The sequence below is a fragment of the Loxodonta africana genome, chromosome 2 (genome assembly GCF_030014295.1).
Source record: "Loxodonta africana isolate mLoxAfr1 chromosome 2, mLoxAfr1.hap2, whole genome shotgun sequence".
NCBI lineage: Eukaryota > Metazoa > Chordata > Mammalia > Proboscidea > Elephantidae > Loxodonta > Loxodonta africana.
The window spans coordinates 213,780,523-213,852,611 of NC_087343.1; the positions used below are offsets into that span (position 1 = coordinate 213,780,523).

General features: G+C 45.7%; 1 protein-coding gene across 2 annotated transcripts; it reads left to right on the top strand.

The window, feature by feature from the left end:
• Window positions 1-26,043: 26,043 nt before the first annotated feature.
• Window positions 26,044-42,766, top strand: NATD1 (N-acetyltransferase domain containing 1). Of its 2 annotated transcripts, XM_064279428.1 has the most exons (4): window positions 26,044-26,209; window positions 35,623-35,741; window positions 41,122-41,283; window positions 42,342-42,766. In XM_064279428.1, the coding sequence occupies exons 1-4, from the start codon at window positions 26,104-26,106 to the stop codon at window positions 42,366-42,368; spliced, it is 414 nt and encodes a 137-aa protein (XP_064135498.1). In that variant the 5' UTR covers window positions 26,044-26,103; the 3' UTR covers window positions 42,369-42,766. The 2 variants fall into 2 exon arrangements, with proteins under 2 accessions (XP_064135498.1, XP_003420699.2); XM_003420651.4 differs by having other exon boundaries at window positions 26,078-26,209; window positions 37,964-42,766.
• The last annotated feature ends 29,323 nt before the right edge of the window (window positions 42,767-72,089 follow it).

The following is a 72,089-nucleotide window of genomic DNA, read 5'->3' on the forward strand; positions in this document are numbered from 1 at the left end:
ACAATATTCTGTTGTAATCCAGAGGGTTTTCATTGGCTAATTTTTAGAAGTAGATCACCAGGCCTTTCTTTCTAGTACACGTAGACTGGAAGCTCTACTGAAACCTGTCCACCACAGGTGACCCTGGTGGTATTTGAAATACCGGTTGCATAGCTTCCAGCATCACAGCAACACATAAGCCACTGCAGTATGATAAACAGACAGACAGGTGGTGGATTTAAATTGTTACCCCCCTCTAATCGCTAAGGTTGAATGCACAGAAGTTAAGTGAATCCGTACAAGGGAAATGGCTCTACTATCAAAGCAGCCAGTGCCACGTCCCTTTGCGTACCACCTCTTGCTGACTCACTAAAATGTCAACTGCCGGAGCACAGTGGCTTTGCTTTGGTCACCGCAGGGCCTGTGGTCATCCATGGCACTCAGTAGGTGCCAGTGAGCAAATGTGGAATGGAGGGGGGCTCCCAACACCCCAGCATGGCCCATACAACTATCATCTCCGTTATGTCTGCGGAGAGGAGATAACGAGCTTGGCGGAGAATTGAGGCCACCTCACCTTTCCAAGCCTAGGGCCAGCACCATCTCCCCCAGAAGCCCTCCCTGCTGTTACAGGTAGAATCTCTGCTCCTTCCTCTGCCCCCGCCCCTCACTGGTCATCACCCTAAGGCCTGGGCCTCAGGCCTCATGCACGGCAGTAGTAGCGAGCGGTACAGGGCTGGGTGGGAGGACCAGCCCTCTAGGCCAGGCTCCATCAGCAGAGCTGCTAAAAGCCTCTAGGGTGGGCTTCTGACTCCACCATTTACTAGTGTGTGACCCCGGGCAAGTTACTGAGTCCCTTAACTTCCCTGAGGCTCAGTTTCTCATCTGAAAAACCGGGTTTAAACAGTCCTTACTTTAAAAAGAGAAACCCTGGTGGCATAGCAGTTAAGTGCTATGGCTGCTAACCAAAAGACTGGCAGTTTGAATCCACCAGGTGCTCCTGTGGGGCAGTTCTACTCTGTCTTGTAGGGTTGCTATGTGTCAGAATTGAATCGACAGTTTGTTTTTTTGATTTTTTGGATTTTAAAGAGTTAGGATGTATTGTGTATGTTTTTACCACAATTTAAAAAAAATGTTTAAAGACTTAGGTTGAGATCATGCCTGGCACGTAGTCAGAGCTTAAGCTCAAGGCTTGAGCTGGGCCTGTGGGCTCCCCAGAAGGACAAGCCTCAGCTTAAGAGGCCCTTCCCTCAGGGCTCACACGGTCTGACCCAAAAAGATACAAGGGGTCAGCTGGGAAGAGGTACCTTCCAGGTACCTAAGGGGCAGCCAGATTTAGACAAGGGAAGGGCTCTCTCGGTTGGTGAAATCAGAGAAGGCTTCCTGGAGGAGGAAAAAATTTCGTTGAAAATTAAAAAGGTAACAAGGGATAGAGTGAAAAAAATGGCTCCGAGCTGTGTTCCCCAGTCACCTAGGTGTCCTCCCAGGACTCAGCCAGTGTCGTCAGCTCCTTGTGCATCCTTCCAGGAAAGGTCTAGACAGAGACAAGTAAATACCTCTTTTATTTATTGTTTAGAGGAGATTTTAGCATTTATTTTTATATTTTAGATTGTATTGTGGTAAAATGCATATGACTTGACATTTGTCATTTTAACCATATTTAAGTGAATAATTCGGTGGCATTTTACGTTCACCATGTTGTGCGACCATCCAAAATCAGAACCAAACCCTTTGCCATCGAGTCAATTCGGACTCATGGTGACCCCATGTGTTACAGAATAGAATGTTCTCTACAGAGTTTTCTTGGCTGTGATCTTTACAGAAGCAGATCGCCAGGCCTTTCTTCCATTGCACTGCAGGGTGGGTTCAAACCACCAGCATTTGCACTATCCAGGGACCTTTCCTACTATCTGTTTCCAAAACTTTTTCATAATCCAAACAGAAACTCTGTACCCATTAAGCAATAATTCCCCATTCCTTCCTGTCCCCAACCCCTAGCAACAACTAATCTACTTTTATCTCTATGCATTGGCTTATTCTAGATATTTCATACAAGAGGAATCATACTATTTCATACTATTTGTTCTTTTGTGTCTGACTCGTTTCACCTGGCATGTTGTTTGCATGGGTCATCCATGTGGTAGCACGTGGTAACATCAGAGTTTCTTTTCTCTCTACAGCTGAGTAGTATGCCATTGCACAGATCTGCCACATTTTGTTCATCCATTCGTCTGCTGATGGACACTTGAGCTGATCCCACCTTGTGACTGCTGTGAATCATACTGCAATGAATGTCGGTGTACAAGCATCTGTCTGGGTCCCTGCGTTCGAGTCTTTTGGTTCTCTACCCAGGAGAGGAATTGCTGAGTCATATGGTAGTTCTAAGTTTAACTTTTTGAGAAACCACCACAGAGTTTTCCATAGCAGCTGTACCATTTGACATTCCCACCAGCAACGAACACAGAGCCAGATGCTGTGGTGAGGCTGGAAGGAGGAAATGTGTCTACGTGCTCTAGCCCACAAGGGCTGTGGGTGTGGGTCCAGAGGTAGGTGAGGGCTGGGGCATTGTCCGGAGGCCTCCACTGAACCTCCCAACCCTCCCAGGAGTGGCCCAGCCCCACAGCCTATGGCCAGGTGGCTGGCTTTGATAAATGAACATTATAAACAACAAACACCACCAAGACATCCAGAGGCTCTGGAGCCACTGGGAGTTCTGGGCTGGGAGGCATGAAGGCTCAGCCTATCCACAATGACAAAAAAAGAACAATAAAAATAGTAGTAATGATGATGATAAGAGCACTCACTTATTGAGCTTTTATGAGGTTATCTAGTCCAAAACAATCCTGGGAGAAAAATATCTGCAAAACACATGTCTGATAAAGGGCTTGTGCCCAGAATATACCAAGAATTCTTGTAATGCAATGATAAGAAAGCAAACAATCCAATAAAAACTGTCCAAAAGATTCAAACAGATACTTCCTCATAAAAAGAAGGCATAAAAACATAGAAGGCATAGGAATGGCAAATAAGCACATGAAAAGATGCTCAACATCATTAGTCATTAGGGAAATGCCAATTAAAACCACAATGAGATGCTACTGCACACTCATTAGAATAGCCGAAGTCAAAAAGACTGACAATTCCAAGTGTTGGTGAGGATGTGGGCGTGCGAAGGAGCTGCAGCTCTGGTAGAAACAACACTGCCAGTGGGAATGTAAAATGGTGCAACCACTCTGAAAAACATTTTAACCGTTTCTTTTTTTTTATTATTATTTTTTTATTGTGCTTTATGTGAAAGTTTACAAATCAAGTCAGTCTTTCATACAAAAATTTATATACACCTTGCTATATACTCCTAGTTGCTCTCCCCCTAATGAGACAGCACACTTCTTCTCTCCACCCTGTATTTCCCATGTCCGTTCAGCCAGCTCCTGTCCCCCTCTGCCTTCTCAACTCCTCTCCAGACAGGAGCTGCCCACATAGTCTCATGCATCTACTTGAGCCAAGAAGCTCACTCCTCACTAGTATCATTTTCTAATCTTATAATCTTATACTCCAGTCCAATCCCTGTCTGAAGAGTTGGCTTTGGGAATGGTTCCAGTCTTGGGCTAACAGAGGGTCTGGGGACCGTGACCTCTGGGGTCCTTCTAGTCTCAGTCAGACCATTAAGTCTGGTCTTTTTACGAGAATTTGAGGTCTGCATCCCGCTGCTCTCCCGCTCTCTCAGGGGTTCTCTCTTGTGTTCCCTCTCAGGGCGGTCATCAGTTGTAGCCAGGCACCATTTAGCTCTTCTGGTCTCAGGCTGATTTAGTCTCTGATTTATGTGGCTCCTTCTGTCTCTTGGACTCATAATTACCTTGTGTCTTTGGTGTTCTTCATTTTCCTTTGCTCCAGGTGGGTTGGGACCAACTGATGCATCTTAGATGGCCGCTTGCTAGCGTTTAGGAACCCAGACGCCACTTACCAAAGTGGGATGCAGAACCTTTTCTTAACACTTTTTGTCATGCCAATTGACCTAGATGTCCCCTGAAACCATGGTCCCCAAACCCCCATCCCTGCTACTCTGGCCTTCGAAGAGTTGGGTTTATTCAGAAAACTTCTTAGCTTTTGGTTTAGTCCAGTTGTGCTGACCTCTCTCTCCTGTATTGTGTGTTGTCTTTCCCTTCACCTAAAAAAGTTCTTGTAGTTTGACCATTTCTTTTAGTTAAATACACATACACCATATAACCCAGCCACTCCACTCCCAAGATAAATGGAAACTGTTATTTATACAGACAACCATGTGTGAATGTTACTAGCATCTTTATTCATAACAGCTAAATCCTGGAAAGAACCCAAATGTCCATGAACCTGTAAATGGATAAACAAATTGTAGTATATCCATCAGTGGGATACTACTCAGCGATGAAAAAGGAATGACATTCTGATACGTGTTACAACATGGTTAGATCTCAAGTGCATCATGCTGAGTGAGAGACGTCAGACCAAAAGGCTACATTCAATATGATTCCATTTATATGACATTCTGGAAAAGGCAAAACCATAGACACAAAACGGATCAGTGGTTTTGAGGGATCGGAGTGGGAGAAGGGAATTAACTGAAAAGACACGCGAGAGAAATTTCAGGGTTAAGGAAATATTCTATATCATGATTGTGATGGTGGTTATTCAGCTGTATACGTTTGTCAAAAACCATCAAACTGTACACTTAAATGAATGAATTTCATTGTATGTAAATTATCCCTCATTAAAGTCGGGAAATGCGGAGGAGCATGTTTAATGAAGGAAAAAAAGCCCTGGATAGTAGCTGATGTGTCTCAGTTTTCCCGTTCTGTAAAATGGGCGAGCATGAACAAGATTCAAACCCTCCCAAGCCAATGGGACAGACAGATTTCTACCCACATAATGATGATACTCAGTGGGTGCTGCAGGAGGCCATAGGGTTGTGCCTGACCCAACCTGGGCTGGGGTTGGGGAAAGCTTATCAGGTGGGAGATATTAGAACAGGGCTTCAAAGAATGAATAAGAGTTTGTCAATAGGATTGTGGAGCCCTGGTGGCCTTAGTGGTTAAGAACTCAGAATGCTAACCAAAAGGTCAGCAGTTTGAATCCAACAGCCGCTTCCCGGAAACCCTATGGGGCAGTTCTACTCTGTCTTATAGGGTCACTATGAGTTGGAATAGACTTAACAGCCACGAGTTTTTTGTTTTTTTTTTAATAGGATTGTAGGGAAAATGACATCCTAGATAAGGGACAAGAACATCCCAAATACCTCCCCAGTTGCCCTACCTATTGCTGCTTGAAGTTCCACCATTAGGGTACCATTCCTCAGGCCAAACCCTTGCTTGTAGCAAACCTGACAGCAGGGGAGGGGACACACAGAGACTTATGAGGAGGATGGAGAGGAGCAGGGTGGTCACATTACTAATCCCCTTGGGGGGTCTCAGTGGGTCTTGCGGCTCCGTGAGTCTGGGCCGGGTGAGTGAAAGGATGGAAGAAGAGGCAGCAGCCCTGCAGGGCAGCCTGAGGCAGGGGTGAGGGCACAACATCCCAGGGACTGCAGGGGCACACGTGACAGCACCCATGATAGAGGTAGGATAGAGGTCAGGAGCTTTCTCATATGCTACCCCATGAACTTCTCACCCCGATATTGGACTTCGGAGTGACTGCTCCTGTTTTGCAGAGGAGGGAGCCATAGCACAGAGAGGTCAATGAGCCACCTAGGTCTCAGAGCAAGCCGGCAATAGAACCAGGCCTGCTGACTCCAAAGCCAGTGCTCTTGCCCTGGGCACAGGAGGGAAGATGGAGGCCTTCCCAGACTCACCGTGTGAGGTGGGGGTCTCAGCTTTCACCTCTGTAAAATGGAGCCTTAACAGATCCCCTCTAGAGGTTTATTTTTGGAGGGGAAGGGGATGGAACATAAGACAAAGGGTGGGAGCGCTGGCTTGGGTCTCAGTGCCACCAGCCCAAATACCCACCTTTACATGGGTAAGAAAATGTAACTAGAAAGGTAAGTCAGGGGTTGTGAAATGGTGGGGGTGTCTGACCTCCTCTAACTTTACAAGGGGCAACATCAATCCAAGGCTGATTCCTGTGAGGCTGAAGTCAGGCATACTTCCTTACTCTAAACTTTTTACCAATTCCGACACCAGTCGTCGCTCCCACAGCACTCCCCTCTTCTCTGCTGGGTTCGATAATTCGTTGCAATGGCTACACAGAACTCACAGACCATACTCATAGTTATGGGGTCTATTAGGGAAATAACAGGTTACTATTTAGGATCAGGAATGAGTCAGGATACAGTTCCTTGGTCAGGACAGCCTCTTCCCAGCTGTGCCTACAGGCAGATCTCTCCCTGGGCCTCTCCACCCATCGGCCCCTCAGTCCCTTGGCCTGGCCTCTGCCCTGCTTGGGTAAGTGCTACAAAGCTCTCTAGTACCGTCAAGTGCCTAGGGGCATCCCACTCCACCAGGAAATCTTGGCCCGAAGGAACTCAGCTGCCTCCCTCTGTGGGTCAGCACACCCACTGTAGCCACCTTACTCCATGGACCAGAAAGCCCTCTGTTCTATCTTGCACTAGTCTCCTGGCTCTGCTGCTGCCTCTTCTCACTGTCTCTCACCATCTCCAGTGTTATAGCTCTCTCTCTCTCTCTGTTCCCTGGGTCTAGGAGGTTCTCAGTGCAGAAAGCCTGGGTCCAAAAGACATGCTGTGCTCCTGTCTCTTCTTGGTGGTAGTGAGGTCCTCCTATGCTCTGGGATTGGCTCTCTTTTAAGCCAAACAGGATGGCAAAACTGACTGATCCCTTCGTTAGGGTTCCACAGTCCTTATTTGCATGGTTCCACCCCCATAGGGTTCCATGCACCTTATTTGCATTATCAGCAAGCTGTCCAATCCCCTTAGTGAGCCACAAGCACCTTATTTGTATACTCCCACCCAATCATTTTGTAAGAGTCACAAGACCACGGTGAGAAAGGCCATATAAAAGCAATTCATTGCACTGCAGGCCACCCTTTGGGTTTTCTAGCCATGGCTCTCTCATACTTGGAGGATAACTTCCCCCTCCCAATCATTTTACCAGTCCAAAACAGTCATTATCAATTAGTCCTTCAGTAAGAAAAAGAGTCCTCAGGGTGATGCCATGCAGGTCTCAGCCACTCAGGTCTGCAGCAGGTGTCCATCTGACCTGGTCAGGTTCTCCAAAAGTTGTTTTATCATCACCCTTTCTGATATCTGACAAATTTAACTGAGAGAAGTTATTCCCTTGTGCTGAGCCTCGTGAGGTACCAGCATAGCAAAACCTTTAAGGGACTTTAAGTGCAGCCACTGTATTCCAGTCTAGCAGTGCCTCCCCCTTAGTTCACTCTTTGACAGTTACAGCCTCTACCAGTACAGTTCACAAGCACAATAACCCTGTTAACAATCAACACTCACAACTAAATCATATAATCCTATCAGCATCTTCTCTCTCTCTTTGCCAGACTCATCAGGAAAAGAGGAATCTATTAAGTGGGGATCCTCCCTTGACCCCCTCATTTTGAGTGTAAGCACACTCACGAAAGCATGTAAGCCAGCCACTTCATGGCTTTATCTCCCCCTCCTTCATTTTATATAGCTAAGTTCTAATTCGCCCATCCCTATCAAACCAGTACTCGGAAGAGATAAGCATGATCCTTGACCAGAAGACTCTTCTGTTCCGGTTGGAACTTTGAGCATCTGCATTTATAAGCACAGTCCAGCCCAGAGCAAGCCATCAAATTGCAGCAATCTACACCAGCTCACAGTGTCAAACACCTCTCTCTTCATTTGGCCAGGTTCTGTTCAGCTCATCCCTAGCCCCTGTGGGCTAGGTCAGTGGGTACTAGCCATAGGCACAAGAGTCCACACACTTCCCTGCCCTTCAGATCAGCCAGTCCCTTCTTCTCTCTCTCTCTCATCCCTAGCCCTCATGGGCTAGGTCAACGGGTGCCAATGGAACATGTTCAAACTCAGCCCATCTCTTCATTGCTACGCCTCCCCCATTTCCACTGATCTCGTGGTCCTCAAGCGAGCCTACCAGCCCGTCTACTTAACTTCCAGTCTTGGAAGGGGGTTTCTTCTGATGCTCACTGACTTTTCCTGCCTCAATGCATCCAATGGCAAACCACTTGCTGAAAGTTCAAAAAGGAAAAACCATTTTTCTCTGTACGCAAATTTCCTGCTCTTCCAGCAGTTTCAGGTTAGTCCGCATGTGTATTCAAATGCAAATTTCCTGACTGGAAAGATTCTGGGTGGGGTTCAGGTTTTCCACCTAAGCCCCCAATACTCTATATACAGGGCTAAGGCATTCAAATCAACAGCCTGTGTTTCTTCTGGGCAAATCCTAGTTCCCCTTTTAGCATATCCAATCAAGTCTTGGCTGAAGATGGAGTTACACGCTTTCGTTTTTTAATTTATAATACCCAATGTCCATTTCCATCATACATTTAGAAGTCTGTTTTACCACACTACCCAGTGCCAACACTAGGAAAGAGAAACATTCAATATCCATAGTACATTCAGATAAACATATAACCCTTTTTAAAACATTCCAGTTTCTTCTTCTCCACACCTTGACTGTCTTCCCATTCATATGCATATGGTCTTGGGCTCTGGATGGGTGGTACCAGAAGACCCTGGCCTCTTATCAATCATCTTGTTTTACTAGCCTAGCTTTTGCCCCAAGCCACTCCAAACGGAGTTTTTCTCCTCTCAGCTGCAGTATAATGTCTCTTACTTTCCTAGCCATTACAGATAACAACCAAAGTAACCATCAAGAGTCAAAAGTTTCACTTCCCACGCTCTCTTGTTCGTTCTCTGTACAAAGTCCCCTGCTTCCATGAGTCTGGAGCCATTGCAACAAATCCTGCTTCTGACGCCAATTTCAAAAACTGTATGGTGGGGGCATCTGACCTTCTTCATGAGGGGGAGCCATAAAGAAAGGACTTTCTCTCCTGCTCTTCAGACCTCAGTTTCCCTGTCTTGAAGTGGTGGTGGATTGGCCCAAATGACAAGTTGCAAACTAGAGGTCATTTCTAGCATCCACATATGTTTTGTTTCACTGACATTGTTCCTTTTTGTTGTTTGTTTTTCCTCTAAATTTTTACTATGAAAATTTGAAATCATAATCCATATATACCTCACGTACAGCTGGAGGAGACCATGGTTCATGCTTCGCCACTTTTGCTCTCTCCTCTCTCTCCCTCTCCACATAGAGATGTATACTGTTTTCTGAACCATTCAAGAGTAAGTGCCCCTGACACTTCAGCATGTACCTCCTAGGGGAAGAAGGGCATTCCCTCTGTAACCATGATATGACTATTCCACCTAAGAAAATTAACCATCATTCCACAAGCATCTAATACACAGACTCAACTTACCAGTTGTGCCCCAAATGTCTATTATGACTAAATCTAACCAGGATTCACATGTTGAATATGGTTTTATCTCTTTATTTAACCCAGTTTTTTATTTTGAAAAAGTTTAAACCTACCAAAGAAAATGGCAAGTATAGTACAATGGACACACATATGACCTTCACCTCGAGTCATCAAGTCTTAACAGTTCACCATATCTGCTCTTTCTCATGCTTTCTCTCCCAACTAATAAGAGTTAATTGCAGACATGTGTAATTTTTAAATTAATTGCCATCATTTAAAAACCAGGAGATCTTACCTTTTTATTTGATTTTCAGCTCCTGTTGAAAAATTGGAGCCCTGGTGGCATTGTGGTTAAGAGCTTGGCTGCTAACCAAAAGGCCAGAGGTTGGTTTTATTAAAAAATCGTCCCCTACATAACAGCCAGCTGGAGTGAGCAGCAGCTGATCCCCACTTTGCCACACTTCACACCACTCCCTCTTGTCTGACGCTCAGCCTGTCTCCCTCAGTCACATAACTTGCCTGGGTCTTGCACCAGTGGCATTTCTGACCCTGATTTATTCCAGATAACCTCCTTGGGGAGGTCCCTGCCAAGCCCATTCCAATGGTTCAACAACATACCCACTTTGGAGCAGGCTCGTCCTGTGCTCAGGACGTCCAGGATTATGATTAAAAAGCGGACTGTAGAATTAGCCTCACATGGGTTCCAATCCTGGCTCCACTACATACCACTAAGGAGATCTTTGGCAAGTTTAAGCTTCTCCAAAGCCCATCTCCCTCGTTGGTAAGATCCCTGCTTCTCAGGGTGCACATGAAGCACTTAGCGTTAACACCTGGCATATAAGGAGTGCTCAGTAAATGTTGCTGTTGGGAAATTTGTCTGAGAAGACAATTGGACAGACAGTGAAGACATCCATTCCAACGTATTTGTCTCAAGACAGTGAAAAAGTGAAAATGACCTACAGGCCCAGCACCAGGGAACTGGTTAATTATTACACCTCCATGAGGTGGGTGGCTCAGCAGCCATGACAGAAATGCTACGTTTAGAAAAATGACCCAAATGGCTATAATAAAGGGCTGTGTCAAGAAGAAAGGCGAGGCTCTCGTTAACTGTTAAGAGCAGCACGCACATCACTCAGTGTGGGAATTCTAGAGTCAACGAACGTGCCGTTAAGGACAGATCTCAGATCATTATGTATCACATTCAAATTTTCAAGTTAGAAATGGGAGGAGGGCAGGTATATATCTGTATTCGCTTGTGTTTATGTGTGGAAAACTCTGGTAGGATTCATAAGAAATAAGGAAAAATGGTTCCTTGTATGTGGTGGGGGAGGACTGGGAAGGTGGAAGACATGGGTATGAGGAAGATTTTTCCTTGGTACAGTTATATATTTTGTTTTAGTTTTTGAAACATGTGAACATATCACCTATACAAAAATTAAATTAAAAAAATATTCTTAACATATGATTCTATGGTTTTCTGAACATTAACAAGTGGAAATGCTCACAGGGTATCATCAAATGGGAAAAGGGAAAAAAAATGGCTACAAAGCAGTGAATATGATTTCATTACATTTTTGTTGGGAAAAAATTATTTTTGTGTGACTAAGAGCTCCATGGGGCAGGGGTTTCTGTCTGTCTTGTTCACCATGGTGTCCCCAGCACCTAAAACACACAGTAAGTTGCTCAATTAACGCTGAAGGGGTGAATGACTGAGCGATTTCAAGAAGGACCACAGAATAGGAAGATGTCTGGAAAGTCGAGCAGAGACCTGCAAACAGCAGTGGACCTTGAAGGGGGGTTGAGGAGGAACTACCATCTTGCTCTTTTTTCTGTTTATTCTGAAATGTTTAAATGAGCACCCCTCATGTTTCTACTCAGAACAGAAAGAACAGCAGCAAAGACATTCACAGAAGAACAGATCTGTCCAGAGGCATGGGGGTGGCCAAGGTCCAGGTAGGCTGAGGGTGTGGAGGCCCATGGGGAAGAATGCTAGGCTGATGACAGGCCCCAGAGCAGGACCTCCCTGCCTCTATCCACACCCACTCCTCCCAGGCTTTGCAGAGCCCAGCTCCCAGAGGGAGGCTGAAGAGGCTGCATGGGCACCACCCGAAGCTGGGCCTCAGAGCTGCTCGAGGGAAGGCAAAGCCCAGAGGGGCCTGTAACTGGCCTGAGGTCACACAGAAGGGCCAGGACAAGCCAGGCCTATTTAGAGCTTGCCCTCCAATATCAGGACACTTGAGGAAGTTACTCCTACCCCTTGGCCCCATTTCACAGATGAGGAAGCTGAGACCTAGAGGTGTAGCACTAAAGGGGCTAAGTGAGGCTCTGGAGACATGAAGACTCAGGTTCAAACCCTAAATCTGTCGCTGAACTCTTGTGAGGCTCTGGGCACATCCCTCTTTCCCATGCTCCCTCAGTTTCCCTTTCCTAAAATGGAGTGGGGTTGCCTAGGCCAGGCCCATGAGTCCCCAGGCAGTGGTGGTGGGTCAGACCACCAGTGGATGGCCATGGGGCCCCTTGGTTCATTGCAGACACTCACTCCTGGGAACAGAATGGGCTAGGGGAGAGGGACAGGGGGCCGGGTCTGAATTTGACTCTGCTACTGCCAGCTGTGTGATCCAAAGAAGCTGCCTGGCCCCAACTGTGAAAATGGGTTAATAACAGGACATGCCATACAGTGTTTCTGCATCTCTGTGAGAATCAAAGGGATTAGGATAAGGCCAGGCACACACAAAGTACCCACTAAACAACAGCATTGCCTTTGTTTCCTGCCGCTGCTGCGACAAGTTCCACAAACCGGGCGGCTTATAAGGACAGAAATGTATTGTCTCAGAGTTCTAGAGGCCAGAAGTCTGAATTCAGGGTGTCGGCAGGGCTGTGCTCCCTCCAAGGCTCTGGGGGAAGACCCTCGTCTCTCCCAGCGTCTGGCGCGCAGGTGTGCCTTGGCTTGCAGCTGCACCATCATTCTACTGTCACATGGCCATCTTCCTCCTGTCTCCCTGTCTCTGTCTCTCCTCCTCTTTTAAAGGACACCATTCAGATTGGATCAAGACTCACCCTACTCCAGCATGGCCTCATACCTTGTTATTGCCAGTTGCAGTCAAGTCGATTCCAACTCATGGTGACCCCATGTGTGCAGAGGGTAACTGTTCTGTAGGGTTTTAATTGGCAAAGGACGTGAATAGACATTTCATCAAATGAAACGTTAGCCATCAGAGAGATGCAAATTAAAACCACTATGAGATACCATTACATTCCCAATAGGTTGGTTAAGATTAAGAAAATAAATAATAAAAAACAAATGTTGGCAAGGGTTTGGGGAAACTGGAATCCTTATCCATTGCTAGTGACAATGCAAAATGGTACAGCCATTGTGGAAAATAGTGTGGCAGTGCCTCAAAAAACTGAAAATAGAACTACCATAAAAACAAGAAAAAATCCAGTGCCCTCGAGTCGATTCCGACTCACAGCAACCCTAGACGGAGTGGAACTACCATATGACCCAGCAATTCCACTCCTAGGTATGTGCTCAAGAGACTTGAAAGCAGAGAATCAAACAGAGATTTGTACACCAATGTTCATTGCAGCACTATTCACAATAGCCAAGGGGTGGAAACAACCTAAATGCCCATCAACAGATGAGTGAATAAACAAAATGTGGTACACACATACAATGGAATACTATTCAGCCAGTAAGAGAAATGAAGACCTGATACATGCTACAGCACAAATGGAGCTTGAAGACATTATGCTGAGCAAAATAAGCCAATCACAAAAGGACAAATATTGTACAACCTCACTTACATAAAGAGATAAGAAAAGGCAAATGTATAGAGACCAAAGTTTATCAGTGGTTACAAGGGGTGGGAGGGAGGGGGAAAGGAGGGTAATGGTGATGGGAAAATCGTTTTGATTAAGGGTAGAGTTGCACAGCCAATTATTGTCACTGCTGTCAATAAGTTGTACACCTGTAAAAAGCTTAATTGGAAAAAGTTGTGTGATAGATAAATTTACAACAATGACAAAAAAAAAAAAAAACACAAAGTAGCTGCAGAGGCTGCTTATGTACAACCAAATACCTCATGGGATTTGGTTCCTTGGTTTGGAGGTTCAGGGCCATGGTTTCATCAGACATCCCAGTTAATTGGCCTAATAACATGTTTAGTGCTTCTGTTCTACCTCCTAGTTCACTGCATAGTGCCTGGGGTCTTAAAAGCTTGCAAGCGGCCATCCAAGGCACAGTAATTGGTGTCTATTCTTCTGGAGCAAAATAAGAAGAGTCAGAAATAGAAAGAGCAAATGGAATGTGCGGTTAATTGTCTCCGTGAACAACTGCCTTCTTTGCCATGAGACCAGAAGAACTGGATGGCGCCTGGCTACCATCACTGAACATTTTGATCAAAGGTTCCCCAGAAGAATCCTGATCAAAATGGGGAAAATGCAGAATGGAATTTCAAATTCTCATGGACTCTAGACTTCCTGGAGCCAGGGAGGGTAGATGAGCCCCTGAAACTATTGTCCTGTGATAATCTTTAAACCTTAAACCAAAAATATCCCCAGAAGTCATCTTAAAACCGAACAATGTTCTTGTTAGGTGCCGTCAAGTCGATTCCAACTCATAGCAACCCTACGCGCGACAGAATGAAACATTGCCTGGTCCTGCGCCATTCTCAGAATCATTCTTACGAGCGAGCCTATTGTTGCAGCCACTGTATCGATCCATCTCGTCAAGGGTCTTCTTCTTTTTCAATGACCCTCTACTTTACCAAGCATGCTGTCCTTCTCCAGGGATTGGTCTAAACTATGTGAGCTGAAGTCTTGGCATTCTTGCTTCTAATGAGCACTCTGGCTGAACTTCTTCCAGGACAGAATTGTTCATTCCTCTGGCAGTCTGTGGTATACTCAATATTCTTTGCCAACACCATAATTCAAAGGCGTCAATTCTTCTTCAGTCTTCCTTACTCATTGTCCTGCTTTCCCACGCATATGAGGTGAATGAAAACACCGTGGATTGGGTTAGGCACACCTGAGTCCTTAAAGTGACATCTTTCTTTTTAACACTGTAAAGAGGTCTTTTGCGGTAGATTTGCCCAATGCCACGTGTCATTTAATTTCTTGACTGCTGCTTCCATGGGCATTGATTGTGAATCAGAGTAAAATGAAATGCTTGACAACTTCAGTATTTTCCGTTTATCATGATGTTGCTTATTGGTCCAGGTGTGAGGATTTTTGTTTTCTTTATGTTGAGGTATAATCCATATTGAAGGCTGTGGTCTTTGATCTTCATCAGTAAGTGCTTCAAGTCCTTTTCACATTCAGCAAGCAAGGTTGTGTCATCTGCATATTGCAGGTTGTTAATGAGTCTTCCTCCAATCCTGATGCCATGTTCTTCTTCGTATAGTCCAGTTTCTCAGATTATTTGCTCAGCATATAGACTGAATAAGTATGGTGAAAGGATACAACCCAGACCGACACCTTTCCTGACTTTGAATCACTCACTATCCCCTTGTTCTGTTCGAATGACTGCCTCTTGGTCTATGTACAGGTTCCACATGACCACATTTAAGTGTTTTGGAATGCCAATTGTTTGCAAGGTTATCCATAATTTGTTATGATCCACATTTGAATGCCTTTGCATAGTCCATAAAACACAGGTAAACATCTTTCTGGTATTCTCTGCTTTTAGCCAGGATCCATCTGACATCAGTGTTTAGTGTTTCTATTGTAAAACTGAACAGAAGTTTAACTAGTAAAAATGTCTGCCTTGACCATTATGCTTTTTTAAGAACTATCTATATGGGATCTAATTGACAACAGCAACCCAAAAGATTAGATAGGAACTTTAGGGGGCAGTGAGTTCATGTTAATGTGGGAGGAACAACTCAGAAAAGAAGGGTGAGAATGGTTGCACAACTCAAAGAGTGTAATCAATATCTCTAAATCGTACATGTAGAAACTGTTGAATTGGTATATGTTTTGCTGTGTATATGCTCAACAAAACAACAAAATAAATAAAATTTATGGAAAAAAAAAGCCAGCCTGTGTGAAACCATGACCTCCCTGGGAAGCATGCCCTATCCCCTTTTCCTGGCTTAATTTCTTCCCATCTGTCCTTCCATATATTCATATCTCTGTTTTCTTATGGTCTTCCCCTTCTAGTGGAATGTAGACTCCAGAAGAGCAGGGAGTTTTGTCTCTTTGGTTAACTGTTGTGCCCCTAGAACATGCCTGGCATACCCACCAAAACCCACTGCCATCAAGTCAATTCTGACTCATAACTACCCTATATGACAGAGTAGAGCTGCCCTATAGGGTTTCCAAGTCTGTAATTTTTATGGAAGCAGACTGCCATACCTTTCTCCCACCTGGCACACAATAGGTGCCAAATACATATTTGGCAAATGAGTTAATGACTGATTGAATAAATTATATTGTATATAAGATCAGGTCTCCATGTTGGCTTTCAGCCGTGAGGGCTTTTAGCTCCTGAGGACTGTTCACCCCAAGACTGCTGTGACTGTTTTCTGACACAGGGTGGCTTCCAGGGTAACATTCATTCAGCACCCCTTCCCAGAGGACTCCTCCAGAACTGGCATGCTTTGGCTTCAAACAGAGCAAATCCACTGAACTCAACCAACAGTAATTGCTAACCTTATTCTTTGACTGATCTGCTGCCTGCTTTCAGAAAGGATTTCTGTAAGGTTTAAGCCCCCCAACAAGCTATTTAGTAGTAAGGGAGAAAGAAGGAGCCAAACCCTGAGAGGGCCTGAACTCTTGTGCAGGGTCCTGCCAGCGAGTTATTCAAAGAGGAATCCCCCCAGAGCCAGCGTGGTTGGGGAGACAATTTCAATATTGTGCAATAGGTAATTTCAGAGATAAGGGCTTCCCAGACTAGGTGATGTCTGCCACATGCAAAAGTCCAAAGGTGAAAAACAGGATGTCTTATTCATGGAATTTCTAGGAATTTGTCCTGGCCTCCCCACCCCCTCAATTCTTTGGAAACAGAGAAGTTACCTGAGACATCCACCTGGCACAAGGTCACATCTTGCTTGCTCAGAACTGCAGCCAGCCCTGACTCAGCTGAAGTAAAGTGCCCCCCCCGACTCCAGGATCCCCTTCTGTCTCCCTGTATGTAATGACTCGCTCCCTAGCCTTGTTTGGTCTCCAAACTCCCTGATATAGCACACACATGTGAAAAATGATCTGCTAGGCAAAAGTATTCTCAATAAATTTATCTGACAAAGGACTCATAATCAAATTTGACAAAGAACTCTAATAAAATTAAAAATGGAAAAAAAAATATTAATGGGAGAATACTTAAACATTCACTTCACAAAAGTGGATATCCAAATGGCCAAGGAGCACATGAAAAGAGGCCCAACAGTATCAGATATCAGGGAAATACAAATGTAAGCCACAATGAGATATCACTTTACACTCGCCAGACTGGCTGAAATTAAAAGACTGACAACACCAAATGCTGGTAAGGATGTGGAGCAACTGAAACTCTCAAAAGTGTTGGTCAGAGTATAAAATGGTACAATCACTTTGGAAACAGATCTGGCAGTTTTTCATAAAGCTAAACATATATCACTTTGTTATTAGCTGCTGTGGAATCTGCTCCTGGCTCATGGTAATCCCACACTGTGGCGCGATGGATCACTTTTATACAACCTTTCTCACCATGGTCTTGTAACTCCCACCAAATGACTATGTGGGACTATGCAAATGAAGTGCTTGTGACCCACGAAGGGGATTGGATATCTTGCTAATAGTGTAAATAAAATATATGGCACCCTTGTGATGGTGGGACCATGAAAATAAGGTGTATGGAACCCTGACAAGGAGATTGGTCAGTTTTGCCATCCTGCTAGACTTAAGCAGAGACATGGAGAGAAAGACAGGAGCTGTAACAGAGAAGACTGTGAGGGACGGTGGCACAGCAGTAGCAAGAGCAATAGTAGCACAAGATGACAGGAACCAGGAGGCCAGTGAGAGACAGCTGTGGTGGGGCTTGCTGACCCACAGAGCTAGAACTTGTAACACTTGCCTAAGAAGGCCTGCAGCGGAGCCCAGGAGCAGAGGGCTAGAAGAAGCTATTCTGATCAAAGAACTGTATCCTGAGTCCTTTCTGATCCTAAACTGTAACCTGTTACTTCCCTAATAAACCCCATAATTGTGAGTATGGTCTGTGAGTTCTGTGTAGCTACTGCAATGAATTATCAAACCCAGCAGAGAAGTAGAGAGTGCTGTGGGAGGGATGGCTGATGTCAGAATTGGTAAAAAGTTTGAAGGGTAGAGGCATGCCTGGCTTCCGCTTCATAGTAATGAGCCTTGGGCTGGTGTTGATAGTTTCTCTCCCCATCGTGATGTTAGAGGAGGTCAGATGCTACTGCCATGTCGTTTTTACAGTTGGCATCAGAAGCGGGATTTGTTGCAATGACTGCGGACTCACAGAAGCATGGGACTTGGTAAGAGAAAGAATGAAGGGGCATGGGAAGTGAAATTTTTGATTCTTGATGGTTACTTTGGTTGTTGTTGTCTGTAATAGCTGGAAGAAAAGTAAGAGATGTTATGCTGGAGCTGTAGGTAAGGAAAGGGAGAATAGAAAAGCCGCTTCTGCAGTGGCTTGGGGTGAAAGCTAGACTGGATAAGCAAGATGATTGATAGGGGGCCAGAGTCTTCTGGTTTTACCAGGGAGAGGCCCAAGGCCATATGCATATGAATGGGAAGGCTGCCAAGGTGTGGAGAAGAGAAGATGAAACTAGAATATTTTTAAAAAGGGTTATGTGTTTATTTGAATGTACTATAGATATCGAATGTTTCTCCTACCTAAGGTGGTAAAACAGACCTCTAAATGTATGATGAAAATGAATATTGGGTATTATAGATTAAAAAACAGAAAGTGTGTAACTCTGCCTTCAGCCAATACTTGATTGAATATGCTAAAAGGGGAACTAGGATTTGCCCAAAAGAAACACAGTCTGTTGGTTGAACAGTAGCTTGAAAACCTGAGCTCCAACCAGGAAATTTGCATTTGAAAAGACATGCAGCCCTACCTGGAACTGCTGGGAGAGGAGGAAATTTGCATTTGAGGGAGGGACCTGCAGAAAAAAAATGACTGTTTTACTTTTTGAATTTCCAGCCTGAGGTTTGCCACTGGATGCATCATGGCAGGAAAAGTCAGTGCCCATCAGAAGAACCCCCTTCCAGGACTGGAAGTTAAAGGGAGCCAGGGAGTAGAGAGCCTGGTATGCTCACTTGTGGTGACCACCTGTGTCCACTCAATAAGTGGAAGTGGGAGAGGTGCAGCAATGAAGGGATGGACTGAGTTTGGACATGTTCCATTGGCACCCATTGATCTAGCCCACAGGGGCTAGAATGAGTGAGAGAGAGAAAGGCCTGGCTGGTCAGAAGTACAGGGAGGTGTGTGGACTTCTGAGCCTATGGGTGTTGCCCATTGACCTAGCCCATTGGGGCTAGGGATGAGAGAAAGAGAGAGAAGGGACTGGCTGGTCTGAGGTGCAGGGAGGCATATGGACTCCCAAGCCTATGGCTGGTATCCATTGACCTAGCCCATGGGGGCTAGAAATAAGCTGACCAGAACCCAACCGAATGAAGAGAGAGAGATGTTTGACACCATGAGCTGGCATGAGCTGGCATAGATTGCTGCAATTTGATGGCTCGCTCTGGACTGGACTGGACTTATGAATAAAGATGCTCAAAGTTCCGAACTGGTGCAGAAGATTCTTCAAACCAAGGAAAGCGATTGTCTCCTCAGAGTAATGGTTTGATAGGGACAGGCAATTTAGAAATTGGCTATGTAAAATGGGGGGAGATTAAGGCAAGAAGTGGCTGGATTACATGCTTTCGTGAGTGTGCTTACACTCAAAATGAGGGGAACAAGGGAGAATCCCCACTTAATAGATTCCTCTTTTCCTGATAGGTCCGGGGAAGAGAGGGTGGGGGAAGATACTGATAGGACTATACGATTCAGTTGTGAGTGTTGTTAACAGGGTTAATCGTGATTGTAAACTGTAATGGTAGAGGCCGTATCTGTGAAAGAGTGGACTAAGGGGGAGGCACTGCTGGGCTGGAATACAGTGGCTGAACCCGAAGTTCCTTAAATGTTTTGCTATGCTGATACCTCATAAGACTCAGAGTAAGGGTACAGCTTCTCTCAGCTAAATTTTATCAGAGGCCAGAGAGGGTGAAGCCAAGACAACTTTTGGATAGCTTGACCAGATCAGACGGATACCTGCAGCAGACCTGAATGGCTGGTACCTGAGTCACCTCATCCTGAGGACTCTTTTCCCTATTAAAGAACTAATTTTTAATGACTTTTTTAGACTGGTAAAATGATTGGAGGGGGAAGTTATCCTCCAAGTATGAAAGAACCATGGCTAGAAAAGCTAGGGGGTGGCCTGTGGTGGGATGAATTGCTTTTATCTAGCCTTTCTCACTGTGGTCTTGTGACTCCTACAAAATGATTGGTTGGGACTATGCACATAAGGTGCTTGTCACCCACTAAGGGGATTGGACAGCTTGCTGATAATGTAAACAAGGTGCACGGAACCCTACAGGGGTGGGACCATGCAAATAAGGTAAATGGAACCCTAATGACGGATTGGTTTGTTTTGCCATCCTGCTAGATTTAAAGGAAGACATGGGGAGAGGGAAGAGCTGTAACACGGGAAACATCGCAAGATGGCTAAGATGGAGCATGCCAGCAGGGCCCAGCAGCAGAGGGTGAGAAGAAGCTGTCCTGATAGAGGAACTGCGTCCTGAGTTGTCCGTCTTCCAAGTTGATCCCAATACCGAGTTGTACCGTGTTACTTCCCTAATAAACCACTTAACTGTAAGTACAGTTTGGGAGTTCTGTGAGATGCTGCAGTGAATTACTGAACTCAAATATGGGAAGGACAGTAATGAGGGGAGGGAGAGTAGTCGGTCTTTGAGACGAAGGAGTGGTACCACAGTTTGGAAAAATTGGACATTTGGGACATCTTCCACCTCTGCCTCATAGGAACCAGCTTTGTGCTGTTCCTTGTAACAGAAATTATTCACTTACATGCACAATGTAAGGAAATGCTGCCCAGTCCTGTACCATCCCCATGATCAGTTTAGATCAGTCTGTTGTGACTCAAAGGGTTTTCACTGGCTGATTTTCAGAACTAGATTGCAAGGTCTTCCTTCCCAGTCAATCTTAGTCTGGAAGCTCCAGTGAAATCTGTTCAGCATTAGAGCAACACACAAGCCTCCACTGATGGCTGGGTGGTAGCTGCACGTGAGGTGCACTGGCTGGGAATTGAACCCAGGTGTTTTGCCTGGCTCCACACATCTGTCAGTTTGTCATACCGTGGTGGCTTGTGTGTTGCTGTGATGCTGGAAGCTATGCCACCAGTATTTAACATACCAGTAGAGTAACCCATGGTGGACAGGTTTCAGCAGAGCTTACAGGCTGAGACAGACCAGGAAGAAGGACCTAGTGAATAAACTGGCCAGTGAAAACCTTATGAATAGCAGTGGAACATTCTCTGGTATAGTGCCAGAAGATGAATCCCCAGGTTGGAAGGCACTCAAAACACAACTGGGGAAGAGCTGCCTCCTCAAAGTAGAGATGACCTTAATGATGTGGATAGAGTCAAATTTTCGGGACCTTCATTTGCTGATGTGGCACAACTCAAAATGAAAAGAAATACCTGCAAACATCCATCAATAATTGAAACATGGAATGTATGAAGTATCAGTCTAGGAAAATTGGAAGTCAAAAATGAAATGGAATGCATAAAGATCCATACCCTAGGCATTAGTGAGCTGAAATGGACTGGTGTCTTGGTTATCTAGAGCTGCTATAACAGAAATACCACATGTGGATGGCTTTAACAAAGAGAAATGTATTCTCTTACAGTCTAGTAGGCTACAAGTCCAAATTCAGGATGTCAGCTCCAGGGGAAGGCTTTCTCTCTCTTTCGGCTCTGGAGGAAGGTCCCCTTCTCATCAATCTTCTCCTGGACTAGAAGCTTCTCCGTGTAGGAACCCCAGGTCCAAAGGACACACTCTGTTCCTGGTGCTTCTTTCTTGGTGGCATGAGGTCCCCCCTCTCTGCTTGCTTCCCTTTTTTTTTTTATCTATTGTAAGATAAAAGATGGCACAGGCGACATCCCAGGGAAACTCCCTTTATATTGGATCAGGGATGTGACCTTAGTAAGGGTGTTACAGTCCCACCCTAATCCTCTTTAACACAAAGTTACAATCACAAATCATAGGACAACCACACAATACTGGGGATCATGGCCTAACCAAGTTGACACATATTTTGGGGGGACACAATTCAATTCATAACAACTGGTATTGGCCATTTTGAATCAGACAGTCATATGGTCTACCATGCCGGGAATGACAAATTGAAGAGCAATGGCATTGATTTCATTGTCCAAAAGATCATTTTAAGATCTAACCTGAAGTACAACACTGTCAGTGATAGGATAATATCCATATGCTTACAAGGAAGACCAGTTAATACGACTATTATTCAAATTTACGCACCAACCAGTAAAGTCAAAGATGAGGAAATTGAAGATTTTTACCAACTTCTGCAGTCTGAAATTTATCAAACATGCAATCAAGGTGCATTGATAATTACTGGTGATTGGAATGCGAAGATTGGCAGCAAAGAAAAAGGATCAGTAGTTGGAAAATACACCCTTGGTGATGGAAAGCACACTGGAGAGGGCATGATAGAATTTTGCAAGACTAATGACTTCTTCATTGCAAATACCTTTTTCAACAACATAAGCAGCAACTATATAGACAAATGGACCTGACTGGATGGAAAACATAGAAATCAAATCGACTACATTTATGGAAAGACACAGTGAAGAAGCTCAATATCATCAGTCAGAACAAGGCCAGTGGCTGACTGCGGAATAGACCATCAGTTGTTCACATGCAAGTTCAAGTTGAAGCTGAAGAAAATCAGAGCAAGTCCACGAGAGCCAAAATATGACCTTGAGTAGATCCCATCTGAATCTAGAGATCATAACAATAAGAGATTTGACACATTGAACACTAATGATCGAAGACCAGACAAGTTGTGGAATGACATCAAGAACATCAGACACGAAGAATGTAAAAAGTTTCACCGTTCAACCAAAGATTAGACAGGCCCATAAAACAAAATGAGACTAAATGGGCACACCAGCCCAGTGGCAAGGATTAGACGCAGGAGGGGAAAGGAAAGCTGGTAATGGGGAACCCAAGCTTGAGAAGGGGAGAGTGTTAACATGTTGTGAGGTTGGTAACCAATGTCACAAAACAATATGTGTATTAATTGTTTAATAAGAAACAAATTTCCTCTGTAAATCTTCATCTAAAGTACAATTTAAAAAAAGAAAGAAAGCAAAAGGTCACTAAAAAAACAGGAAAGAAAGAAAAGACCAAAATGGATGTCAGAAGAGACTTCGAAACTTGCTCTTGAACACACAGTAGCTAAAGGGAAGGGAAGAAATACTGAAGTAAAAGCTGAACAGAAGATTTCAAAGGGCAGCTTGAGAAGACAAAGTAAAGTATTATAACGGAATGTGCAAAGACCAGGAGATAGAAAACCAAAAGGGAAGAACATGCTCGGTATTTCTCAAGCGGAATGAACTGACGAAGAAATTCAAGCCTTGAGTTGCAATACTGAAGGATTCCACGGGGAAAATATTGAACAATGCAGAAAGCATCAAAAGAAGAAGATGGAAGGACTACAGAGTCACTGTACCAAAAAGAATTGGTAGATGTTGAACCATTTCAGGAAGTAGCATATGATCAAGAACCAATGGTACTGAAGGAAGAAGTCCAAGCTACACTGAAGACTCTGACGAAAAACAAGGCTCCAGGAATTTATGGAGTAATAGTTGAGATGTTTCGACAAACTGATGCCGTGCTGGAGGTGCTCACTCATCTATGTCAAGAAACTTGAAGACGGCTTCCTGGCCAACCTACTGAAAGAGATCCATATTTGTACCCATTCCAAATAAAGGTAACCCAAATGCAGAAATTATGGAACAATATCATTAATATCACACACAAGCAAAATTTTGCTGAAGATCATTCAAAAGTAGTTGCAGCAGTACATTGACAGAAGTTCAATATGTCCAGAAGTTCAAGCTAGATTCAGAAGAGGATGTAGAACAAGTGATATGATTTCTGATATCAGATGAATCAAGGCTGAAAGCAGAGAATACCATAAAGATGTTTACCTGTGTTTTATGGGCTATGCAAAGGCATTCAACTGTGTGGATCATAACAAATTATGGATAGGCTTGGGAAGAATGGGAATTCCAGAACAATTGTGTACATGAGAAACCTGTACATAGATCAACAGGCAGTCATTTGAACAGAAAGGGGGGATACTGCGTGGTTTAAAGTCAAAAAAGTTGTGGGTCAGGGTTGTATCCTGTCATCATACTCATTCAATCTGTATTCTGAGCAAATAATCCAAGAAACTGGACTATATGAAGAAGAAAGTGGCATCAGGATTGGAGGAAGACTTATTAACAACCTGCAATATGCATATGACACAACCTCGTTTGCTGTAAGTGAAAAGGACTTGAAGCACTTATTGATGAAGATCAGTGACCACAGCCTTCAGTAGGGGTTGCACTTCAACATAAAGAAAACAATAAGCTCTCACAACTGGACCAATAAGCAACATCATGATAAATGGAGAAAAGATTGAAGTTGTCAAGGATTTCATTTTACTTGGACCCACAATCAATGCCCATGGAAGCAACAGTCAAGAAATCAAAGGATGTATTGTAAAAGGCAAATCTGCTGCAAAAGATCTCTTCAAAGTGTTAAAAAGCAAGGATGTCACTTTGAAGACTAAGGTGTGCCTGACCCAAGCCGTGGTGTTTTCAATTGCCTCATATGCATGGGAAGGCTGGACAATGAATAAAGAAGACCAAAGAATTGACGCCTTTGAATTATGGTGTTGGCAAAGAATATTGAATATACCATGAATTGCCGAAAGAGCGAAGAAATCTGTCTTGGAAGAAGTACGCCCAGAATGCTCATAGAAGCAAGAATGGCAAGACTTCGTCTCATACACATACTTTGGACATATTATCAGGAGGTACCAGTCCCTGGAGAAGGACATCACGCTTGGTAAAGTAAAGGGTATTGAAAAAGAGGAAGGCCTTCAATGAGATGGATTGACACCGTGGCTGCAACAATGGTCTCAATCATCATAACGATTGTGAGGTCGGTGCAGGAGCAGGCCATGTTTCATTCTGTTGTATACAGGGTCGCAATGAGTCAGAAGCGACTGAATGGCACCTAACAACTTTTGCCTGGAAGGCAAAAGTTCTACCACTGAACCACCAATGCCTCAAATATATTACCCTAAGACCCGGCAATCCATTCCTGTTATGTACCCAAAAGAACTGTTACAAAGTGGATGCCTAAAGGCGTGTTCAATAATGTTCACAGCAGATTTATGCATAATAGTCAAAAACTGAAAACAACCCAAATGCCCACCAAGAGGTGAATGGACAGATAAATTGTGGTATATGCACACAATGGAATACTATTCAGCAAACGACATGATACAACATAGATGAATCTCACAGATAAAATGTTAAGCAAAAAAAAAAAAAGACTCAAATATATATATATGATTCCATTTATATGAAGTTCTAGAAAAAAACAAATTAGTCAATGATGCTAGAAGTCGGGATACTGTTGACTCAAGGGATGGAGCGCTGATATGAGGGGCCCTAGGGAACCAGGCAAGAGTGTCTGTATCTTTTTTGGGGTGGCAATCACATGTGTGAACATCAAGCTGAACCCTTAATTAGAAAAATATTAAACGTAGTTTACAGACACATGATTGAGTGCGAAGCTGTGCGTGAGAACTACGGGCGGCTAGTCACGGCACCTTTCGAAAAAGAAGTCTGGGCCTGAGGGTCCTGTGTGTCCTCAAGTAAGTCCCCGCCCCGCTTGGGACTCAGTTTCCCCATTTGTGAAGTGCACCCAGGAATTCCAAGCCCTCTTCCTGCACTTCTGCCTGTGGCATCTCACTCCATCCCGAACAAGGCTTCTCCGGGTAATCTCCCCCAGCAGATCCAGCTGCGCATGAGGGGGGCTCCGCAGTTCCACTCGCACCACGGCCCCAGCTGTGTCTGACCTTACTCAATGTCTTTTTGTTGCCCTGGGCCGCTCTTTCCTCACCTGCAAAGGGACGGTGTATAGGATTTTAGCGCAGTGAGTACGTACGGAGGGTTTTCTGTGTACCAGGCCTTGACTATGCATGGCTGCGCTCACAGCAAGTGCTTTATAAATGGTGGCTATCGTGGCGATAATTACAATGCCACTACAGGTGAAGGGGTTCGGGTGGGGCCACAAAGTTGCTGTGGGCCAAGCGCAGGAGAGAGAGCTGCCGGTGCCCGGAGGCGCACGGGGCGCCCTCGAGGGGTGGCACGGCCCCTTTAAGAGCCGGGTGGAACACATCAAAACAGAGGTCCGCTCGCTGACTGGCCGCGCGCCGCACGTGACCGCACAGCTGATTTCCTGGCCCCAGGATTTTCTTTTTCTTTATTTTTTTGTTGTTGTTGCTGCCGCCGCCGCCGCCGCCGAGTGTCAGTTTCTGCGCCGCCGCCTGAGGTCTCTGCGCCTCCGCCACAGGCCGCCTCACCCCCGCGCCGAGCGCCCGGCCCCGGGTCCGAGGGCGCCCGGCGCGCACTGATGGCTCACTCGACGGCAGCGGGGCCGCCGGGCGCCCTGGAGCAAGGCTGCCCCATCCGCGTGGAGCACGACCGCCGGCGCCGCCAGTTCACCGTCCGGCTCAACGGTAACGCGGCCCGGCCCGCCCCCCGCCTTTTGTCTGCAGCCCAGCGGGCACTGCCGAGACTGCCCTCTAGCTGGAGCGCCCGCGCCGCCGCCTCGCGGCCCCTGGCTTCCGCCTCCCGGGACCCCGGCCCCCGGGTCCCCGGGTCCCCGGCCCCCGCCTCCCGGATCCCGGAACCCCGAGCCTTGGTTCCCGGTCCTCCGGATGCCCGGACCTCGACCCTCAATCCGCGGTCCGCCGGACCCCCGGGTCCCTGGATCCCCGCCCCCTGGACCCCGGACCCTGACCCTCGATCTGGGGGAGAGGCGCTGCAGTGTGTCCCGCGCCGCCACCGGCTGTTTCTGTGCCGGAAGCTGCACTTGGAGGTTAGGTGGGGCGCGTCCGACTCGCGCGCTGCTGGAGGAGAGGACTTCCCGGGAGAGGTGCCTTATGCGGAGCATCAGAGCCGAGGGGGCAGCCAGGTCTGCGCGCAGCAGATTGAGATGCCGGCCGGGCGAGCAGTGTCCCCAGGGTCGAAAGAGGAGGCGCAGAGGCAGTCTCTTGTCACCATCCCCCTGCCTTAGAGCCTCTGGGAACCCGCACCTGCTCAGGCCCGACTGTTTTCGGGTGTTTGGCCCCCGGCGAGGGCTGCTGTTTGAGATCTTGGAGAGTGGGTCAACTGTGACCTGCCCCTTCCCGCCTCTTGCCAGCTGTTAGATCGCTTCTTGCTGTTCTTGGGAACTTTATCTTTCCTACACCGAGGAGATTGGAGAATCCCCTGGGTGGACCTAGGGCTGATGAAGAGGGGCTTCTGCCCCTGACAGGATGTTTAGGAGATGATGGCTCTGAGACTTTGGCCAGATCTCTGTCTGTGTACTTCAGTTTCTAAATCTCTAAAATGGGAATAACACTAGTGCATACATGTTGGCTGGTTGTAAAGGACGAACTGCAGAAAGAAGAGCAAAGTTTCAGAACATTGCTCTGAGTGGGCCACAAACAGGGACTGACCATTATTTTTAAAGCCAGAGCCAGGGCGAGTTCTCTTTCCTGCAGAGAAAGGTCTCACCACTCCCTAGCCCACACCCCCCTTCCTCCTAGAAGGGGGAGGTGCTAAATAGAATTATGAAATTGAGGAGCACCCACTCGCTGTGTCTCACCATCCCACCCTCTGTGTTGATAACTTCTCTGCTCTCTCAGCCAGGCCTCCTGCAGGAGGGTCAAGCAGGAAGGGCCCTTGAAGCCACTGCGCCCATCTCAGAGGAGATGGGGGCCCCCCAAGGGAAAGGCTCCTGAGTCGTGGAGTGGAATGGTGCAGAGCTGGGACAGGTCTGGCTGTGAGCTGGGCTTGCCCCAGCCCACACTGCATTTCTCAGACCCGCATAGGGCGGTGCTGGGTGTCAGGCCAGGCCCTGCCACATCCACTGCCTCATGGATGCTCTGTCACAACATCTCTGTGATGTGACATTGTCACCCAGCATTACAGATGAGTAAACTGAGGCTCAGGCTGCACAGGCTTGCTCAGAAGGAAGTGGCTTGCTCAACATCACGTGGTGCTGGAACTGGAATTGAGACCTGGCTGGACTGATCCCACAGCACATGTTCTTTCCAAATGGGAGCAAGTTCTCTGTTGCTGTGGATGCCAGCCCCAGCCTGGCCTTCCAGGATACTTAATACACTGCCTCGCTGATGGGCTGAAGCTGTGTGGCATGTCAGCCTCCTTTCTGAGGTTTGTTTGGGGCCTCAAGAGGCAGAACGAAAAAGGAAACACTGAGGGTTTTTTTCCTTTCTCTTCCAAGTAGGTCCAGCCAAAGCACAGCTCACCAGAGATGACCACCACCTGGCCAGGCATGCTAGCCTCATCTTAGCTTCCCCTGTCCCAGGTCCAGCCTCTGGTGGCTACCTACAAACATCAGCTCTGGGTAGAGAGGCAAGGGATAAAGTGGAAGTGGAGCTGGCAGCTACCTTCCAGGTCCCCTGGGCAGGGTCTGTGTGCCCACTTGGGCCTTCTCCAGGGCAACCAGGCCAGGCTGGGTCTTAGTGAGTCTCTAGGGGTAGGGGAGGGGCCTACCCACTGGGATGGGCCCACCTATGGTCTGATCACCCCCCGCCATGCCCTTAGCTGGGCAGCTGCCAGACAAGTCCTTGAGGCTGGCAACTCATTGCCGTATGCCTGCAGAGAGATGTGAGTGCCAAGGCTTCACGGCCAGGCTCCCTGGGCTCCAGGTTGGCAGGGCAGATGTGTGCCCAGGTCCACCTCAGCCAGAGTTAGGCTGAGGAGCTTCCAGCAAGCTCTGGTTCCAGGTGTTAGAGGTGTGTTTATTAAGTACATGCTGTTTTTCAGGGCTAGTATACTTGGAATCACTTACGTATTCTCATGCGTTGCTGGGCAGGGTGAGGGAAAGCTGATCCTCCCATTTTACAAATGGGTAAAATGAGGCAAAAAGCGGTGAAGTGCCTTGCCCAGCTCTTACACCTCAAAGGTGGAAGCCTGGGATTCACCCCAGATACTTACTGGGCACCTGCTGCACATGAAGCGCTTTCTAGGTGCCGGGGACCCAGCCATGCTCAAGACAGGCAAAGCCTGACTGGGAGAGAGTGTTGAGGAAGGGGTTGCTACTTAGAATCAGGTATCCAGGAAGGCCCCTTGGGAAGGTGGCCTTTTAGTACAGGCGTGAAGGAGGCAAGAAGGGAGCCGCTGCAGAGAGCAGCAGGAGCAAAGGCCCTGTGGTGTCTGGTGTGCGTTCAGAGAAGCAGGGAGGCCGAGGGGCTGAAGTGGAGGGGTGAGAGAGGAGGGTGGCAGAAGAGGAGATTAGAGAAGTAGTGGGGCAAGCAGGGGAGGTGCAAGGGCCTTGGAAACCGGACACAGCAGGGCAGTGAGAGTGGGGGTAGGGAGAAATGACTGAGTTCTGGACAGATGTTCAAGGAATTTGCTGACACAGGGCCTCAGAGAAGGAGCTCAGGCTTGTCTGGTCCCCACATCCAGTCTCTTAAACACTAGCTTGTGTTATCACCATTTTAGAGATGAGGAAATCGAGTCACAGAGCCAGGTAGTAGCTAAGCCAGAATCTAGCCCCTAGGGCTCCATCTGAGGGCCTCATTATCTGGAGGCTGAAGGAAGTCGGGAGAGGGCTCCACCCCCGAGCAGCTCCTCCTTGACCTGCCTTGTCCTCCTCAGCCAGGATGTGTGCCCCACTTCCTACAGGAAGAGGTGAAACAGGGACCTGGGTTTTGGCTTTAGCTCTGCCTTAGTTTTCTCATCTGAACAATGAGCATTTTGGTCTGCAACCTTCCTTGGGTGACTGGTGGAGCAGAACCTTTTCTGAACCAGCCTGCTTTTGCCTTCTCTGTGACTGCCTTCCTGGTCATTTCCTGGTGCCTGTTTATCCAAGGTTCAATCTGCCTGGGGCTGGGGAGAGTGGAGGGCCTTGGTCTGGGGAGACCTAGGGAAGGGCCCCCCATTCTGAGATCTGGATCTGATTCTCAGGGCCCCAGGAGGGAGATGGTTGTCGTGACTGTCTCAAGGATAGATGAGACCCTTGGACCCCAGAGGCCAGCTGGCAGAGCAAGGACTCAGACACAGGGCCTGTCAGCCTTAAGCCAGTTCATTTGGTACCTGCCGTCATCACTCCCCGGGCTACAAGTACTGCTTCCCCCAGATAAGGGCCTGGCACTGGAGCCAGGGTGCGCCCAGGTGGCCTTGCCCTTGCACCTAGAGCCAAGATAACAGTACCCACAGGCCCAGCCACCCTCTGCCCAGGGCGCCAGAGTGGCTAACAGTGAGGCTGCCTGTATCTGCTCTCGAGGGATGGCAGCCACCTGGGGCAGGGGGTGGGGACCTTTCTGGGGAAGAAGGTGACATTTGGGCTCCCCTCAGATAATGAGGAGCTGATCCTTCTTGGGGGCAGAGAAGCAGCAAGAGGCCAATGGGGCTGGAACAAAGGCCCAAAGTAGGTGCAGAGGCTGGGGTCTGATGCCTGCTTTCATAGGACCTGTCTCTCGGGGACCTGGGGGGAGGCTCAGAAGAAGGGAGGCCCTGAGGCGGCTGTGGCACCCGTGAGGCAGGCAACCAGAGTAGGTGGTAGCTGTTTAGCTGGCCGTGCTCAGATTTGTGGCCACAGCCCTGCTGGTAGGTGTGAGAGAGGAAGAAGACAAGGACAGTCCAAGGTTTGGGCTTGAGCCCCTGAGGTTGGCTATTTTCAGGGGTCTGCAGGAGTTTGGCATTGGCCATGAGGAGGGAAAGTGCCTTGTAAGCCGTGCAGCAGGCATGAGCGACTATTGCTGATGACCCCTGAGGGCCCTCCAACAGTGAAGTCCCAGGCACAGGCCAGAGGCACAAGGTTGGCAATTAAGTATCAGGTGCCCCCCACCCAGTGGGGTGCATCTTTCTCTCACGAGCAGCCCCACACTTGCCCTTGTGACCCCGGATGCCCTCTGGTCCTCTTCTGGCCACAAACCCTCCTCGCTGAGCTCAGCCCTGTCACCCACCACCTCCAAGCTGTATGACCTGGCTTCTCTGAGCCTCAGTCTCCCGGTGGGGTTATCGTGCAGATTGAGCTATGAGCGTGTGGAGAGAGCTGGGCCTGGGCCTGGCGTGGGCCTGGCGTTCGCTACAGCCGGCTGGTCCTGTTGCCTCCTGGGAGTCCTGGGCCTGAGAGCGCAGGCCATGCCAGGCGGGGCATGGCCAGAAGCCTGCCTTGACCCGTGCCCCCCCCCCCCCCCGCAGCGTGTGCTGGACAGAGAGGGATGAGCGTGTGTTTGTGCAACAGATGTTTCACGTCTGTCTGCTCTGGGCCAGGCATTCACAGTAACCAAGCGCATGGGACCCCCAGGGGTCGGCAGGGAGGCAGAGAGTCCATGACAGCCCAATGGGCACTCCAGGAATGTTAATTGTGGGGTAAATGAATGAATGCCTGAACGAACAGAGGAACACAAGCAAATGTGCTGGGGTTTGAGGCCCTGCTTTGCAGAGGTGGATGATGGAATGAAATTTGAAACCTTTTCAGTGACAGTCTTGCAAAGCCCTGCCTGACCCAGCCCCTGACCCTCTGACTTGGTTTCCTCCCCAGCCCCTCACACACTCGGGTCCAACCACCTTGTCCTCGGAAGGCTACGTCAGGGCTTTGCACTTGCTGTTCCCTCTACTGAGAATGCCCTTCCCCCAGATAGCCTTTTGGTTCCTCACCTCTTTCAGATCTTTGCCCAAGAGAGGCCTCTGTCCACCCTCTTAAAGTTGCACCTCTTCCCGTGCCCTTCCCTGCTCTATTGCATTGACTTGGCCCTTGTCCCCTCTAATATCACCTTACCTGTCTATCTCCCCGCTGAAGTGGGACCTCCCCGAGGAAGGGCTTTTTGTCAGTTTTGTTCGCTGCTTCACCCCAGCACCTGAAACTCGATGAGCTTCTGGATAACTGAGTGGCCAGGAGAGGTGGGCAGCTCCCTCGGTGACCAGGTCAGCCCTGAAATAACCTCCTGCTCTTAGCTTGCCTGTCCTGGGTGAGCTGAATTAACCCTGACAGGTGGCAGTAACTGAGATCCGAGAGCCCAGCACCAGGCAGCACAGCCAGGGCAGTGGGCACAGGCATGTGATGCTGCAGACGGGCCATGTGAGGACATGCCAGGGGCTGGGGGCTACCCTCAGCTGGGCCTGGGGGCAAATAGGAACCCTGCCTGGCCAAAAAGGGGGGCAGGGCACTGCAGGCAGAAGGGCTGGCTCAGGCAAAGGCCTGGAGGCCAGAGTGCGAGTTATGGAGCAGAAGGGATGAACTTGGCTCAGGACCTGGAGCGTAGACTTGGCCTTTGACTTCAGATGGGTCAGTGCCCCTCCTTTGCATCTCAGTTTCCCCATCTAGGGGTGGGGAGGTGAATGGCAGCCTCCATCCTGGAGCTTTAGGGAGAGTCAACAGAAACAACCTGGACCAGAAAGCTGTGTAACTGGGGTTGGACTCTGTTCCAGTGTCTGACTTGCCGTGGGACCCTGGGTGGGTCACTGTATATCTCAGCTGGTCGCTCTTACCGCCATGACACCTAGCATAGGCTGGGAGCCCAGGCTGCATCGAAGACTGGATTATCTGTGGTGCTTTAACTTTAAAACACAGGAAAAGCAAGTTACTTTTACGAATTAGACATGTGACATTGACATGTCTTTTAGAGCCAGTGAATTGTGTGTTCCAACCTCAGGGCCTTTGCACAGGCTGTGCCCTCTGCTATGTATCCCCAACCCTGCCCTCTGCTATGTATCCCCAACCCTTCCCTCTGCTGCTTCCTCCTGTTCATGTGCACAGCTCAGAGGCATTCTCTTTGGAGGGGCCTCCCCTGGCTCTCCTTGGCCAAACAGCCCTGTCCCCTCCTCCTCTGTAACACCATAGCAATAGCGCTGGACCTTGTCTGACTTCAGGGAGAATAAGAATCAGCATCAGCCCAAAGCTGATTCTTAGGAGGTGGAGATCAGACACACCTCCTCTCTCCGAACTTTTTACCAATTCTGACACTAGCCATCCTCCCAGCAGCACTCTCTAGAGAACTTCTCTGCTGAGTTCAGTAATGTATTGCAGTGGCCACACATAGCACACAGACCGTACTCAGTTATATGGTTTATTAGGGAGGTAACATGGATCAGGACTAATTGAGTAACTGGAACGGGATCAATGTCAGGAAGCACAGGGGCAAGGTCTGGAATGCTCCCCCAAAGTGAAGAGCACATCCCTTCCTTCTTTAGTGCAGGACAGTCACTCTCTCCCCTCCCCTTCCCCCTCCTGTGCAGGCCTCCTCTAGGCCCCCCGAGGACAGGCTCCCCCCAGCCCTCTGAGAATAGGACTCCCCTTGTCCCCTTCAGGACAGGCTCCTCTATAGCCCCCTGAGAACAGGCTCCTCCCAGCCCCCTGGGGACAGGCTCCCCTCGCCCCCCGAGAATACGACTCCCCTTGTCCCCTTCAGGACAGGCTCCCCTCGGCCCCCTGAGGACACGACTCCCCTTGGCCCCTTCAGGACAGGCTCCCCTTGGCCTCCTGAGGATAGGACTCCTCTCATCCTCATGAGGACAGGCTCCCTCGGCCCCCTCAGGACAGTCCTTCTCTTGGCCCCTCCCTGCTCAGGCAAGTGTTACAGCTCTTTTAGTTCCCCTGACAAGTGCTTGGAGGCACCCCACTGTGCCAGCAAGCCTCTTGCTGAAGGCGCTAGGCTTTCTTGCTCTGTGGGTTGGTAAGCCCACTGTAGCCACTTCACTCAGTGGGCCAGGAAGCCTACCATGTTGTCTCGCTCCAGTCTCCTGGTTCTGCTACTGCCGCTCCAGTGTTACAGCTTTCTTGTCTCCTGGGTCTAGGAGATTCTCAGTGTAGGTACCCCAGGTCCTAAGGATGTGCTCCGCTCCAGCCTCTTCTTGATGACAGTGAGGTCCCCCTCAACCCCTGTGGAATGGGTGTTTATATAGGCAAGTGGGCCAATCCTATTGGGTGGATTTTGTGCACCCTATTTGCGTAATAACTGACCAGTCCCCCTCTCTGGACTAAACTGGCCAGTCCCCTCACTCCATATATTTGCACAGTAACTGATATTTTCTGCTGGCAGGAACTGGCTTCTTCCCTGGGCAAAAGTTAGAAGCTTCTCCAAAGGGCGAGGGCAACTGTAACAGCTCCTCAGGGCCCAGGGGAAAATCTCCCAAGCGGTTTTCTTTTACTCTCTTCACAGAACAAAGGCAAAAGGTCACATAAAGAAACTCATCTCACCACACCCTGACTCACTCCACTTCAGCCACCGGGCTTCCTTGCTGTTCCCCAGACATACCAGGCACACCCCTGCCTCAGAGCCTTTGCACTGGCTGTTGCCTCTGCCTAGAACACTGTCCCCCCAGTTATCCCGCGACTGACTCCCTCTCCTCCTTTAGGTCTCCGTCCCCAAACCCCTTTCTCATGAGGCTTCTCCTGCCCAGCATTCACCACAGCCCCTCCCTGCGTGCTTTTCTCTGTAGCACACCTCACCCCTGATGTGCTACACAGTCCTTGGCTTTTCTTGGTTACTGTCCGTCTCCACTTCTAGGACGTCAGCTTCATGAAGGCAGGGGTCTTGTCTGGCTTGTTCCCTGCTGTACTCCCAGAATCACAAACAACGCTTAGAGCTCGTTAGATAACTGGTTGATTGAATGAGGAACAAAAACTGTGGTTGAACAAACCAGTTCCTTTTCTATAGGAGGAGTCTGGGGGATGGGCCAGTAAGCCCCCATCACAGGCCTCTCTGCCCACGCAGACCCGAGAGGTGTGAACACCGGTGTCCAGGGGACCGCAGCCCGCTGACTGCATCTCTGCCAGGGCCCGACAGTGGTCCTCATGTCTTTCCTGGCCCTGGCTCTCTTGTCTTTTTGTGCTCTGGTGTAGTTGAGGGTTTGCCCAGCCCTACTGTGTGTCCAGCACTGGGCCCTGGGACCTTCTGGAGGGGGCTCAGGTAGGGACTCAGAGAGCTGGGCCGTGGAAGGGGTGGAGGGGCCTTGGGATGCTAATACCAATGATGATAAGGAAGGCTTCCATGGTGCTGGTCTGATCTGTTGTTGTTGGGTGCCGTCAAGTCGGTTTTTGATTCATAGTGACCCCAGGTTACAGAGTAGAGCTGCCCCGTACGGTTTTCTAGGCAGTAGTCTTTACAGAAGCAGATCACCTGGTCTTTTCTCCTGTGGAGCTGCTGGTGGGTTACCACCAACCTTTTGGTTACAGTAGAACGCTTAACTGTTGCACCCCCAGGGCTTCTTTGGTACTTTCTAAAAAAAGGTACCAATAATTCTTTCCTCCTGTGTGGGAACCCCGGTTCAATTCCTAGGTAGTGCACCTCGTGGGCAGCCACCACCCGTCTGTCAGTGGAGGCTTGCATGTTGCTGTGATGCTGAACAGGTTTCAGTGGAGCTTCCAGACTAAGACAGACTAGGAAGAAAGGCCTGGCAATCTACTCCTGAAAATCAGCCAGTGAAAACCCTATGGATCACAATGATCTGATCTGCAACCTATCATGAGGATGGTGCAGGACCAGGCCGCATTTTGTCCCATTGTGTATGGGGTCGCCACGAGTCGGGGCCAACTCCATAGCAGCTGACAACAACTACCATTCTAAGCATGTTACAGAGATGAACTCATTTAATCCTCTAAATAGCCCTTTAAGAAATGCTATAAATTATATCTGTGCTCCATGTTATAAATTATACACCTGCTGAGACGCAGGGAGATTGCATGAATGGCCCAAGGTTACTGAGGACTCATCTCCAACAGCCTGGCTCCAAATGCCAGTCCCTCTCAACTTCCACCCCTAGCTTCCACTGCTGAGTCCACAGAGGCCAGGAATCGGGTCAGCTGGGCCTGTGTAGGGTCTGAGCCCAGGCTGACCTGCCGAGCCCTGCCTGCCTCCCCGGGTTCCTGTGCCCCTGGAATCTCCATGCCTCACCCTGTTTCCTCTGCTCTCAGGGTGTCACGACAGGGCTGTCCTGCTCTATGAGTACGTTGGCAAGCGGACCGTGGACCTACAGCACACGGAAGTCCCTGACGCCTACCGTGGGCGAGGCATCGCCAAGCACCTCGCCAAGGTAGGGCAGCCTGGGGGTGGGGGTGGTGCAGGGTGGGAAAAGTTGGGGGGCAGCACCCAGGGCTGGGTAGGGGGAGGGGAGAGGCAGCATGAGGGCAGGGTGCAAGGGAGGGTGACTAGTGGGGGTTCAGGGGCAGAGCTGGAGGTGAGGTGGTGCTGACCAGATCTAGCCTGGGTCTTGGCCATAGCCCAGACTCAAGTGTCCACATCTCAGCTTGGGATGGGCGTTTGTCAGTCAGTGTCACCTTCTCAGCTTCTCCCGGGCTGGGGCAGCCGCTGTGCCAGCTAGGAGGTGCTGCCCTCCCAGCTACCCCCAGGCACAGGGCAAGGGCCAGCCGGCTGTGACTGCTCCTTTGCAGCTGGAACCTCTGCCTCCTGCCCTGCCCTGTGGTGGCCACTAATGTGTGGCCTCATCACCTGTGTGTCAAGTGTTTCACAGATGCCTGACGTCCTCTCTCCACTCTCGCCGCCCCTGCGCCTGGCATATAGTAGGTTCTCAGTAAATTCCTGAGTGATCGCGTGAGTGAGCTGAATGAACAGTTCACCAGCTTGTCCCCCTCCTAGCCCCCCAGGGCAGCTCATTCCCCAAAGCACTTCAACAAGGGCTACTGGGGAGTAGGTTTGGGGCTAATGAAGAGCAAAGAAAGGTTTTAACTTCCCTGATGGAGCTGCTACAATAGGTTCCATGTATGGGTTGCCCCAGGGTTCTTTCTCTGCCTGCTCTCTCCCACTCCCAGGGGAATGAGGCCTCCTTTCCTGCCCTTGTTTATTTGGGTGCCGGCCAGGGCGGGCTGGGCTCATGGAGCCTTTGCCTATCTAGGGCAGAAATGTTCTCTCTAAGTGGCATCTGTCCTCTCTCCCTCTGTACTGACAATTCTGTGAGCTATGTCTGCAGGGACTACCCCACGTCGCAGATCTGGAAACTGAGGCTCACGGAGGGTTCATGCCCTGGGCAGAATGGGGAGGTCGAGGGAGCCTGGGCAGGCACCTGCCTCCCTCACCCAGGGAGCCTGCTTAGCCCCCTGCCCAGTGGCCCCCCCTAGGGGATAAGGGCATGCCCCCTTGGACCCCAGCCCAGCCCAGCCCAGTGCTGGACCTCCAACAGGTGCCCTCAGGGCTTTGCTTTCTTCATCTGCAAAATGGGGAGATAGGTTGGTGAGGCTAGGGTAGCGGCCAGTGGTCTGGCTGATAAAGCCTGTGACCAGGAGATGGAGGAAGGCAGGCCTTGGAGGCTATAGAACTGGAGAGACTGGCTAAGGCATGAGATGGGTAGCGGGGCCACCACCAGCACATGGTAGGTGCTCAGTGGAGGCCACCTGCTGGCCCCACCCTGGCCGCCTCCACTGCATTTCAGCAAATATTAAGACGTATACAGAGTACAAGGCATCCTGCAAAGCAAGGCAAGGCAAGGCAAGGCAAGGCGAGGGAGGTGAAGACAACTCAGATTTATCCCTCGCTCTTAGGGCTCATGAGCTTGTTGTAGAGAAGTGGACAAAAGGACGATAGCCACAGACCAAAGTGCACAAATGCCCCTCCCCGCCCCCCGCCAACGCCATCCCACCACAGACATTGACTTTGGAAGGCTGCCACAATGTGACCTTGTGGGGTACAGGGAAGCCCTAGAGGGCTATGGAAGCCTTTAGGCGACCCCTGGAGGCTTCTAGGAAGTGGCATCAAAGGAGCAGGAGTTGAAGGATGGGTTGAAAAAGAAGAGGGGCCTGTTGGTGCCAAGGCCCTGAGACTAGGGGAGGGTAGGGCGTGCTGGGAAGCACAGAAGCTGGGGTGGGGGCTGTAGAGCAGAAAGGAGCGCTGGTCTGGCTCTGGTCCCTCTAATGGCTGCTGTGGGCCTTCCGTGCTGCCCTCCCAAAGCCATATGCTTTACCCACACCCACGTCCCCTCCGCACATGGTCTCTCAGCAATCCTGAGTTGACAATCCTGGCTCACCTTCTTTCTGGCTGTGTGGTCTTGGGCAGCTTGCCAAACTGCTTTGTGCCTCAGTTTCCCCAACTAAACTGGGAAATAATGGTGTTCACATGTCCAAGACCTCCTCAAGGGTTTGGCCAGGGTCCTGTGGGCAGTTCCAAGGGCTGGGGCAGGCAGAGCAGGGACAGAGTGGCAACCCCCTTTCAGTCAGTAGGTGTGTGGCAGCCCGAATGGCCGTGCACTGCACTCTGGGCTCAGCTCGACAGCACTGATGCTCTTTCCTCTCCACCGGCTCCCAGGCTGCGCTGGACTTTGTGGTGGAGGAGGACCTGAAGGCCCATCTCACGTGCTGGTACATCCAGAAGTATGTCAAGGAGAACCCCCTGCCGCAGTACCTGGAGCGTGTGCAACCGTAACCCCGGCCCCCCAGGCGGGAGTGCTCTGTTCTGGACCTTTTCATTCGGCCTTTGCCCGGCCATCTGTGTGCTCTCAGGAAACCTCGGCCCTGCCGGGACCAGACTCAGTTATTTTTGTAAGGACACCTCTCTGTGGCCCCATCTCCAGACCCCTGGCAGCGTCCCTTTGTTTTTGAAGGAGGCCCAGGATGGTGGGAAGAGGACATTCTTCCTGCCTCCGTCCTCATCCCCTCCTGGGCTGGTCCTCACAACCCCCATGCCCTCCCTTCCCAAGAGAAGGGCTGGCAGAGGGTGCCGGTGGCTGGGGAGCTGGTTGCTGTGCAGAAGGGGGAGGCCGGGCAGCAGCAGCCCCAGCAGCACGTGCTCTGCAGAGACCAGCAGCTCCTCAGGAGGCTGCTCCAGCCTGCTCATGCCTGTGATGGGCAAGCAGGTGAGGACCTGGGGCCAGGATAGTGCATGAACAGGGACGTATCTGCAGCAGTCTGGGGGTCCCACCTGCTGGTCCCTGCTCTGGGCTTTCCGGAGGGGCAAGGGGCAGATCCTGTCATCAGCAGGAAAGCTGATTTGGGACCCCTGCTGCCACCTCCCTTCTGCAGATGAGGAGAGTGTTCCCTGAGGCCAGAGGAGCAATAAGAAATCTTGTGTGCCAACTGCCAGGGGTGGTAGTGCCAAGCCTTGGCTGCCACCAGGGCAACACCTTCTCTTTCTTCTACTTTTCTGCCCTGGTGTGGGGGCGGGGCCAAGGGCAAGCGATGGCCTGCCTGAGAGAGAGAAGGGGTGACTGAGCGCTGGCCTAGGCCCAACTGTGCACACTCACCTGAGGCACACGATGCGCACACATATACACATACATATGCACATGCATACACATGCACACATGTACACACGCACACGCATACACATGTACATATGCACAGGATCTTAAGAGTGGTGATGCCTCCGGCCACGGGGCCGAGGGCAGGGAGCAGGTGGATGCTGCCCTCCCCTCAGTGCCCCATTCCCTTCTTTTGTCTGTCAGCTCTGCAGGAAGCCAAGGCCTCCAGTCCCCACGCCCTGCTTCCCCTGCACTCCCCCCCAGTTGTCCCTCTTATGCCAGGAGCCAAGCCCCAGGGCTACCATCTGGGTGTAGCCAGAGTGGCTACAGGCCCTCTTGGCAGGGATGCCCACTTGCTAGTCACTGACCTTTGCAGCCACATGGGTGGGCTTCGTTAGGATGTTTCAGAGCTGGGAGTGAGGGAGACAAACCATTTTCAAATACATGCCCCGCCACACAAGAGGCAGTCACGTGTCTGCCGAGGGATTCCCCTTGCTGCTGCCAGACATCTGCCGGGGTCACTGTGGTGGGGCACGTCCTGGTGCCTGTGAGTCCAGGGTCCCACCCCGGATCGGCCCCTGTGTGCAGCCTGGCCGACCACTGGAGCACACTTGGCCTTTCTGTGGGATTCCTTTTGGGGGCAGCAGGCACCCCTCTGGTTCAGGGTCCTGACCTCCCATCCCTCACTCTCCATGACCATCAGATCCATTCCTGCTCCCCTGTAGAACTGGAGGACCCTGGAGCCTGAGTCCCTTGTGTGCTGAGATGTCGGTCTGTGGTTAGTCCCTGGGGGATGCCCCCCACCAGGCCACAACTCGATGGTGCAGCAGGGGTAGAACCAGGAGCCCCCCACCATTCCACCCTCCTTAGTGCCAACGCAGGTTCCATGGTGACTTCTCCCTCTGTCTGACCTCCCCTCCTCCCCACAACTTTGGTAGTGAGGCTCCCTCCTCTCCTTCCCTGCACTGCGCTCAGAGGGGCCACCACCCTGCACTGTGCACAGTGCCTTGCCACCCGCTGCAGGGACACTGTGGCCTGCTTGCCTAAGTGGGTCCCTGGAGAGCCCTGTGCCCTGTGACAGACTCTCCTGCTAGGCCTTCAGGAATCCCTGGAGGGGGCTAAGGGTCAGGCCCTTCCCCTTCCCATCACCCTCCTTGGAAGCCCCTACCTGAACCTAGCACCAAGAGGAGTGAGCAGAGATGCCCGGCCTCCAGGAAGAATTAGTTAGAAGAAGTGGGTTCAGTGCCTGTGTCCCCTCCAAGGTTGAGGGGTCCCATTCCCGGCACCATTTAGGGAAAGGAGGGCTGAAGCAGGAGTGGACCCACAGCCAGCCCAGGTCTGGGTCTTCTCCCTCCCTTGCTGTCACAGGCAGCTGGGCCTGGGCCCCCTTCTGGTCCTTCTCTGGGACCCCTCTCCATGCACACATCCTTCCCAGGATCCAGGACAGATTCTGCCATGAAGATGTCTCCCCTCAGAAGGTCAGTGAGCTCACGCTCATCCCGCGTCCCCCCAATGTGGCCTGCTGGGGGCATCAACACTAGGAAGCCCACACGGCCTCTCCAGGGCAGCCCACAGATCCGTAAGGGAGGCCCAGAGGGCAAGGGCAGGCACTGGGGAGCAGAGGAACCTGGGGGCGCCAGTGGGGAATGGGTTCCAGCCTGAACCTTGGATTCTTCACCGTGTTCTACCAGGAGATGGTTCACCATGCCCAACTGGGCACACACACGACACACTTAGTATTTGAACTGGGAGCTGGGCTGGAGCAGCCTCCAGGCCCGGTTCAGGGGCTGCCTCCCCTGCTGGCAAGCCATGTCTCCAGCATAGCCTGTGTTGGCATCAGTAGCTGTGTCTCCCCGGTCAGGGGCGCTGTGTCCATGCAGACCCTGCCTTGGAGCCCCCAGCCCACCCTCATTGGTGCTGACCCCATTGTCCTCCATCCCTGCATCTTGTGTGTCCTGACCTCACCTGCAGAAGGCAGGTCCTGTGGGGTCATGCCGAGTGTCTAGGGGCAGAGGGATGCTGGTGGGGCAGAGGGTCCCAGGCCAAGCTCTCTGCTCTGCAGCCATTCTCAGCCATCCTCTCTCTTGCCAAACTGTGATCTGTAGGTTTCTCTTTTTGCCTGGTCACCATAGGTGGTCACTCATGTGCCTTTCTGACTCAGGACCTGTTATAGATGATACTGGGCCACGGCTGGTCTCTGGACCTGTTCCCTTTTATTACTTTTTAGCTCATGGACATCCTAGATGAAGTATATGTCAACAAGGTGTGGCCTTGTCTGCCCAGCTTGGCACTGCTGCTCCTGAGAGAGGGAGGGGCTGCCATCCTCATCCTCTCATCAACCCTGAGATTGGCCCCACTTTTACCGAGGGGGAAACCGAGGAACAGAGAGGTAAAATAGCCCACCGGGGTGTAGGAAAGGAAGGGAGAAGGCGGGGTCAGAAGGTGTTTCCCATTCTTCTGTCCCTGGGGTGTCAGTTCCATGGTAGTTAATCATCAGCACAACCCGGAGTGGTAGAAATAGACCTATTTTCCAGATAAGGAGAGCACAGCCCTAAGAGCAACAGGGCCTGGCTAAGGTCTCAGGGCAAGGAGGCAGTGGAGTCAGGACCCTGATCCCCAAGGAGGATGATGTTGGTATCCATGCCCCATCCGCATCCCTTCCTTCCCATCTGGCGGGCCCCCACACCATGGTCTCCAGTGCCACCCAGTCTCCTGAGAGAAGGGTACAGTCGTGCTCCTAGGAGGCGGCTCCCCCTTCCCCTTCATGGCTGCTTTGTGGGACTTATATTCCTGTCCACCCTCAAAAGTTCTTAAGTTGGGACTCCTGGCTCAGTGGCGTGAGGAGGGCTCTGGCTCGTGTTAGAATGTGCTGGCAAATGCGCCCAAAATGTGCGCAGTGGCAGACCTCCAAACACACAGGGCAGGACTGAGTTAAGCACCATGCTGGGGCCACTAATCTGCTTGGGCTGCCCCAGGAGGGCAATGACACCTGAGTTGAAATTTTTCCCTCGTAGAGCTTCCACTCGGGATTAAAAAAAAAAACCCGTTGCTGTTGAGTCTGTTCCAACTCACTGCAACCCTATAGAACAGAGTAGATCCGCCCCATAGGGTTTCCAAGGAGCAGCTGGTGGATTTGAACTGCTGACCTTTTAGTTAACAGCCAAGCTGTTAACCACTGTGCCACCAGGGCTTCTACTCAGGGGGTACATGCCCAGACAAATGGGGAAGAGATGGGCAGTACAATCGCAGGCCCCTTCACGATCTTACCCATCTTCCTCCCCACAGTAATTCCATGAGATAACGTGGTTAGGCCTGTTTTACAGACCAGGAGACTGAGGCCAGAGAATAGCCTGAGGTCTGTCAACTTAGAAGGAGGTAGAACCAGAATTCAAACCCAGCCCATATCCTCTCTTTGTGTGATGATGTGAGGTTATATGTCCACTGTAGGTAACAGGTGGCCTTCGAGAGGAATAAACAGATAAAAATCAACAACCTCCCTGCTCGTTTGGAAGACTGCAGTAGGGCTCCGTTTCAAGTTACACCGCCCATAGATAATCAAGAGTGGCTGGCTTGCGTGGAGAAGATTAAAAGCTGGGATCATAAGCAGGAATATTTACAGTGCACCCGACTCTCTATACTCACACACTTCCCTCCCCAGTTCATGAGTCTGATTTTCAAGTCTGTCCATATGTCCCCTCTGCTATTCTCAGGGTCCCAGTCCTTCCAATCAGCGTCCTAACTTTCACATAAGAGATCCGGCGAGGCTGTGAATTCAATTTGTAGCTGCAACCTGCAGGGTCAAACCTATGTTATCAGTTTTATCAATCTTATGGCTGCAAGATATTAAAAAGATTCTTTTTCTGGCTCTCAAATATGCTCTCTGGTTTTGTCTTCATGCCTTCATCTGAGTTTAAAGCCCCGAGTTACACTTTTCTTTCTCTTCTCTAGCGCTGGCAGGAGCAGCCAGCCCAACCCCAGAGCCTCTAGTTACCAATGGCGTTACAACAGTCAAGTGCAGAAACCACTGGTCTCCCAAGCTTCGCCTGCAAGAGGCACTTCACCCCACCCGGTGATCTTTTAAGTAATAATTTGCTATTGAACTTTGCTGTGAACTTGCAGGGCACCGTTTTTCCTGGGCAATGAGGTCATTACTGTGCTCCAGCTCAATCAGATCAGTCAGATAATCTGGATTTCCAGGTTTCAGGGACTGTTTCCTGGGAGGTCATTTCTGCTGCCAAGATCACTATTAGTGTAGTCAGGAAAACATACTCAGTATTTCAAACAGAGGGAATTTAATACAGGGGATTGGTTACTGTAACTCAGGATTCTCCACAGAAACAACCAACAGGATGTGTGTATGTGTGTACACGTGTGTGTGTGTGTGTGTGTGTGTGTGTGTGGAGAGAGATTTTTTCTCTAAATTTTGTTCTTGTTGAGAATATACACAGCAAAACACACCAATTCAAGTTCCAACATGTACAGTTCAGTGACATTGATTACATTTGAGTTGTACAACCATTCTCGCCCTCCTTTTCTGAGTTGTTCTTCCTTCATTAATATAAACTCTCTGCCTCCTAAGGTTACTGTCTAATCTTTCAAGTTGCTGTTGTCAACTTGATTGCATACAGTTTTAAAAAGAGCATATGGTTAAGGCAGACCTTTTTTACTATTACGCTAAACTATATTGGGTTTTTTCGAAACTATTGTTGGGTTTTAAGATGACTTCAGGGGATATTTTTGGTTTAAGGATTAAAGATAATCTCAGGACAACAGTTTCAGGGGTTCGTCTACCCTCCATGGCTCCAGAAAGTCTAGAGTCCATGAGAATTTGAAACTCTGTTCTGCATTTTCCCCCTTTTGATCAGAATTCTTCTACAGAATCTTTGATCAAAATGTTCAGTAATGGTCGCTGAGCACCAGCCAGTTCTTCTGGTCTCATGGCAAAGGAGGTAGTTGTTCATGGAGCCAATTAGCCACACATTCCATTTGCTCCTCCTATCCCTGACTCTCCTTCTGTTGCACCAGGTGAATAGAGGCCAATTATTGTGCCTTGGATGCTCGCTTGCCAGCTTTTAAGACCCCAGGCACTATGCAATGAACTAGGAAATAGAACAGATGCACGACATATTATTAGGCCAACTAATTGGGATATCCCATGAAACCATGACCTTAAACTCCAAACCAAGGAACCAAATCGCATGAAGCATTTGGTTGTACATGGTGACGCAGTGGTTAAGAGCTTGGCTGCTAGTCAAAAGGTCAGCAGTTTGAATCTACCAGCTGCTCCTTGGAAACCCTACGGGGGCAGTTCCACTCTGTCCTGTACGGTTGCTATAAGTCAGAATCGACTTGACGGCAACGGGTTTGTTTTTCTGGTTTTTAGACAGCCTCCACAAAAAAAACCCCAGCTGTTACTTTTTGGGGAGGGGGGTCACTATTGTATACTATCTATGACACGACTTTTGCCAATCAACTTTTTACAGGTGTACAACTTATTGACAGCAATTATAATAATCAGCTGGCAACCTTACCCTTAATCAATGCAATTTTCCCATCACCATTAGCCCTCCCCGTCACCCTCCTTTCCATCCCTGGTAACCACCAATAAACTTTGGTCTCTATATGTTTGCCTTTTCTTGCCTTTTTATGTATGTGAGGTCATATAATATATGTCCTTTTGTGAGCTGATTTTGCTCAGCATAATGTCTTCCAGCTCCATCCATACTGTAGCATGTGTGAAGATTTCATTTCTACTGCCAGCTGAGAATTCCACAGTATGTATGTATGTACCACATTTTGTTTATCCATTTGTCTGTTGATGGGCATTTAGGTTGTCTCCACCCTTTGGCTATTGTGAATAGTGCTGCAATGGACATTGGTATACATGTCTCTGAGTGTCTGCTTTCAAGTCTTTTGGGCATATACCTAAGAGTAGACTTGCTGGGTCATGTGGTAGTTCTATTTTTAGTTTTTTGAGGAACCACTACATTGTTTTCCACAATGGCTTTACCATTTTGCATTCCCACCAACAATGGATAAGGGTTCCGATTTCCCCATGTCCTCGCCAACATTTGTTAATTTCTGTTTTGTTTTTTTAATCTTAGCCATCCTAGTGGGGGTGAAATGACATCTTGTTGTGGTTTTGATTTGCATCTCTCTGATGGCTAATGACGCTGACCATCTTTTCATGTGTTTGGTGGCCATTCGAATGTCCTCTTTGGTGAAATGTCTATTCAAGTCATTTGTCCATTTTATGATTGGGTTGTCTTTTTGTTGTCGAAGTTTTATATGTATTTTGGTTATTAGATTTTCGTTGTATATATAGTTTCCAAAGATATTTTCCCAAGTCTTTAGCTTATCTTTTCACTTTTTTGGTATAGCTTTTTGATGAACAAAATTTTTAATTTTTATGAGGCCCCATTTATTTAGTCTTTTGATGTTTGTGTTTTTTTTTTCTTAATTATGTTAGATAATCTATTGTTGAAAGCTAGGCCTGACAGCGTTGCCCTGCTTGTTCTTCTAAGAATTTCATGGTTTTAGTTTGCAGCTCTAGGTCCTTAATCCATTTTGAATTTGTTTTTGCGTATGGTGTTAAGACAGGTAACAGAGGGACCCCCAAATCTACAAAGTAACAAGAAATGGTTACTTTTATTTACTTCTGATGGTAACTATCAGAAAATAGACTGCAAACTTCTTTAAAGTTCTTACAGAAGAAGCTGGAGAAAACCAGCCCCAGGGACATGTGCAGAACATCCACTTGTGACCACTGTGTGACCTTTTACCAGGGACAGTGAGGGTCTGCAGCAGCAGCCAGGGAATCAAACCTGAGGGGCGAGAGACTGTGCAGGCATGACACCCCATAATAAGTCCTGCTACGAATCCCAGAGGCCTCTGAGACAGGAGCCATCTTGGAAAGCTGCTACTCACATGCTTTAGTTAACATATCCCCTCCTGTGCCTGTTACAGGGCAAGGCTTCCCAGCTCGGGACTAAGCCCTGCCTAGGTTCTTACCTTCTTCTGACCAAGAATGACCAGGAGAGGCTCAGAGGTTCCACACAAACAAAGGTTTATTAGGGACAGAAAGAAAGTAAAAGGCTTGTGAGGGAGAGACAGAGAGGGGTTTCCACCTACGCTAGCCTCCAGTCTCTCACTAAACAAAGGATTCTCTAGGGCTTATAAAAGTTTTTGGGCCAGAAAAAGGCATTATCTTTTTCATTAGATGGGTGGAGATTTCCTGGAGAAGGGGAGGGATTATGAAAATCAAATGCACGGGCAATTAAAATTCAAGATGGACTTCTCAAAGAGGTTGCTGGAACCAAGATGGAGTCTGTCATAAAGGCTGCCGGGATGTTGAATAGGACTTATTCTGGGATGTTGTGCATGCGTGATGCCTCTGGATCTTGGTTCGAGCCCAAGTGAGGGGTCCCTGTTCATATTTGTCTCATGTGGAAGGTCATTTATAGGACATGTTGATCTCTACTGTGCGTGTTCTGCACCTGGTGAGGCCTTGAAAAACAACTCAGGAGGATTATCAGTAATTTATAGCTGGTCAAGCACACAGGGCCCTGAAATGTAGCTCTTATTTAAAATTCAGCCAGCCCGATCTCTTCCCCGCCTCATGCTTATGAATAAACATGAATCTTTTCCTGCCCTAGAACTTTTAAAACCGAGGCCTGTCTTTTGTTCTGTGAGACCGGGGTAAGCGTTGCTGTAGGCCCTCTTGGTCCCCGCTTGCAAGCCTCTTCAATAAAGCTTTGCTCGTGTAGAAAATTCTGCGTGCCTTACCTGCTCTTTCTTGACCAGTAAGAGGCAAGAACCTTATTCCAGTAACAGTGTGAGGCATGGATTCTGTTTCATTTTTCTGCATGTGGAAATCCAATTTTCATAGCACCGTTTATTGAAGAGACTTCTTTCTTCATCAAACGGACTTAGCACCCCTTGTCAAAAATTAGTTAACCATAGATATGTGGGTTTATTTCTGGACTCTCAATTCTGTCCCATTAGTCTATGTGTCTGTTGTTATACCAGTACCAGGCTGTTTTGATTACTGTAGTTCTATTAAAAAAAAAAAAAAAATCCACTGCCATCAAGTTGATTCCAATTCATAGCAGCCCCATAGGGTTTCCAAGGCTGTAAATCTTTTCCAAAGCACATCGCTGCATCTTCCTCCCATGGAGCTGCTGGTGGTTTTGAACCACTGACCCTTTAGTTAGTAGCTGTATAGTATGCTTTAAAAGCAAGAAGTGTGAGTCCTTCTACTTTGTTCTTCTCTTTCAGCATTGCTTTAGCTATTCAGGCTTCTTGCCATTCCATACAAAGCTGAGGATTGGTTTTTCTATTTCTGTAAAGAAGGCTGTTGGAATTTTGATCGAGATTGTGCTGAATCTATAGATCGTGTTGGGTAGTATTGATGTTTTAACAGTATTAAGCCTTCCAATCCATGAACATGGAACATCTTTCCGTTTAGTTAAGTATTTGTTAATCTCTTTCAGCAGTGTTTTATAGTTTTCATTGTATAAACCCCTCACATCCCCAATTAGATTTATTCCTAGGTATTTTATTCTCTTAGATGCTATTGTAAATAGAATTGTTTACCTTTCTGATTTCTCATTGCTGGTGTACGGAAACCCAGCTAATGTTCGTTTGTTGACTTTGTACCCTGAAACTTTGTGAAATTCCTTTATTAGCTTAGAAGTTTTCTTGTGGATTCTTTGGGATTTTCTATATATAGGATCATATCATCCTCAAATAGAGAGAAGTTTACTTCTTCTTTTCCAATATCCATACCTTTTAATTCTTGTTTTTCGGTCCTATTGCTCTGGCTAAGACTTCTAATACAATATTGAATAGAATTGGTGATAGTGGACACCCTTGTCTTGTTCCCAATTTCAAGGGGAAAAGCTCTCAGTCTTTCTTCATTAAGTATAATGTTGGCTGTTGGCTTTTCATATATGCCCTGAATCGTATTGTGGTATTTTCATTCTATTGCAATCTTCTTTAGGGTTTTCATCAAGAAAGTGTGCTGAATTTTATCAAATAACTTTTCTGCATCCATAGAGATGACCATGTGATAATTTTCCTTTGTTCTATTGATGTGGTGTATTACATTCATTGATTTTCTAATTTTTAACCATCCCTGCATTCCTGGAATAAATACCACTTGGTATTGGTGTATGACTCTTTTAATATGCTGTCGGATTCTGTTCGCTAGTATTTTGCTGAGGATTTTTGCACCTGTATTCATAAGAAGATAGAGAAATTTATTTTAAGGAGTTGGCTCTTGCCATTATGGTGGCTGGGAACTCTAACAGTCTTGCATCTGAAATGTGTAGGTCAGCAGATTTGACCCTCTGGCAGGATATCTGTTACAATCTTAAGACAGAATTCCTTCTCTTCTTGGAAACCTCAGTTTTCTTTCTTAGAGCCTTCAACTGATTGAATAAGGCCCACTCATACTGTCAACTGATTTAAATCCTAATTTTATATAAACACTTCATAGCAACCTCTAGACTAGTGTGTGACCAAACAGTTGGGCCTCATAACCTGGCCGAATTGACATAAAATTAACCATGGAAGTTATAAAAACTGTTGGAAGGATGAGAACAGCAAAAAAGAGAAGGTGAGGTTACCCAAATATTGCTAACTGCAAGAAGCTGCTATTACACTCAGGCTGAAGGACCAAAAAATGGTACCCAAAACCAGAGCTGCTGAGGCTGCTGCTGTTGGAACTGTGCTGCCTCAGCAAAAACTCAGAAACTCTCTCTTCCTACTGCCTTCTAGTCACCTGCCAGTGCTTGCCATTTGCAGAAACTCACTAGAAGCCCACTGGACAGGGCCCCCGGGAAATGTAGCTTGCAGCTTCTAGCCCCTCTGTAGTACAGAGAGAGGAGGGAAGGAGAGGGATGGAGCTGGTAGTCAACAGACAAATAGCTGGATAAGCAGGGGGTTTCTGGCCTTCCATGAGTGTGGAAGATGACATGATGTCAATCTATCTAGACTGAAGTCTGACAAAGCATAACAGAGAATCACAGGCCCCAAAGCTAAGTGAGCTGAAAATGCCCAATTGAAAAGCCAGCTCATGCTTGGAGGTACTCCATGATTACTGAGGCAGGCACATCACAGACCAGGTGCTGTAAAAAGTAAGAGGTTCCTTGTCTTAGGAAGAACTTATTTAGGGCTGATCGAAGCTGTCAAACATGGAGTGGGGTAGGAGAACTGGCTGGGAGATATTCGAGAATTTTCTGAATTGGGGAAAGGGTGGGACACAAGGTCAAAGAGAGGACCCCTTGGAGAAGTTTATTCTGCAGACTCTCCTGAGTCAGGAGGAAACTTGGTGCTGAAATCACATGTTGAAGGTGAAAAGATGCTCCAACCTGAGACAGGGAGTGAAGAGACACAGAAACATGGTAACTCTGGAAACTAGAAAAAGGAGAGTTAGGGGGTAAGGATGTATTGGTGCTTTTAGCTGCTGAGACAAGGTGCTGGGCCCTAGGCCAGAAGACCAGGTCATCTCCTTTGGACTTCCCAATATCTCTGTGAGGAGAGAACCATGGTAATGCAACAGGTGAAGAAAATGATGAGCAGGCATTCACAAATTGTGCACCCATCACCTGTTCAGTGAGCATCCAGGATGACCGAGGCAGATGGGTCTCCATCTTCAGGGAACCCACAGCCTAGGGGGCACAAGGAAGTACACATGCAGCAACAATGCTGGAATGAGGCTGATGCACACACAACGTAGGCACCCAGCCCCAACTCAGAGGGTCCCAGAAGGCTTTCTTGCAGAAGGGACTTCTCAGCTGGGACCTGAAGGATGAGTGGGGTTTGTGAAGGGGTCAGTGCCTACCAGGCCCGACATAATCTAGTCCTCCATTTTCTCTGACCTCATCTCCTATCCTACCGCTTTGCCCCCTCTGTCACTCCAGGCCAGCCATACTGGCCTCCTTGCTGTTCTTCACACCCATGAAGTCTTCTTCCACCTCAGGGCCTTTGGACATGCTGTTCCATCTGCCCCAGATACCCACATGTAGTCTCCCTCATCTCCTTCAGGCCTGTTCTCATCTCCTTGAAGCAGTTTTTCCCAGATCTCCATTGCCCCCATTTAAATCGATGCCTCCTCTACTCTTAATTCCCTTACCCTGCTTTATTTTTTCCAAGCATTTATTTTTTCTTACAAATGTATAGTTTATCTTGTTTATTATTTATTGTCATTTCTCCCTGCTAGAAAACAGGTTCCACAAGGGCAGGAATTTTTTGGTTTTCTGTTTTGTTCACTGTGATGTCCCAAGCATCTAGATCAGTGCATGACTACATTTAGTGCTTGAAGATATTTGTTAAGTGGGTGGATGGATGGATGATGGATGACAGATGGACATATGGACGATGGATGGATAGACAGATGGGCAACGGATGGATGGATGGATGGATGGATGGATAAAACAAAGAGGGGTAAGAGGAGCCCAGGTAGACCAAACAACATGAGCAACATGACGTCTTATTTGTTTTCAATAATTTATTTTGTTGTTGTCCTTGAGAATATACACCACAGAACATACACCAATTCAAAAATACCTTCATGTACAATTCAGTGGCATTGATTACATTCTTCAAGTTGTGCAACAATTCTCACCCTCCTTTTCCTGGTTGTTCCTCCCTCATTAACATAAACTCACTTCCCCTAAAGTTTCCTAACTTTTCAAGTTACTATTGTTAATTTGATCCCATATAGATAGTCCTTTAAAAGAGCACAATGGTCAGGGTACACATTCTTTTTTTTTTTTTTTTTCTGAGTTGTTTTTTATAATTTTTATTGTGCTTTAAGTGAAAGTTTACAAATCAAGTCAGTCTCTCACACAAAAACTTATATACACCTTGCTACATACTCCCAATTACTCTCCCCCTAATGAGACAGCCTGCTTTCTCCCTCTACTCTCTCTTAGGGTACGTATTCTTTACTAATTAAGCTAAACTATTGTTTGGTTTAAAGAAGAGTTTATGGAATATTTTTGATTTAGGGTTTAAAGGTTATCTCAGGGCAATAATTTCAGGGGTTTACCCAGCCTCCATGGCTCTAGAAAGTCTGGATTTCCATGAGAATTTTAAATTCTGTCTTCCTTCCACCTCTTCGATCAGGATTCTTCTATGGAATCTTTGATCAAAATATTCTGTAATGGTAGCCAGGCACCATCCAATTCTTCTGGTCTCATGGCAAGGGAAGTAAGTTATTCATGGAGGTAAGCAGCCACACCTTCCATATCTTTGTCCTATTCCTGGCCTTCTTCCCCTGTTGTTCCAGGTGAACAGAGAAAGTTGTGGCTTGGATGGCTACTTACAAGCTTTTAAGACCCCAGGCCCTATGCAACAAACTAGGAGGTAGAACAGAGGCACTAAACATGTTATTAGACCATTTAACTGTGATCTCCCATGAAACCATGGCCCTAAATCTCCAAACCAAGGAACCAAATCCCATGAGGTGTTTAGTTGTCTATAAGAAGCCTCAGCAGCTGCTCTTTTTTTTTTGGTCATTGTTGTTTAAATATATATATACATATCACACAATATTTGCCAATTCAACTTTCTCCGGGTATAAAACTTATTGACAGCAATTACGATAATCAGCTGTGCAACCCTTACCCTGAATCAATGCAGATTTTCCATCATCGTAAACAGAAACTCAGTGCTGTATAAGCAACAAACCCCCCTTTTCTCCCTCCCTCCCACCCCTGGTAACCACTAATAAACTTTGGTCTCTATACAGTTGCATGTTTTGTCTTTTTATATAAGTAAGATCATACAATATTTGTCCTTTTGTGATTGATTTTTTTTGCTCAGCATAATGTTTTCAAGCTCCATCCGTACTGAAGCATGTATCAAGACTTCATTTCTCCTATTTGCTGAGAGTATTATTGCATTGTATGTGTGTACCATTTTGTTTATCCATTCATCTGTTGATGATCATTTAGGTTGTTTCCACCTTTTGGCTATTTTGAATTTTGTTGTTGTTGTTAGGTGCCATCGAGTTGGCTCTGATCCATAGCAACCCCACGCACAACAGAATGAAACACTGCTCGGTCCTACGCCATCCTTACAATCATTGTTATGCTTGAGCCCATTGTTGCAGCCACTGTGTCAATCCACCTCATTGAGGGTCTTCCTCTTTTCTGCAGACCCTGTACTTTGCCAAACATGATGTCCTTCTCCAAGGACTGAACGCCCCGACAACATGTCCATAGTATGTAAGACGCAGTCTCCCACCCTTGCTTCTAAGGAACATTCTGGTTGTACTTCTTCCAAGACAGATTTGTTCATTCTTTTGGCAGTCCATGGTATATTCAATGTTCTTCTCTAACACCACAATTCAAAGGTGTCAATTATTCTTCGGTCTTCCTTATTCATTGTCCAGCTTTTGCGTGTATATGACGCAATTGAAAATACCACACCTTGGGTCAGGTGCACCTTAGTCTTCAGGGTGACATCTTTGTTTTTCAACACTTTGAAGAGTCTTTTGCAGCAGATTTACACAATGCAATGCATCTTTTGATTTCTTGACTGATGCTTCCGTGGTTGTTGATTGTGGATCCAAGGAAAATGAAATCCTTGACAACTTCAATCTTTTTTCCATTTATCATGATGTTGCTCATTGGTCCAGTTGTGAGGATTTTTATTTTCTTTATGTTGAGGTGTAGTCCATACTGAAGGCTATGGTCTTTGATCTTCATCAGTAAGTGCTTCAAGTCCTCTTCACTTTGAATAAGCAAGGTTGTGTCATCTGCATAATGCAGGTTCTTAATAAGTCTTCCTCCAATCCTGATGCCCCATTCTTCTTCATATAGTCCAGCTTCTCGGATTATTTGCTCAGCATACAGATTGAATAGGTATGGTGACAGTATACATGCCTGACATATACCTTTCCTGACTTTAAATCACTCAGTATCCCCTTGTTCTGTTTGAACAACTGCCTCTTGATCTATGTATAGGTTCCTCATGAGCACAATTAAGTGTTCTGGAATTCCCATTCTTCGCAGTGTTATCCATAATTTATGATCCACAGAGTCGAATCCCTTTGCATAGTCAATAAAACACAGGTAAACACCCTTCTGGTATTCTCTGCTTTCAGCCAGGATCCATCTGACATCAGCAATGATATCCCTGGTTCCACATCCTCTTCTGAAACTGGCCCGAATTTCTGGCAGTTCCCTGTTGATGTACTGCTGCAGCCACTTTTGAATGATCTTCAGCAAAATTTTATTTGTGTACAATATTAATAATATTGTCCTATAATTTCTGCATTGGGTTGGATCACCTTTCTTGGGAATAGGCATAAATATGGATCTCTTCCAGTCAGTTGGCGAGGAAGCTGTCTTCCATATTTCTTGGCACAGATGAGTGAGCACTTCCAGTGCTGTGTCTGTTTGTGGAAACATCTCGATATTCTGTCAATTCCTGGAGCCTTGTTTTTTGCCAATGCTTTCAGTGCAGCTTGGACTTCTTCCTTCAGTACCATCAGTTCCTGATCATATATTAAACGATGCAGAAAGCATCGAAGGAAGGATATTGTGAATAGTGCTTGTAAAATGGTAGGAGTAGTAATAGTATCAGAACGTGTCTAACTTCAGGGGATAATGCAAATGAAGATCAGCCCAAGGCTGATCCCAGTGAGGTGGAGGTCAGACATACCTCCACTCTCCAACCATTTTATCAGTTCTTACACCAGTCATCCCTCCCATGGTATTTCTCTTCTGGATTGGATAATCTGTTGCAATGGCCATGCACAACTCACAGACCATACTTAATAGTTAAGTGGTTTATTAAGGAAGTAACAGGGTACAACTGGGGATAAGGATCAACAGGCTACAATTCAGGATCTGGATCAGGAAGCTAGCAGGCAAAGTCTGGAAGGATCCCCCGAAGTAAAGTGCACATCTCTCCCTATTTCAGCTCAGCTCCTCTCTGGGCAAGCAAGACCTTTCTGCCACAGACACCATCTCTCAGCCTTGCAGGCCTCCTCTCAGTCCCCTCAGGACAGGCTTCTGTCTGTTCCCTAAGGACAGGCTCCTCTTGGCCCCCTTAGGATGAGCCTCTCTGCCTTTAGCCTCCCTGCCATTAGTCTCTCCACTGCTAACTGACCCAGCTCATATCCACTGTAGCAGTTTTGTTCAGCTCTCTTAGGGGATAATGCTGCATTCCTAGCAGCAGGTTTCTGCTCTTAACACCAACTCTGCCACAGGGCCCCTCTGGGCTGTCACGCTGGCTCTGCCACTGGGCCCCTTCCAGGTCTCTTGTGTCTTCAATGTTATAACCCTTGACCTGTATTACAGCTCTTTTAAGAGGTTCTTTGCCCACCCACCCCCCCACCCCCCGCTTTTTATCTTTTCTTGCCTTCCTTTTCTCCTTTCTGGTTCTTTCCTTCTTTATTCTTTCTGTCTCCCAACATCTATGGGATTAGGCACATATATAAGCAAACTCCTTGTCAATTTCAAGGCATGGCCCTCCCCCCAGGGTCATAAACTGACCAATCCCCTCTTGGTAGGCCACAGACACTTAATTTGAATAGTAGGCTATAGAAACTTCATTCGCATAGTCTATTGAGCAGTCTCTGCAACATGTATACCAATCACAGGGCAGGGTGCAGTCTAGGGTGAGATAAAAAGTATCAAACCACAAGCTGTTTACAGCTTACCCAGGGAATGTCAATCAACCTGGACAAAAGCTTCAAACCATGTGGTGTAGAAATCTATGGCAAAAGTAACTCCTCAGGGTTTAGGGGGAAAATCTCTGAAGATGTTTTTCCGAAGAACCAAGGCAAAAGAACACATAAAAGGAGCTCATTTCACCAGAGTGCTGCAATGAACACTGGTATACACATGTCCATTCATGTCTCTGCTTTCAAGTCCCTTGGGTATATTCCTAGCATTCAAAAGTGAGGGGGAAATTATGACATTCTCAAACAAATAGAAGCTTTGGGAATTTGCCACTACCACACCAGCTTTTCAAGTATTATTCAAGAGAGTATGCCAAATGGAAAGACAAGAGTATTAAATAAATACTCATATCTATATACGCCTTCCACGTATCTGTCAGTTTGACTTACCGTGGGGGATTAGACATTGCTGTGTTGCTGAAAGCTATGACACTGGTATTCAAAATGCCAGCAGGGTCACCCATGGTGGACAGGTTTCAACTGAGCTTCCAGACTAACACAGACTAAGAAGAAGGACCAAACAGTCTACTTCTGAAAAGAGTTAGTCGGTGAAAACCTTATGAATAGCAGCGGAAGATTGCCTGATATAGTGCCAGAAGATGAGCCCCTCAGGTTGGAAGGCACTCAAAAGATGCCTGGGGAAGAGCAGAGTCAACCTTAATAATGTGAGTGGAGTCAAGCTTTTGGTACCTTCATCTGCTGATGTGCCACAACTCAAAATGAGAAGAAACAGCTGCAAACATGCAAACAGTTGCAACTGGAACATGGCACGTACGAAGTATGAAACTAGGAAAACTGGAAGTCATCAAAAATGAAATGAAACACATAAACGTCGATATCCTAGGCATTAGTGAGCTGAAAAGGACTAGTATTCACCATTGAATCAAACAATCATATAGTTTACTATGTGTGGAATGACAACTTGAAGAGGAATGGCACTGCATTCATTGTCAAAAAGAACATTTCAAGATCTATCGTGAAGTACAACGCTGTCAGTGATGGTGTAATATCCATATGCTTACAAGGAAGACCAGTTATTATTCAAATGTAAGCAGCAATCACAAAGGCCAAAGATGAAGAAACTGAAGATTTATACCAACTTTTGCAGTCTGTAATTGATCAAACGTGCAATCAGGATGCATGGATAATTACTGGTGATTGGAAAGCAAAAGTTGGAAACAAAGAAGAAAGATCTGTAGTTGGAAAATGTGGCTTGGTGATAGAAACTATGCCAGAGATTGCATGGTTGAATTTTGCAAGACCAACAACTTCTTCATTGCAAATACTTTTTTTCACCAACATAAACGGTAACTATACACGTGGGCCTTGCCAGATGAATACACAGGAATCAAACTGACTACATCTATGGAAAGAGATGATGGAAAAGCTCAATATCATCAGTCAGAACAAGGCCAGGGGCCGAATTTGGAACAGACCATCATTATTCATTTGCAAGTTCAAGTTGAAACTGAAGCAAATTAGAACAAGCCCACAAGAGCCAAAGTATGACCTTGATTATATCCCACCTGAATTTAGAGACCATCTCAAGAATAGATTTTAGGTATCGAACACTAATGTCTGAAGACCAGACGAGTTGTGGAATGACAGCAAGGACATCATCCATGAAGAAAGCAAGAGGTGATTAAAAATACAGGAAAGAAAGAAAGGACCAAAACAGATGTCAGAATAGACTCTAAAACTTGCTCTTGAATGTAGAGTAGCTAAAGCAAAAGGAAGAAATGATGAAGTAAAAAGAACTGAACAGAAAGTCTCAAAGATCTGCTCGAGAAGACTAAGTATTATAATGACATATACAAAAAACTGGAGATAGAAAACCAAAAGGGAAGAACATGCTTGGCATTTCTCAAGCTGAAAGAACTGAAGAAAAAATTCAAGCTTTGAATTGCAATAGTGAAGGATTCTACGGGAAAAATGTTAATGCAGGAAGCATCAAAAGAAGATGGAAAGAATACACAGAAAATGTATATGATCAAAAGAAGATGGAAAGAATACCAAAAAGAATTGGTCAACATTCAACCATTTCAGGAGGTAGCATACGATCAGGAACCGATGGTACTGAGGGAAGAAGTCGAAGCTGCACTGAAGGCATTGCCGAAAAGCAAGGCTCCAGGAATTGATGGAATATCAATTGAGATGTTTCAACAAAAGGATGCAGTGCTGGAAGTGCTCACTCGTCTATGCCAAGAAATTTGGAAGACAGCTACCTGTCCAACTGACTGGAAGAGATCCATATTTATGCCTATTCCCAAGAAAGGTGATCCAACTGAATGCAGAAATTATTGAACAATATTATTAGTATCACACGCAAATAAATATTTTGCTGAAGATCATTCAAAAGTGGCTGCAGCAGTATATTGACAGGGAACTGCCAGAAATTCAAGTCGGATTCAGAAGAGGTCGTTGAATCAGGGATATCGTTGCTGATTTCAGATGAATCCTGGCTGTCATGGATTGAATTGTGTCCCCCCAAAATATCTGTCGACTTGGCTGGGTCATGATTCCCTTACATGATTGTATGATGGTTTACCATTTTATCTTCTGATGTGATTTCTCTGTGTGTTGTAAACCCTATCGCTATGATGTAATACGATGGATTAGTGGCAGTTATACTGATGAGGCTTACAAGATTAGATAGTGTCTTGAGCCAATCTCTTTTGAGATATAAAAGAAAGAAGTGAGCAGTTAGACATGGGAACCTCATACTACCAAGAAAGCAGCACTGGAGCAGAGTGTGTCCTTTGAACCTGAGGGTCCTGCGCTGAGATGCCCCCAGACCAAGGGAAGACTGATGACAAGGCCCTTTCTCCAGAGCCAACAGAAAAAGAAAGCCTTCCCCTGGAGCTGATGCCCTGAATTTGGACTTATAGAGTACTCAATTGTGAGAGAATAAACACTTCTTTTTGTTAAAGCCATCCACTTGTGGTATTTCTGTTATAGCAACATTAGATGACTAAGACACTGGCTCAAAGTGGAGAATACAACAAAAATGTTTACCTGTGTTTTGTTGACTATACAAAGGCATTTGAGTGTGTGGATCATAACAAATTATGGATAACCTTGAGAAGAATGGGAATTCCAGAACACTTAATTGTGTTCATGAGGAACCTGTACATAGATCAAGAGGCAGTTGTTCAAACATAACATGGGGATTCTGCGTGGTTTAAAGTCAGGAAAATTGTACATGAGGGTTGTATCATTTCACCATACCTATTCGATCTATATGCTGAGCAAATAATCTGAGAAGCCGGAGGAAGACTCATTAACAACCTACAATATGCAGGTGACACAATCTTGCTTGCTGAATGTGAAGAGGACTTGAAGCACTTACTGATGAAGATCAAATACCACAGCCTTCAGTATGGATTATACTTCAACACGAAGAAAACAAAAACCTTCACAACTGGACCAATAAACAGCATCATGATAAACTGAGAAAAGATTGAATTTGTCAAGGATTCCATTTTCCTTGGATCCACAATCAACACCCATGGAAACGGCAGTCGAGAAATCGAAAGACACATTTCATTGGGCAAATCTGTTGCAAAAGACCTCTTTAATGTGTTGAAAAGCAAAGATGTCACCTTGAAGACTAAGGTGCACCTGACCCAAGCCATGGCGTTTTCAATTGCCTCATTTGCATGTGAAAGCTGGACAATGAATAAGGAAGACTGAAGAAGAATTGACACCTTTGAATTGTGGTGTTGGAGAAGAATATTGAATATATTGTGGACTGCCAAAAGAAAGAAAAAATCTGTCTTGGAATAAGTACAACCAGAGTGCTCCTTAGAAGCAAGGATGGTGAGACTATGTCTCACATACTTTGGACATGTTATCAGGAGGGACAAGTCCCTGGAGAAGGCCATTGTCTTAGTTATCTAGTGCTGCCATAACAGAAATACCACAAGTGGATGGCTTTAACGAAGAGAAATTTATTTTCACACAATCTCATTGGTTACAAGTTCAAATTCAGGGTGTCAGCTCCAGGGGAAGGCTTTCTCCCTCTGTTGGCTCTGGAGGAAGGTCCTTGTCCTCAATCTTGCCCTGGTCGAGGAGCTTCTCAGGTGCAGGGACCCCAGGTCCAAAGGATGGGCTCTGCTCCCAGTGCTGCTTTCTTGGTGGTATAATGTCCCCAACTCCCTGCTTGCTTCCTTTTCCTTTTATCTCTTGAGAGATAAAAGGTGGTGCAGGCCACCCCAGGGAAACTCCCTTTACCTTGGGTCAGGCAGGTGACCTGAGTAAGTGTGGTGTTACAATCCCACCCTAATCCTCTCAACATAAAATTACAATCACAAAATAGAGGACAACCACACAATACTGGGAATCATGGCCTAACCAAGTTGACACATTTTGAGGGGGACACAATTCAATCTATGACAGCCATCATGCTTGGTAAAGTAGAGGGTCATCGAAAAGGAGGAAGACCCTCAATGAGATGGACTGACACAGGGCTGCAACAATGGGCACAGGAATGAGCAGCGTTTTGTTCTATTGTACATAGGGCTGCTATGAATTGGAATTGACCGAACGGCACCTAACGACACACCAACAGCAATCTATATACCGGAAGAAATAAATAAAAAATAAGAGAGAGGTCAGTAATGGGAAAAGCTGGCATCAAGTGCCTTCTAAGAAGATGCAGTGCAGTGGGGACGCAACACTACGTCTGTGGAATTCCTGCCTATAATACAGCATATCCTGACTCTAGTCGTGAGGAAACATCAGATAAACCCAAACTAAGGGACATTCCACAAGATAACTGGCCTGAATTCTTCAAAAATATTCAAGGCCATAAAAGAAAAGACTGAGGGAATTTTCCAGATTATTGGAGATTTAAAAAAATAATAAAAGCTAAATACCTAGGAGCAGATCCTAGACTAGATGACGATGATGATGATTATTACATTTTGCTGTAAAGGAATAACTGAGTCAATTGGTTAAACAGAAGTAAAGCTCTGGAATGAATTTTTTTAAAAAAAGGGAGAGCATCACCTGGTTTGTCCTCAACTGGGAACATCCAGCTGCTCACACTATTCATCACTCTGCACATCCGCCAATGACTACAAAAGTGCTGCAAGTATTGGTTTTACAAATAAATTTTAGCAAGTAAGTGAATTTCCAAATGCAAAGTCCACAAATAATAAAGATTAACTGTATATTTATATAAAAAATAATAATAAGAGAGAGAGAGAACTCCAAAAAAACACAACAACAAGGGCAACCATAGGGACCAAGTGTATATTTTCAGGGTATAAGCTCAATAATTAAATCCTGAAAACAGTACAACATGAAAATTGTAAGAAATAAATACATAGTAAACTTATTCAATAAAGATTGTACGTATATTGATGTTAATGGAGACAGACCAACAGAAATAGAGGAAGCAAGAGCATATCAGGAACAGATTTATTATGTTAAAACTGGTATGTTAACTGTTGTTCATATGTTAAGTGTTGCAATTGTAACTTGTATAATGTAATATATGTGGTAACCACTAGAAATCGCCAAGAAAAAAATATTCAGAAGAAAAGAAGGAAGAAAGCAAGAAGGTTTATCACAAGAAAGCAGCCAGATACAAACAAAAGCAGAAAAATCAGAATAAAAAAACAAGATACAAAACACTCAAAAAACAAATAGCAAAATGAGTGAAGTAGACACTTCATTTTCAGTAATAACTTTAAATGTAATTGGTCTAAACACCCCATGTAAAAGGCAGAGAGTGGCAGAATGCACTAAAACAAGAAAAAAAAAAAAAAAAAAAAAACCATGATCCATCCTTTTGCTGTCTACAAGAAAAACGCCTTATGCATAAGGGCACAAACAAACTGAAAATAAAAGGATGGAGAAAAATATTCCATACAACCAGTAAACAAAAAAGAGCAGGGGTAGCCATACTGATAGCAGATAAAATATACTTTAAATCAAAATCTGTTACAAGACATAAAGAAGGTGTTACCGATTGAATTGTGTCCCCCCAAAATATGTGTTGTAAATCCTAACCTCTATGCCTGTGGTTATAATCCCATTTGGCAATGGGTTGTCTTTGTTATGTTAATGAGGCAGGATTGGTGTGGGGTGTATCTTGAGTCCACCTCTTTTGAGACATAAAAGAGATTCAACCAGCGAGCAGAGGAGACAGGGGGTAAGGTAGATGCCAAGAGTATGGAGAACTCCAAGGCACTAGGAAGCAGAAGCTGAAGAGACAAACACCTTCCTCCAGAGCTGACAGACAGAAAAAGTCTCCCACTAGAGCCAGTGCTCTGAATTCGGACTTCTAGTCTCCTCAACTGTGAGAAAATAAATTTCTGTTTGTTAGAGCCATCCACTTGTGGTATTTCTGCTATAAAAACTATTTCTGCTATAGCAGCACTAAATAACTAAGACAGAAGGACAGTACATAATAGTAAAAGGGTCAATCCAGCAAGAAGACATAACATTTATAAATATATATGCACCTAACAGCAATGCTTCAAAATACATGGAGCAAATACTGACTAATATGAAAGGAGAAATAAACAACTCCACAATAATAGTACAGGACTTCAACACACCACTTTCAGTTACAGACAGAACATCTAAAAAGAAGATCACTAAGGACACTGAGAATTTAAATAAAACCAATTGGACTTAATGGACATATGCAGAACACTCCACCCAGCATCAGAACAATACACATTCTTCTTCAGTGCACATGGATCGTTTTCCAGAATAGACCATATGCTAGGACACAAATCAAGTCTCAACAAATTTTTAGAAAGATTGAAATTATACAGAGCATCTTCTCTGACCATAACAGTATGAAGTCAGAAATCAGCAACAGGAAAAATAAGAAAAAAAAAATAAAATAAACATGGAAACTAAATAATACATTCCTAAAAACTATTGGGTCATAGAAGAAATCAAAAGTGAAATTTAAAAATTCCTTGAATCAAATGAAAATGAGACCATATCAAAACCTTTGGGACACTTTAAAATCAGTACTCAGAAGGGAATTCATAGCAATAAATGTGTACTTTAAAAAAAAAGAAAGATCTAAAATCATTAATTTGAACAAATAGAAAAAGAAGAGCGAAAGAAGCCAAAAGCTATCAGAACAAGGGAAAAATAAAGATCAGGACAGAAACAAATGAAATAGAAAATATACAAACATTAGAAAGAACCAACAAAACCACAAGTTTATTCCTTGAAAGGTCAATAAAATAGGAAACCACTGGCTAGGCTGACAAAAGAAAAAATAAGAAGAGGCAAATAATAAAAGTAAGAAATATAACTGGTGACTTTACAATTGATCCAGCAGAGATAAAGAAGATCATAACAGATTACTATGAAAAATTTGAAAACCTAGATGAAATGGACAATTCCTAGAAACACACTACCCACCCAAACTAACACAGAGGTAGAAAATTTAAACAGACCCATTACAGAAGAAGAGATTGAAGATGTCAAAAAAACAAAACAAACAAACAAAAAAAACCTGCCCCCCCTGCCCCAAAATCCCTGGACCAGATGGCTACACTAGAGAATTCTACCAAACATTCAGAGAAGAGTTGACACCAATCCTACTAAATCTCTTCAAAAACATAGACGAGGAAGGAGCACTACCAAACTCTTTCTGTGAAGCCAGTACAACCCTGGTACCTAAACCAGGCAAAGACACCACAAAAAAGGAAATTACAGACCAATATGAACACAGATGCAAAAATTTTCAACAAAATTCTAGCCAATAGACATTAGAGACATATAAAAAAAAAAAAAATCATCCACCATGATCAAGTGGGATCCATATTAGGACTACAAGTTTGGTTCAACACTAGAAAATTAATCAGTGTAATCCACAACATAAGTAAAACAAAAGAACCATATGATCATATCAATTGATGCAGAAAAGGTAAAATTCAACACCCTTTCCTGATAAAAACTCTCAGCAAAATAGGAATAGAAGAGAAATTTCTCAACATAATTAGAGGTATATATGCAAAACCTACAGCCAACATTACACTCAACAGAGAAAGTCTGAGAGCCTTCCCTTTGAGATCAAGAAAGAGAAAATGATGTCCATCATCAACACTCTTATTCAACATCGTACTGGAAGTCCTAGCCAGAGCAATAAGACAAGAAAGAGAAATAAAAGTATTCACGTCAGAAAGGAAGAAGTAAAATTATCTCTATTTGCAGATAACATGATCCTATACATTTATACATAGAAAACCCTAAAGATACCACAAGAAAACTGTTGGAACTAATAGAAGAATTTAGCAGCATTTCAAGGTGTGAGATTAACACACAAAAATCAGTTGGGTTCCTCTACTGTAACAAAGACTACTCCAAAAAAGAAATCGAGAAAGCAATATCGCTTACAATAGCCCCCAAATTGATAAAATACCTAGGAATTGACCTAATCAGGGACATAGAAGACTTATACAAAGAAAGTTATAAAACACTACTACAAGAGACTATGAGAGACCTACAAAAATGAAAAGACACCCTGTGCTCATGTGTTGGAAGACAATATAGTGAAAATGTCAATTCTGTCTAAAGCAATCTATAGAAACAATGCAATCCCAATACAAATCCTAACTACATTCTTTACTGAAATGGAAAAACTAATGAGCAGCTTTATATGGAAAAAGAAGAAATCACAAATAGCCAAAGCAATATCGAAGGTGGGGGAAAAAAAAAGGCAGGAATCCTCACACTCCCCAATATCAAAACATACTATAAAGCTACTGTAATTAAAACAGCCTAGTACTGGTTCAACGACAGACACATAGACCAGTGGAACAGAATTGCAAACTCAAAATTAAGCCCAGCCACCTACGGACAACTGATTTTTCAAGAAAGGGTCAAAGTCCATCCAGTGGGGCAGAGAGAGTCTCTTTAATAAACGGTGCTGGCAAAACCAGATATCCACCAGCAGAAAAATGAAACAGGACCCATACCTCACACCATAAACAAAAACCAACTCAAAATGGGTCAAAGACCTAAATGTTAAACCTAAAACCATAAAATTCCTGGGAGAAAACTATGGGACCTAATCTTTTGTAAAAATAGGATATCAAACACAACAACAAATGCAGGAATAGAAGAAGACAAAATAGATAAATGGGACATCATAAAAATAAAAAATTTATACTCATCAAAAGACTTTATTAACAACTCAGTCAATTGGCATAACATAGTTCATAAAGTTAATGTTCTACATCCTAGTTTGGTGAGTAGTGTGGGGGGTCTTAAAGCCTTTCAAGTGGCCATCTAAGATGCAGCTATTGATCTGTACTCATCTGGTCCAAAAGAGAATGGAGGAAGCCAGACTCAAAGAAGAAACTAGTCCACAGGAATAATAACCCGTATGAGCCATGGTCTCGTCTAGCCTGAGACCAGAAGAACTAGATAGTGCCCGACTACCACTACTAAAAATTTCTTTTTTATACCACTACTGACCATTCTAACCAGGAACACAATAGAAGGTTATGGACAGAAAGGGAGAAAAAAGTAGAACAAAACTCAACTTCCTAAAAAAGGCCAGACTAGAAGAACCCTGAGACGATCGCTCTAAGAAACCGTTTGAACTTGGAACTGAAGCCCCTTCTGGTGATCACCTTTCGTCCAAACAATAGATTGGCTTATAAAATAAGCAATATAATCCATGAATACTGTGCTGCCTTAATAACCCACCATATGAGACCAAATGGCCAACATTTACCCTAAAACATAGAGGAGAAGCTAAAGGGGGGCAGGGAAGTTAGATTAATGGAAACAGAACAAAAAGAATGGTAATAATGAGAATGTTGACACATTGTGAAAAATGTAACCAACGTCATGAAAAAAGTTGTATAAAATTGTTAAGTGGGAACCTAATTTGCTATGTTGGCTTTCACCTAAAACAAAATGAAGTATTTTTAGAAAAGACTTTACTAAAAGAGACAGGCTGGGAAAACATCTTCGGAAATGACCTATCCAATAAATCTAATCTCTACAATCCACAGAAAACTGCAACAACTCAATAACAAAAAGACAAAAAACCCAGTCAAAAATGGGCAAAGGACAGGAACAGGACCTTCACCAAAGAGGACATCCAAGCAGCAAACAAGCATATGAAAAGATGTTCATCATCATTAGCCATTAGAGAGATGCAAAATCAAAGCTATGACAAGATGCCATCTTATCCTGGCTAAAATGGCACTGATTAAAAAAAAAAAAATCAGATAACAACAAATGTTGGTGAAGATGTGAGGAGACTGGAACCTTTATCCATTGCTGGTGGGACTGTAAAATGGTACAACCACTATGGAAAATGGTATGGCGCTTTCTCAAAAACACTAAAAATAGAACTATCCACCAATCCCACTCATAGGTATACCCTAATGATTGCATATCATAGTGACCCTATAGGACAGAGTAGAATTGCCCCATAGGGTTTCCAAGGCTGTAATCTTTCAGGAGGCAGACTGCCACATCTTTCTCTCATGGAGCAGCTGGTAGGTTTGAACCACCAACTTTTGGCTGCACTGAGTGCTTTAATCACTCCACCACAGGGCTTCTTAAAAAACAAAAAACCAAACCCACTGCCATCGAGTTGATTTCGACTCATAGCGACCCTATAGGACAGAGTAGAACCGCCCCGTAGAATTTCCAAGGAGTGCCTGGTGGATTCGAACTGCCGACCTCTTGGTTAGCAGCTGTAGTACTCAACAGCTACGCCACCGGGGTTTCCCACGGCTCCTTAGAGACCTAAAAATAATGACACGAACAGACATGTGCACACCTGTGTTCATTGCTGCTTTATTCACAATAGCAAATAAATGAAAACAAGTGAAGTGCCCATCAATGGATGAATGGATAAGCAAATTATGGTACATACAAACAATGGAGTGAATCCATAAAGAATAATAAAGAAAAATGATGAGTCCACGAAACATACAACATGGATGGACCTGGAGGACATAATGCTAAGTGAAATAAGTCAAGCATATAAGGACAAATATTGTATGATCACACTTTTACAAGAAGACAAGAATAGATATACATAGAGACAATAGTGTTCATTAGCAGTTACCAGGGAAAGGAGTGGGGAAGGGGAAAATACACTTTAGATCACAGGGACTTGTTATATTTGGTGATGGGAAAAATAACACTGAGTGTGGATGTAGTGAGCACAGCACAACCAAAGTAAAAACAAGTGTTTGAGTAGGTATGGATAGGTACAGGCATATTGGTATACGGGTAGGTACAGGTGTATACATACATAGGTTAGAACAGATGCTTGTATCTATACCACAACCAAACCAAACCAATTGCCATCGAGTCAATTTCAATTCATAGCGACTCTATAGGACAGACTAGACTGCCCCTTAGGGTTTCCAAGGAGCACCTGGTAGATTCAAACTGTCAGCATTTTGGTTAGCAGCTGTAGCTCTTAACCACTATGCCACCAAGGTTTCCTGGAAGTATCTATAGGTATATGTAAATATAAATATGTGGGTGCAGGCACATATGTTTATTGAACACACAAACATGGATACTCCTCAGACATATCCAAACATCTTCCAAAACTGGCTTTCTGGCACAACATGTTGTTGTTGTTGTTAGGTGCCCTTGAGTTGGTTCCAACTTATAGTGACCCTATGTACTAAAGAATGAAAGACTGCCCATTCCTGCACCATGCTCACAATCGTTATGCTTGAGACCATTGTTGCAGCCGTTGTGTCAATCCATCTCGTTGAGGGTCTTCGTCTTCTCCGCTGACCCTATACTTCACCAAGCACAGTGTCCTACTCCAGGGACTGATCCCCCCTGATAACATGTCCAAAGTATGTAAGATGTAGCCTCGCCATCCTTGCTTCTAAGGAGCATCCTGGTTGTGCTTCTTCCAAGACAGATTTGTTGGTTCTTTTGGCAGTCCATGGCATGGTCAATATTCTTCTCCAACACCACAATTCAAAGGCGTCAATTCTTCTTGTCTTCTTTATTCTTTCGCATGCATATGAGGCAATTGAAAACACCATGGCTTGGGTCAGGTACACCTTAGTCTGCAAGGAGACATCTTTGCTTTTCGACACTTTAAAGAGGTCTTTTGCAGCAGATTTACCCAATGCAATGCATCTTTTGATTTCTTGACTGCTGCTTCCATGGGTTTTGATTGTGGATCCAAGGAAAATGAAATCCTTGACAACTTCAATCTTTTCTCCATTTACCATGATGTTGTTTATTGGTCCAGTTGTGAGGATTTTTGTTTTCTTTATGTTGAGGTGTAATCCATACTGAAGGATGTGGTCTTTTATCTTTAGCAGTAAGTGCTTCAAGTCCTCTACACTTTCAGCAAGCAAGGTTGTGTCATCTGCATAACGCAGGCTGTTAATGAGTCTTCCTCCAATCCTGATGCCCCATTCTTCTTCATATAGTCCAGCTTCTCGGATTATTTTCTCAGCACCCAGATTGAATAGGTATGGTGAAAAGATACAACCCTGACCCACAGCTTTCCTGACTCTAAACCACGCAGTATCCCCTTGTTCTGTTCCAACAACTGCCTCTTGATCTATGTACAGGTTCCTCATAAGCACAATTAAATTCCCATTCTTCGCAATGTTATCTGTAATTTATTATGATCCACAGGGCCGAATGCCTTTTCATAGTCAATAAACTGGTATTCTCTGCTTTCAGGATCCATCTGAAATCAGTGATGATGTCCCTGGTTTCATGTCCTCTTATGAATCTGGCCTGAATTTCTGGCAGTTCCCTGCCAATAGACTGCTGCAGCTGCTTTTGAACGATCTTCACCAAAATTTTACCTGCATGTGCTATTAATAACATCTTTTGATATTTTCCCCATTTGGTTGAATCACCTTTCTTGGGAATAGGCATAAATATGGATCTCTTCCAGTCAGTTGGCCTGGTAGCTGTCACCCAAATTTCTTGGCATAGACGAGTGAGCACTTCTAGAGCTGCGTCCGTTTGTTGAAGCATCTCAGTTGATATGCTGTCAATTCCTGGAATCTTTTTTTCCAACAATGTGCTCAGCGCAGCTTGGACTTCTCTCTTCACTACCACGGGTTCCTGATCACATGCCACCTCTTGAAATGGTTGAATTTCGACTAATTCTTTTTGGTATAATGACTCTGTGTATTCCTTCCATTTTCTTTTGATGCTTCCTGCATCATTTAATATTTTCCCCATGGAATCCTTTACTATTGCAACTTGAGGCTTGAATTTTTTCTTCGGTTCTTTCAGCTTGAGAAATGCTGAACGTGTTCTTCCCTTTTGGTTTTCCATCTCCAGCTTTTTGCACATGTCCTTATAATACTTTGTCTTCTCTAGCTGCCCTTTGAAATCGTCTGTTCAGTTCTTTTACTTCATCAATTCTTCCTTTTGCTTTAGCTACTCAGCTTTCAACAGCAAGTTTCAGAGTCTCTTCTGACATCTGTTTTGGTCTTTTCTTTCTTGTCTTTTTAATGACTTCTTGCTTTCTTCATTATTGATGTCCTTGATGTCATTCAACAGCTCTTCTGGTCTTTGGTCATCAGTGTTCAACACATCAAATCAGCTCTTGAGATGGTCTCTAAATTCAGGTGGGATGTACTCAAGGTCATACTTTGGCTCTCATGGACATGTTAGAATTTTCTTCAGTTTCAATATGAACTTCCACATGAGCAATTGATGGTCTGTTCCGCAGTCAGCCCCTAGCCTTGTTCTGACTGATGATATCGAGCTTTTCCATCGTCTCTTTCCACAGATGTAGTCGATTTGATTCCTATGTATTCCATTTGGCAAGGTCCACGTGTATAGTCATCGTTTATGTTAGTGAAAAAAGGGACTTGCCATAAAGAAGTCGTTGGTCTTGCAAAATTCTATCATGTGATCTCCAGCATAATTTCTTTCTTCTTTGTTTCCAACTTTCACATTCCAGTCACCAGTAATTATCAATGCATCCCGATTGCATGTTCGATCAATTTCAGACTGCAGAAGCTGGCAAAATCTTCAATTTCTTCACTTGTGGCCTTAGTGATTGGTGCATAAATTTGAATAATATTCATATTAACTGGTCTTCCTTTTAGACATATGGATATTTTCCTATCACTGACAGCGTTGTACTTCAGGATAGATCTTGAAATGTTCTTTCTGATGATGAATGCAATGCCATTCCTCTTCAAGTTGTCGTGCTGGCATAGTAGACCATACGATTGCAATATTAAAAATGGTCAATACCAGTCCATTTCAGCTCATTAATGCCTAGACATAACATAGTTCACAAAAATCATGATCCGTAACCTAGTGAAGTGAGTAGCGTCTGGGGTCTTAAAAGCTTGCAAGCAGCCATCTGAGATACAACTACTGGTCTCTACTTGCTGGGAGCAAAACAGAAAGAAGGTAACCAAAACTCAGGGAAGAAACAGGTCTACACAAGCTACAACGTAATCTACCCTGAAACCAGAACTAGATGGTGTCCGACTACCATCACTGACCATTCTGACCGGGGTCACAATAGATCGTCTGGGATAGAACGGGAGAAAAATGTGGAGCAGAACTCAAATTCTTCAAAAAAAAATATTTTTTTCAGACAAACTGAGACAGTAGAAAACAGAGGACACCCTGCAACTATCGTCCTGAGATACTCTCTAAACCTAGAACTAAGCTTATCCCCTGAGATCATCTTTTAGCAAAATAGCAGACTGGCACACAAAATAAAGGATATTATCCATAAGGTTGATGCACTACTTAAAAACTTTCATCAGTATGAGACCAAAATGTCAACAATTACTTGAAAGGAAAGACAAGAAGATAGGAGGCAGGGAAACAACAGTACTGGAATTGTAACAAACAGAACACAATTAAAGAGAATGTTGACACATTGTGATAAATGTAACTAATGTCACTGCACAGTTTGTGCAGAAATTATCAAATAGGAACCTAACTTGCTGTGTAAACTTTCACCAAAAACTCAATAAAATATTATTTTTAAAAACCTGTACCCAAATGTTCATAGCTGTATTATTCACAACAGCTAAAAAATTGAATTAATCCAAATGTCCACCAATGGATGAATAGATAAACAAAATGTGGCATATGTGTACAACGTAATATTATTCAGCCATACATAAAAAAGAATGAAGCACTGAACCATCCTACGACCTGGATGAACCTTGAAAATATTATGTTAAGTGAAAGAAGTCAATCACAGAAGACCATATATTCCATTTACATGAAATGTCCAGAATAGTGAAATCCACAGAGACAGAAACCAGGTTAGTAGTTGCCTAGGGCTAGAGGAGAAGGGGCTTGGGGGATGATAGCTAAAGGGTATGGGATTTTTTCTTGTGGTTATGGCGTGTTCTAAAATTGGCTGCAGCAATGATTTCACAACTCTGAATATACTAAAAGCCTTTGAATTGTACATTTCAAATGAGTGAGTTGTATCGTGTGTGAATTATATCTCAATAAAATTGTTACAAAGAGGGAGACAGAGATATTATCAGACAATTCTCTGAAGTTTGGTTCTCTTCTGTCCACAATGAATGAGGAAATGTGTTTCCTGCAGCCTCACCAGCATACTCTGTTATATATTGTATTCATTCTTACCAGTAAGTTAAGTAAAAAACAGCGTAAAGTATTGTTCTTCTAACTTACATTTCCTTTACCACTAGTTGAACACATTTTTGTAAGCTTTTTGGACATTTCCCTCTCTTGTTCATATACATTCCCCACGCGTCTGTCAGTTTGTCATACTACGGTGGCTTGCGTGTTGCTGTGATGCTGGAAGCTATGCCACTGGTATTTAATATGCCAGCAGGGTCACAACATGGTGGTCAGGTTTCAGGAGGGCTTCCAGACTAAGACAGACTAGAAACAAGGACCTGGTGGTCTACTTCTGAAAAAAACTGACCATTGGAAACCCCACAAATAACAACAGAACACTGTCTGGTATAGTGCTGGAAGATGAGCCCCTCGGGTTGAAAATCACTCAAAATACAACCTGGGAAGAGCCACCTCCTCAAAGTAGAGTCGACCTTAGTGACATGGATGGAGTAAAGCTTTTGGGACCTTCATATGCTGAAGTGGCAAAACTCAAAATGGGAAGAAACAGCTTCAAACATCCATGATTAACTGGAATGTGGAATTACGAAGTACGAATCTAGGAAAATTGGAAGTCATCAAAAATGAAATGGACCACATAAAGATCGATATCCTAAGCATTAGTGAGCTGAAATGGACTGGTATTGGCCATTTTGACTAGGACAATCATATGACCTACCATACCAGGAATGACAAATTGAGGAGGAATGGCATCACATTCATCATCAAAAAGATTGTTTCAAGATCTATCCTGAAGTATAATGTTGTCAGTGATAGGATAATATCCACACGTCTACAAGGAAGACCAGTTAATACGACTATTGTTCAAATTTACTCACCAACAACTAATGCCAAAGATGAGGAAATAGGAGATTTTTTACCAACTTCTGCACTCCGAAATTGATCAAACATGCAATAAAGATGCATTGATAATTACTTGTGATTGAAACTCGAAGCCTGGAAACAAACAAGGATCAGTAGTTGGAAGATATGGCCTTGGTGATAGGAAGGACACTGGAGATCACTTGATAGAATTTTGCAAGACCAACAACTTCTTCATGGCAAATATGTTTTTACAACATAAATGGTGACTATACACGTGGACTTCACCAGATGAAATACACAGGAATTAAATCGACTACTCTGTGGAATGAGATGATGAAGAAGCTCAATATTGTCAGTTAGAACAAAGCCAGGGGCCGGCTGCAGAATAGACCATCAGTTGCCCATATGCAAGTTCAAGTTGAAGCTGAAGAAAATTAGAGTAGGTCCAGAAAACCAAAATACAACCTTGAGTATATCTCACCCGAATTTAGAGACCATCTTAAGACAGATTTGACCTATTGAACACTAATGACCGAAGACCAGATGCGTTGTGGAAAGACATCAAGGACATCATACATGAAGAAAGCAAGAGGTCATTGAAAAGACAGGGAAGAGAAAAGGCCAAAACGGATGTCAGAAGAGACTCTGAAACTCGCTTTCGAATGTAGAATAGCTAAAGGGAAGGGAAGAACTGATGAAGTAAAAGACCTGAACAGAAGATTTCAAAGGGCACCTTCAGAAGACAAAGTAAAGTATTATAATTAAATGTGCAAAGACCTGGAGTTAGAAAATAAAAAGGTAAGAACACGCTCGGCATTTCTCAAGCTGAAAGAACCGAAGAAAAAATTCAAGCCTTGAGTTGCAATATTGAAGGATTCTATGGGGAAAATATTGAACAAGGAAGGAAGAATCAAAAGAAATGGAAGGAATACACAGAGTACCAAAAAGCATTGGCCAATGTTCAACCATTTCAAGAGGTAGCATATGATCAAAAACTGATATTACTGAAGGAAGAGGCCCAAGCTGCACTGGAGGTATTGGCAAAAAACAAGGCTCCAGGAATTGATGGAATACCAATCGAGATG

Excerpts from the sequence above, each read along its gene's own strand:
- NATD1 (XM_064279428.1), top strand. The coding sequence starts at position 26,104 with ATGGCTCACTCGACGGCAGCGGGGCCGCCGGGCGCCCTGGAGCAAGGC. Across the intron at positions 26,210-35,622 it reads GTTCACCGTCCGGCTCAACG|GGTGTCACGACAGGGCTGTC; the intron begins GTAACGCGGCCC and ends CTCTGCTCTCAG. Across the intron at positions 35,742-41,121 it reads TCGCCAAGCACCTCGCCAAG|CTCATGGACATCCTAGATGA; the intron begins GTAGGGCAGCCT and ends ATTACTTTTTAG.